Raw genomic sequence first — 72,089 nt, forward strand, 5'->3', positions numbered from 1 at the left:
AACAAAATGCTTACTGTGAACTTTTAAAAAGCATGAAGGGAAAAAGCTAGAGAAGGTAAGGACTTGGATAATGAGGGCACATTTCATCTTACTTCTGTTGCTTCACACTATGATGTTGCAAAACAGTCCCTAGACACAAAAGCATTTCATTCCATATGAAACTCAGCCTTAGAAATAGTTCTAGAGTGTCCCCCCCCCCCCCCCCGGAAGCCCCTCTTACTCTCTGGAATTCTTTCTTGCTTTAAAAACCTAAATTCAATCTGCCTAAAAAATAGTTTTTTAACTCTGTTCTATAATCAGGCTCTTTAATATATAAATATGTGTACCCATAATTTTGCTTACAGTTGTTTATTTTGTGGTAAATAAATGTTATTAAGATAGTTTAAATAATGTTAAAAAAACCAAGGATGAGTAAATGGAATCAGAAGTTCTAGCAATTGCATTTATTTCCTTCCTTGTTGTTGTTGCTGCTGCTGTTGTTGACTACTCAGAAGAGAACATTGTATCTACAGAGGTAAGAAATACAAGCAAGTGGAAAGCTGAGTGGAAGGAAAGCCAGCAAAGCTTCAAGTTAAAGGCAGTCAGAGCAATTCCTTTCTCTGCTATTGATGTCCTTTCAGATTGTCTTGGGCAAACTATAATCCATGCTAGTTCTGAATATTTGTGTCTCTCCCAAACAGGTTGAAACATGTTCCCCTTGTCCTGACATTAAAGCTGGGGACCCTAGGCAGTGATTAGGTCATGAGAGCTCCACCCACACAAATAGGATTAGTACTTTGACAAAAGGAAATTAGTGGAGCCTTCTGCTACATTCTTTAAGGGAGGATAAGTATGGTAATGGTAGCATTGTGTCACTTGCAAAGCAGAGGGCAAATTCTCACTGGACACTGAATCTGCTAGCATATCTGCCTATAGCACTGAGGGCAATAACTTTATGTTCTTCATAAGTTATACAGTATATGATGTTCTATCACAGCAACCTGAACTAATACACCATAGAAAGTTGGGGATCTGGGTAGGGTACCAATCCCAAACAGGAACAGAGTAATCAAAGATGCATAAGCTTTGGTGTTTGGTCTTGATATGCTTGTAGTCAAGCTGGAGAGTATGGAAATATACAGCAGCATAATATACTTGCCATGAAACAGTGATAAAGGGAGTGTGTGTGTTTCTTATTAATATAATATATTTTTATTTATATTATAACAGTTTGTACATGTAAAAGATATATTTTTTTCACATTCACCACTCACTACTCTCTTTTTTCTCCTATATGAACCCTTATTTTTACTAACGAGTTCCCCTCCTACTTACATGTCTGTCTTTGTGCATGGCCCACTGAATTTAACTAAGATTATTTGCATAAAGCAAGAAGGAGCTATTTACTGGAGTATGGGCAACTTGTGGGTGACTGCACCACTGAAGAACATGATTCTCCTACCCTCAGCACTAGGTGCCAATATCCCCTGGGGGAATGCAAAACCTCATCAGCCCCTCCCATATGTAACGGAATGTTGACAGGCCCAGTCTGCTGCAAATCTTGAACAGAAGACCACAGCTACCATGAGTTCTTGAGGACAACAGCCAATCTAGTCCTCCCCACACTTCCTTATGCTGGCTAGTTTTATGTCAACTTGACACAAGCTAGAGCCATTTGGGAAGTAGGAACCTTAGTCAAGAAAAATGCTCCCAGCAAACTGGCCTGTAGGGCATTTTTGAGAGGACTGAACAAACACCTTAACAGGCTTCTCAGTCTTCTCTCAGAGATCAGGCCTCAATTTCAGTTTCCTGAGACTGAGTAAGCAGTTTCTAAAGGAGCCACGAACAAAGGGCAATTAATCACTGGTGCCCCTGACAACAGGGACAAGGATAGGAAGCACCAAGCCTGGGCCACTGAGCCAGGCCCATAGTCAGTATGTTCTAGGCCAGCCAGCCTCCACAGCAGCTCAGGGTCAAAGCCAGGAACTTGCCCAGGCCTGCCCCAAAATGAAAAACTGTACCCTGACCAGCCTCTAACTAGCCCTGGCCAATTAGAACATACTGGCATGTTCAGTACTTGCTTGAACCAATCTTAGCTAAAGTGACCTAGCTGCCTTAGTACCTTCCCTTGGCTATGCTTAAAAGGAGCTAACACATCTGTCTCAGGGTCTTCACCATCTTGCCTTTGTATGGGACTGCAGGCCCCAGCATGCTGGAAATGAGCACTCTTGCTGACTGCATACGTAGATGGTGGTTGTGGGACTTCTCCAAGACTCTAATGATTTTCTTGATGGATGCTTGATGTGACAGGGCCCAGGCCATAGTGGATGGTGCCACCCCTGGGCTGGTGATCCTGGGTGCTATAAGAAAACAGGCTGCGGGGCTGGAGAGGAAGCTCAGTAGTTAAGAGCATGTGTTGCTCTTCCAGAGGATCAGTGTTTGATTGCCAGAACTCCCATAGTAGCTCACAACTGTCTGCAGCTCCGGTTATGGAGTATTTGACACCTTCCTCTATCCTCTGGGGGCATGAGACAAGCACATCTTGCATAAGCGTGCATGCAGGCAAAACACTTATATGAAGTAAAAGAAGAAGGAAAAACAAGGAGGAATGAGGAGGAAAAGAAGAAGAAAGGGAAGGGGACAGGAGTGGAGTGGGAAGAAGAAAAGAAAAGAGAAGAAAAGAAAAGAAAAGAAAAGAAAAGAAAAGAAAAGAAAAGAAAAGAAAAGAAAAAGGGAAACAGACTGAGCAAGCTATGTGGAGCAAGCCAGTAAGCAGCATTCACCCATGGCTGTTTCAGTTCCTGTCTCCAGGTTTCTGCCTTGAGTTCCTTCCCTGACTTCTCTTAACTGTGGATTGTGATCTGAGCGCTATAAAATGAAATAAATTCTTTCATCCTCAAGTTGCTTTCAGTCATGCTGTTTATCTCAGCAATAGAAACACTAAGGTACTCCTAATCCTCTGGCTTTTTTTTTCTGCCCTTTCTTCCAAGATGTTCCCTGGACCTTGGAGGGAGTAATATCGATGTTCCGTTGGGTCTGAGCACTCAATGCCACTTACTCTCAGCACTTGGGCCAGTTAGAAGTATCTGCCTTGACAGCCTCCTCATTGATTCCACAATCAATCCCACATTGTCTCAAGGTTCCGTAAGTTTTACCTCTATGGTACGTGGTTAATATAAAGTTCTTATAGTTTCAAAGAAAATAAATCCTCCCTGACTAGCCCAAATGAAAGTTAAATCTGTGATACAGTCATACAGTGAGCTTGAAGGAAGTAAAATTCAGTTGTACTTTGTAGGATCCAGGAAAGTACCACATTCCCAGGAACCGACCTTCTAGTTCTGAAAGCCTTTCTCTCATGGTCTGTGTGCGCTCCTTTATACCTCCCTTAATTGAAGAAAGTTGGCTTTCCCTGTTTACTCCTGGTATGGCCATTGGTGGAGATACTCTATGTTTCTGTTGTTACATTGTTGCTTGAGAGTGCAACAGCCGCCACTCCATCGTCAGGCACCTTCCTTCACATGGCCATGGAAGAGCAGATGCTTCACCACAGCAACAGGCAGACCACCTGGCGTAGGTGTGTGGCCCTTATCCAATCAATGGTAGTCGGATGAAGGAATTTTAAGACCTGCTTTCCACTTCCCATGGCATTAAACTTAGGCAAACAAAGGAGGCAGGGCACTATGGCAAATGTAAACGCTTGAGTGTCTATAGACCTTTTCTGCAAGCTTCAGCTCCAGGCACTTCTGCAAAGCCTTCATTCACCACATAATCAGTCCATCGGACTGGGTCTTTCTCTGCATTAGACTATCGGGTTCACAGCTGAGAAGTGAAGGAATTAAAGGTAAAGTTTCATCTTGATTGCTTGGATAGTTTCCTACTTATAATACATGTTCAATAAATACAAATTAAATTTTTATTTTGTATATTAATGATCAATAAGAACTCATGGGATCAAATCATGCAAGGCTGATTTGGCAGACAAGAGCTAGGGGTAGATGTTTCAAGGATATTCAAATTAATTTTAATTTAATAAACTGAGTGTTCTGTGTATTTCATAAATGTACCTTGTACATGCATACATCCTAATTTTAGAAAAATAAAGCTAGTGATGATATAAATAACTTTCATGTACTAAACTATTATATTAGGAACATGGATGACTCAATATTCAAAACTAAACTAAATTTACCATAATTTATTTTAGACTTTTTAAGAAAAAGAATAACCATCTCAATAGGTGTCAGAAAGACAGAGTTGTGATTTTTTTTAAATAGACAAAACAAAACAACAGCAGCAACAACAACAATAAAAACCACTTAGTAAACTAGGAAGGTAAGATGATCCCCTGGTAAAGAGCACCTACTTATAATAGCAGTATAGCTAACTTGTACTTAATGGAGGGAAGCTGGGAAGTTTCCCTCAGACCAAGATCCAGTCAAAAACATTCTTTCTGTGAAATAAAGCTCATTATACATATTTAAGGCATCCTGCGTATTAGATGATACTTGTGTATATGTATAAAAATAAGCATATGTATATTAGCATAGTTATTGTAGTGGGGAGAGTGAATCTACCCATGCTCACATTACCCATCCTTACCTGTGGAAAGAGCAGCTGTGATCATATCTACCAGAATGTCTTGAATTCAATACGCTGTCATGAATGATACTTCCCATGTTGGACACTGAACCTTCTGACTTCTTCCTGCATTACCTCTACATTCTAGCCTTTGACTTTATTCTTTCCGAATCCTAGGCCTATATAAATCATAGTTTCATTCCCTGTGCTGTGGGATGGTCTGTATGTCAAATGTGTTGCTCTGATTGGTCAATAAATAAATTACTGATTGGCCAGTGGCCAGGCAGGAAGTATAGGCAGGACAAGGAGGACAATAAAGCTGGGAAGTGGAAGGCTGAGTCAGAGAGACACTGCCAGCTGCCACGATGAGAAACAGCATGTGAAGATGCCAGTAAGCTACGAGCCACGTGGCAAGGTATAGATTTATGGAAATGGATTAATTTAAGCCGTAAGAACAGTTAGCAAGAAGCCTGCCACGGCCATACAGTTTGTAACCAATATAAGTCTCTGTGTTTACCTGGTCGGGTTTGAGTGGCTGTGGGACTGGCAGGTGAGAGAGATTTGCCCTGACCATGGGCCAGGCAGGAAAACTCTAGCTACATCCCTGTCTCCATATATTTGCCCCTTTTTAGCTATTGTTTTAAATCTTGCATATCAGTAAGCTCTGTCAGTATGTTTCTTTCTTCACTTGGCTCATTTCACTCAGCAGAATGTATTCCATGTCTACCATGCTTCAGCAAGTGGCAAATCTTTTCCCTCCTAAGGCTGAATAACATTGCATTGTGTATATGTGTGTATATGCAATACACATACATGATAGCTTCCTCATGCATTCATGCTTTAATAGAGTCCAGGGTTTCTTTTTCATATTTTGATATTGTGAATAAAGGCACATTGTACATGAATGTGCATATGTCTGTAGGCTACAAGGAGTTCATTCTTAGGATATGACCCCCTTCCTCCCGCAAAAAAATTGCTGGGTCATTTAGTAGTTCTATTTTTAATTTCTATAAAAATCTTCCTATCGTACCAACCTACATTTCCACCAACAATGTACATGTGTTCTCTTTTCTCCTTGTTCTCATCAGTATTTACCTCTGTTCTTTAAGTAGACAGCTATTCAAACAGGAGTGACATGGTATCTCACAAGGACTTTGATGTTTTCTTTGATTATTGGTATTGTTGAGCCCTTTTACAAGTACCTATTGGCCATTTTTATGTATTATTTTGAGAAAATGTCTATTTAAATTGTTCAATCATTTCTAATGAGGCTTTAGGGTTTTTTTTTTTTACCTTGAATTGTATGACTCGTTTATTATTTATTTATTTAGTTTATGTACTTGTTGGGGGAGAGTGGATGAACAAACATACAGCATGATACACATGTGGAGCACAGGGCACAACTTACAGGAGTTGGTTCTCTCCTTCCACCATGTGGCTACTGAGGATTGAACTCAGGTCATCAGGCTGGGGCTTGGTGACATGCTCATTTATCTAGTGATCCATCTCACTAATCTGAGCTGAGTTGCGTGAATCCCCTGTGAAGCTACAGACTAAGAGAAAATTTCAAATTTTATGTTATCTGTATCACATAAAGGTTTATATTCAAACCTATGCACTAGTACTACTGAGCATCATACTAACAGTCTTAGAGGGCAATAAAGTATATGGCCAAACTCCCTCCCTAGGTGATTTTAGAAAATCCATGGCATACCAGCACTTTACCCACAAATCAGTATTTCTGTATATTAATAGTGAAAATTTGGAAATCTCATGTCTCCGCTTAATATTTACAGTAACATCAGAATATAGCATTTGTTGGGTATGCATCTCTAAAACATATGTGCATGATTTTTATGTTGGATATTAAATGTCAATTAAATAATATCTCTGTAATCAGAGAGTGATAGCATGTTTAGGGAATAAAAAACTGATATTTTTAATATGTCACTTTTTTCCAAATTAAAAACTAGGCTTAATACAATTTAGGCAAAGTCTAAGCATGTAGTTTTTGTAACTATCACTAGAAAAGTCTAAAGTTTATATACAAAGGCAAATGAAAACATTGCAACAAAGAAGTTCTATCTGGAGTACATAAAGAACTCTCAAAACTTAGGAAAGTGTCAAACAAAACAAACAATTTAATGGGGAAAATGTGTGTGTGTGTGTGTGTGTGTGTGTGTGTGTGTGTGTGTGTGTGTTTACAGACACTTCACCAGAGAAAGATGCACAGATGGCAAACGAGCAAAGAAATTGGTGCTAAAAATCATTAGTCATCAGGGAAATGCAAATTAAAGCCAAATGAGATATCATTATATACGTATTAAAATAGCTATTATCAAGGATAACATCATCCAAAAAACCCACTGAAATACAGTGCTTATGAAGATGTGAAGCAGATAGACTTCATATGCACTGCTGACAGGGATGTAAAATGATACCAAACTGCAGAAAACAACACTGCAGGTCCTTAGAAAGCCCAGTCATAAAACTCACGTGTACCACACTCAATATTTACAGAAGTGAAAAGGTCACACGAGCACCTGGCTACAAATGACTGTAGAAGTTTTATTTGTGATTTCTGAGCGCCTAAAACAACCCAGATGTCCTTCATACAACCAAAAGATTATGAGCATGACATCACTGGTCTATTGCCATTCAAATGGATATAGAGATAAAAATGAATGATCTGTTGATTCATTCAACAACTTAAATGAATCTTACATGCAATTTACTAAGTGAAAGAGGCATGACTGAAATACAGCCTGTGATCCCAACTGCGTAATATTGAGGGAAAGCAGAGCTACGGAGGTTGCCAGGTTTTGGTGAAAATTGTCTGTGTTGTGGAGGCAGATGAAGAGTGAGCACAGCCACCAATATTACAAATAACAACTAAAACTAATGTGGATGTGAAAGGAGAGGTGGCGTACATTAACAGTGGGGCTACAAACTAATGCAGCCACTTGGGAAATTGTTCTGAAGGGTTTTCAAAACACTGGAAAGAGAACTGCCAAATGACCCTCCTATACCACTCCTGGGCATATACCAAATCAAATTTTATACTCTTCAACAGAGATGCTTGCACATCCATGTTCACTGCTGCTCTATTCACAGTAGTTATGTGAAATCATCTAGACATGCATCAGCAGGTGAATGGATAAGAAAAATGTGTTACAAATACACAATGTAATATTACTCAGCTATGAATAAAAAATTATAATGAGTAAGTTAACTTGGGCCCAGAAAGATAAACACCATATATTTTTTTTCTCATATATGAAAGCTAGCTTCAAATTTTTTGCTTTGTGTATTCAAGTTGGAGCACAGATGGAAGCCACAAAAGTGGAAAGGGGCTTTTGTGAGGGCACAGGAGGAAGAGAGGCTAATATAATGAATGTAAAATAGAAGTAGTATAGTGGAATAATGGAAGAAGGGAAATCCTTAAGCAGAGAGGGATGTGGGAATATGGGGAACCCAGAGGAAGAATAAGACTGACCAAAAGGAAGGGGATATGAAAACCCACATGGAATCCTACTATCTTATAACCCAACTTAAAAAAAAAAAATGAATGGAAAGATAGTAGGCACATGTGAAAAGAAAGAAATGGTGGGGAGGATACCGGATGTTAAAGGACTAAGCAGGGCGTGGGTAGTGAAATGATGGAGAGGAAAGAGCATGAATGGATTAACTAAAATTAAGTTGTATTTAAAAAAGGCTATGGAAAACTCCTAGTTTGTCAGCTGATTTCAAATACAACTTTAAAAAAGAAATCTTGGTAAGAACTATGCTGCATTGCTGGGCAATATTACTTCCAGAAGGTATGAGTTATTAAATGAAAATTACAACACAAGGCATCGGATACCTCCCTATGAGTTATTGATCATAGAGACCCCAGAAGTCTCCAAAATAGCAGAGGCTGTGGTCATTGCGATTGGTTCCCCTTGATTACTACATGGTAAGACCCTATTGCTGAAGACACCATTCGTTTCTCACTGTGGGGCATGGAGAAATCAATCTCAAATCAATCAGGACGTCTTCCCCTGCTGGCTAGATTTCACAGTGCCTTAAGGTACTGTGTAGGATTCTGGGGGAGAAAATAATCAATAGTCTTACCCAGGGTTAGAGCCTGAATATTGTACTATCTCTCTGCCAGACAAGAAGTACCTACTGGCCCAGTGGTGGTACAACTGTTATGGGGTAACACACCACTTTGGGACTGGATTTGAGTAAGGCTCCACAGGAGGCATGTCTGATCACGTAATCCTGGTCCAAACCTATATCTTGGGAGGTCAAATGCCCTAGGATAGAAACTGCTTTTGTTATTTTGCTAAATGGCCATGCTGTCAAATTGTCTTTAAAGTATTTGTGCTAATACCCAATGATTTCTGCTGCTCTCGACCTTGGTCAGAGAAGTTCCTTTTTGCAGTAGAAAGTAGTCAATAGAGAAATGCATATCCGGTTAAAGTATGGATGACAAGAGACTTAGTGCTCATCCCTAAGCAGGACATCTACATTAATTTTACCACCACCAAGGCTTAGGGAACATCACTGAAGAGGACACAGAAAGGATGTAGGATCTGGAAGCTGGGGAGGCGTGTTGTGAAATACTATTTTCTGGACATGGCAGAGCCATAGCAATCAAGTAACAGCCCCCATTTACCTGCATAAGACCTACATAAGAATATTAGCCAGCCAGACTAGTGAAATGGATGAGCTCCAGTTTTGTTGAAGAACCCTGTCTCAAAAAAATAAGGTAAAGAGTAATTGAGGAACACATCTGACACTAACTGCTGGCTTCCACGTACATACATACATGAATAGAAATCTACACATAAGAAAATGTGCACTGATTGAGATATGTTTGACCCTGTGAATCTTACCATGCATCATTCTAGAGTTATGACTGCTTTGAACAGTACCCAGCAGGTTCCTAGGAGCTGACTATGATCCCCTACCAGCTGTGTCAGGAGATTACTGTGGCGTTTGCTTTATAGATTATCAGTCTATTGCAGTCTACCAGGCCAATATTCTACTATTGGTCCTTCCTCTGACCTCCAGAGATTACAAAATGATCTTCAACAGACTTCAGATGTTTAAATGTGCTAGTATTGTTAGACTTATTTTTTCCCAGCTGCAAAACTGACTAGGTAGAAATTCTGAAGGCCATCCCCAGGATCCTGGAAATTTTTTTCTATCTAATGTTCTTTTTTTAATGTTAAAACTATCCTCTGTACTATTTCTCTATTTATAGTCCATACAATTCAACTCAAGGCAGGTGGTTCTATTGAAAAATAAACAAACTTGTAAGAGACCCCCATGGGTTCGGAAATGGCCCACTGTGCTGACAGGGCAGGCTGCAGGTGACTGAGCCTATCCAGAGATGTTGGTCATTTACTACAAAGCTGGGGACCCCACAGTGTCTTTGGCCGAGAAACAGCTGGTGTTTGCAGCATTTTTATCTCTTAACAAAAAAATCAAAACCCATGGCTATATAAACTGGTTGAAACTGTCAGTTGGGTTTTTCATCTAATTTAACAAACTCTGAAATATCATCCTTAACTTCTTTTGCCTAATGTGTTTATTGATCTCTCTGCATCCTTGAGGGTTTTTTTGAAAAGTCTTGCTTTTGAAAATGTGATTTGGTCCAGATGGAGCATTCTCCAGCATCTCAGAAACATGTTTCCTCTTCTCATTGCTCCTTTCTCTGTCTCCTTAGCACCAGGGTAAGGTCTTGTGTATTCTTACATGAAAAAAAAGGGGGGGCTGGGGTAAAGAACAATAAGAATTTCTTCCTCAAGAAAAGATTTCTCACATCCTTTTCTAGTTTTTCAGTTTATCCCATGGTCTTTTTAGATGTTCATACTACCCAGTTAATGAACTCATAATGAATCTACTTGCCTCCTGATTAATTAAACCTACTATGATAGACTGAGACTGCACTTGTGTCCCTGAGTCCGTTCTTCATAATTTTATTTTGACTGCTTGACATACAAAGCTTCTATAAGTACCCATGGCTTCTATAAGTACAAAAAATATCTACTGGAAAGTTAACATGAATCCAAGTCAGAGCCTGGTCCAGACACAAGTAATTACTGTACATCAAGAAAATGGAGAAATTGCCCTTAAAAGGCATCCAGGTCTGATAGGTAGGCAATTAATCAAAAACGACTGAATTTAAGAATATGGTACATGTTGAAGTTTGCATAGGTGGTCCCCAACCATCAGCATGTTAAAGGCTGGTTCCCTAGTGGTCATAGTAGGTTGCAGTGGAACCTATTAAAGGCTATATATACCTAATGGAAAGCCTTTAGGTCACTAGGGAAATACCTTCAAAAGCAATTTTGGAATATCCACCCCTACCTCTTTTCCCAGCCATGGGATAAGTTGTTTTGCTGTGCTTTTCACTGCTTGCATGTTGTATTGTCTCTCCCAAGTCCAGACAGCAAAAAGAACAAACCATTTACAGACTGAAACCTTCAAAACCGTGAGCCAAAATGCTCTTTTCTTCTTTGGATAAGTTGATTCACATAGGGAAGGTGTTGTCATAGTCATGGAAAGCTAATGCTGCACTGAAACAAAATGTGATCGTGAAAGCATTCTTAGGTCAGAATGGAAAAGCACCGGATGATGAGCTGGCAAGATATTTTAGGGGTGAGGATACAGAGGATGGTGGGGTGTCACTGAAATCTCTAGGAAGTACTATGAGATGTCCCTTCCAAAGTGTACTATGGCTGCAGTATAGAAACTGTGACTGAGACAGGGAGAACTCAGGACAGCAAATGCAGATAGCAAGCTGCTGTCAAATCTTGTGACACAAAATATGCTGAGTCACAGATATAGAAAAATGTCTAAAAGTTTTAAAAAATACATATTTTTAATGTCAGGTTTTGAACTTCAACTGAAAATGAGATAAATATCAGAGACAAGAACTTTGGAAAATATTTTTCTAACTAGCATCCCAGAATAAATTGCACTGTCTTTTCATTTTTGTTTTATAATTAAGATTATTTATTGGCAATGACAGAAAATAGTTTAATCACAGTGCACAAACAAATTGAGAGCAAAAAAATAAAATTAATGTTAATCAATTGTTGAGCAACGGTAGCTCATAACAGGAGAAATTGTGGCTTTGAAATCTGAGACTGAATGGAACGTTCTTAACTTTTAATCATACATATTATTGATCAGTAAGATATTGACATATGAAGTGGCCATTTATTATGCTAAACAGAGAACAAAGCAACCTCTCAAGACAATTGCATTAGCTGGACTTCATTACTGTGATAAATATGTAAGAGAAATAGCTTCAAGGAAAAAAATTTATATTGACTAGGACTCTCTGAAGGTTTTTTTTTTTTTTTTCCATTTCATGGCAAAACAAAAACATCACAGAAGACTGAATGGCATGGAAAAGCTTCTCCCTTCACAGCATCCAGGAAGCAAAGAGGAATAAGTAGAACAGGCCATGGCAAGATATATTCTTCAACAAGGATGACAAGTGATCCCCACTTATTCCCAGTAGTCTACTCAAATTTTGAATCCATCAAAGCATTAAACTATTCATTAGCCGGGCGGTGGTGGCACACGCCTTTAATCCCAGCACTCGGGAGGCAGAGCCAGGCGGATCTCTGTGAGTTCGAGGCCAGCCTGGTCTCCAAAGCGAGTTCCAGGAAAGGCGCAAAGCTACACAGAGAAACCCTGTCTCGAAAAACCAAAAAAAAAAAAAAAAAAAAAACTTTAAATTATTCATTAAATAATAGCTCTCCTGACCCAATCATCTCTGAAAATGTCCTCGCAGACATGCCTGGGCATGTGCTATACTAATATCCTAGGTATATCTCAGCCCAATCAACCTGACAGTGAAGAATAACTATCATACAGCTTCATTATATTTTGAAAGGAATGCAAATCAGCTGCACACAGTCTGGTCAAAAGACAAGTTTTGTTATATGAACTTCTCTCACTTCCTAGATTGTAAATTTGTTTGTTGTTTTGCATTCCTATGTACCATCTGAAATTCATATGACTCTTACATCTTGTCTCTGTCCTCTTAAGGTGGTAGGTCACGATGGTTCTAAAAAGATGAGCAAAGTAATAGTCCATGATTTTACAGTCGAGGTCCCATAAGACTAGCTGTGGTATTAGAGGCCACAATAGATGCTCATCATCATCATCCTCTACTGACACTCCAATTTATACTCACCTTCAGCTAAACTTCTGATGGTTCACGTTACTTATCTGTTGGGGTAATCCAGACTTTCATTTTTCAGGAGTATGTACCCCTGATTACTGTGCATGTCTTGCACTGTGGTTGTTTTAGTTGACTATTTCCATCAATCACCAGGCACAGAAGTTCCCGGAGGTACCCGATGACTGCCATGTGTCCTGAGTATTTTCCCTTCCTCTGACATAGAGCTATGATCATCTATCTTCATGAAACTCAGTGTTAAGTAGCCTGTACTATTGACATAGTAGTTCTTGTTTTTCTGCCCCAGGGCAGTTGACTACAGATCCCAGAAAAATTGTGTAGACATCTTTAGCTTAGGTGTAGTGGTATCATTTCTGTATCTTCTGAAAGTATCAATTTCTTACCAATTACTAGGTTTTTTAGAAAAACTGTACAATTAATTTTGTAAGAGCTATGGTGATGGAGTCTACTCCTCTTTCCACCTCTGACAGTTATGTCCACGTTTGTAACTTTAGTGGCATAGCATCATGTAATGGTTCCTTGAGGTACAGAATCAAAGCAGACTATCATTTCCCTATTATGGCTTAATTCTCTCCCTTTGATAGGTTTCTTTGCTGTCCTATCAGGCTGTCTGATGCATTGTAAATAGGGATCAGTGAATCTCGTGGTCATATGTCCAATATCCTATCTCCTTCCTGTACAGTGGATGCTTGAAAGTATCTGACAATGATGCAGAGGCATTGCCATCAAATAGACAAATCCAAGTTTAGGATGTGTTTTATTCTCTGGAAAGATGAGTGACAGAAGGACTAAGGCTATCAGGTTGTCACAATGTGGCAAGATGTCCATTCTTGAAGGATTGTAGATGGGTCTTTGAGTCAAAAGTAGGATGATAAGGTTGAAACAATGCCAACCCAGGCGAACAGTTTCTGTTCCTCTGAACTTGACTGTGTAAGCTAGCTTACACAGGCAAGTGTGTAAGCAGGAAAGTCAAATATGTAGAACAGTCTACTGAAAACTTATGGAGAATTTCTCTGTTGTAATGTTAAGGCAAAGTTTCTTCAGGAAACCTCATGCTTTACTCCTAATGCCTTCAGGATTGAAAGAGACCCACTAATATCATGGGTAATCTATTGGTAGTCTGTTCATTTTAAGTAGTTCATCCTAATCAAGAAGAAGAAGAAGAAGAAGAAGAAGAAGAGGAGGAGGAGGAGGAGGAGGAGGAGGAGGAGGAGGAGGAGGAGGAGGAGGAGGAGGAGGAAGAGGAAAAGAAAACTGTCACAGCAATGCCCAGACTAGTAATTGACCAAAAACATGAGGACTGTAGCCTAGCATAAATGATGTAAAATTGGTCATTGTATTTATGATGTCTATATATAACATGCTTTCCTGTACCAGGTGACATAGTCTCAGGAGGAGAAATGTTCTGATCTTCTATTTTAGTTATCCCCAGAACAGTTTGTTAAATGGCTTCAGGGAAAGATAAAGATCTGAGATTAGACTGTATATAATTTCTATGACAATTCAGGATCTCTTTTGGGGGGCCTCAGATTCTCTTTCAATAGGTGGGCTCTGGTTCTTATCATTTGCTCAGATAAGGAATTGAAATAAGACATCATGATGTTGATATTCCCACAGTTAACACATACTTTCTGATTTTTTTTTTCTCTTAATTTCTTGTTTTTATAAAAATGAATGGTACCCTGCTGCTGGCTTATCTCTCTCACCTTGGAACATCATGGTAAGTTAACCAATCACTGCTGACCCTCAGAAATCAAGACATGTGTCCTTCTGATTTTGCTGCAGGTTACGGTAATTTCTCCTTCTTAACTTTGGTAGTTAAATACTGTCATTTGGTTTTGAAATGTCAGGAATCTTCACAATTCAAAGATACTAGGAAGCCCAGTTTCAAAGCAGCCTTCTCCACTATCAAGGTAACATCTCCTATCCATAACAAGGTGATATCAAATTCACTTTACCTCACTTTAAATTCTTGTAATAACTTCTGACCTACAAAGGATATTCACCATTGATCTTTTTTAACAGAAAAGGAGAAAGATTGGAGACAAAAGAGTTATGTCATTGGCTAGTATTTATTTGACAAGACAAGATTAAAACACTTGACTGAATGTGGAGAAAGTGATTCATTATTATGAGATGGGAGTCCATCTTATCCGTGTTGGGTGTAACAAGAAAGGTTCTTAACATAGTTCTCCTCACTGAAACCGTGAAGAAAGCTTCTTCTTACTATCTCTCTTCACTCACTCACTACAGGGTCACGGTTCTCCTTCCAGAGTTCCGTCTAAGTAGTACTATACATGGTGATAAAATTGGTTAGGTATGGAGTGTGGAGGCAATTTTAATACTGAATTTATTTAGTCCAGAACATTTCTTTTTCTACATGTGAGTGTAACTTAAACAAATCAATTCCATCTGATTAAGCTCACTTTACATGGTTAATGTACCATGGACCCTTTTTCTCCTCCAACACTTTCCCCAAAGATCACAGGAACAGCATTTAGGTGTTTCATTTTGAATGTCACCCTTATTCACACAGAAGCCACGAGACTCAAAAGGAGGGCACTGTGTTAAATTAAGTCAGTTTCAAGTTCAATGGCTTATTGTGTATGATAAACAAGCCAAAGGAAATGATAAGATACAATGTCACTTTTCATTTGATATCGAAATCCACTCGAAGCAAAGTATTTCTAATTCCAGGTACCCTGCCTATAGTCTCATGTCATATCTCTTTAGGGGAAGAAAAAAAAGAACCTGAAGGTAGAACAATTAATGTGTAGTTATAAAGGACTGAATGCAGTTGTTCTCAACCTAGGCTGGATTTTCTAACCACCAGGGTGGAACTAGTAGAATTTCCACCTCTCTGGTCTCACCTGAGGTCCAGTGTGAGAACAAACTATGATAGGAAAGCCCAGATAAGAACACATAGGTGTTCATTGATATGTATGGATTAAAAGAAATGTGTAGAACATATACACCATGGAGATGTATTCACCTGTAAAGAAGAGAATTATGTAACTTGCAAGAAAAAACAGATAGAAGTAAATACCACCACAGTAAATGAAATAAGCCTGACTCAGAAAGGCACGTATTACATTGTCTCATGTATATGTATGTGTATTTATGGTGACATAAAGGTTGATGAAGGCAGTACTGTAAGAGAAAGAGGGCTAGCAAGAGGAAATTGTGGCAACAAAAAGAATGATGGAGGTGATAATAGTTAAAGTAGATGGCATATTTGAATTCAAATGTCTTTATGAAACCTATTATGAATAAAAATTATTTTAAAAATGTAAATCCTGTTCAGTTGCCACTGATACAATATAGAAAAATGAAATAATTGTGGGGAAAATCAGTATTTCTATGGGTAAAAATGCTCTATTACCTAGTAAGTTTTATGGAAGAATAAGATGGTCTAAATAAATGCATGCCCAAGTTATAGAATGCTGAGATCCTGGAAAGAAATACCATACTCAGATTGAGAACCTAGATGGAGGAGATAAAAATATATTTGTTATCTGAAATATTTTGGGGCAAACGAGGAAGTAAGAAAATTATAAGTCGTCATTAGTTTAGCAATGTTGGGATTCAAATCAAAGCAGAAAATAATTTCTAATAATGATGGTGATGATGATAATGACACAGTTGGATGGGCACTTACATAAATTTCATCGGCTGCTTTTGATGGCTCATGTGTTCATGTTCTGAAAATTAAAGTATTTCACAAAGTATAAGCCTCAAACAGATGAAGGTCTGTTTTGATACCCTCTCCTGCTCCAAGGTGATACCAAGACTGGACAGCATCATCAATCAGGAGACAATGGAAGGGGATCAGTAAAGCATGTGCTGATGAGTGGGTAGGCATTACTAGATAAGAACAGTTGTATCATCATGAATATCTGCTTGATAGGCTCCTTAGTTGCTGATTGGCTGGCTGCTGTTCGCATGTCTTACTGGTAGGTTGGTAATTGGTTGTTTAGTTGATTAGTTCTTTATTTGGTTAGTTGACTGATTGTTTATAGTTGTTTGGTTAGCTAGTTGGGTTAGTGGGTGGGTACATGACTGGTTAGTTTGTTATTTAGTTACTTGATTAGTTGTTTAGCTGTTTGCATGGGGGGTAGGTAGATGAGTGGTAATTGTTCAGTTAGTTGGTTGTTTATTTGGTTGGGTGGGTAGATGGTTGTGTAACTGGTCAGTTAATTGTTAGTTGGTTTCTTTATTGGTTGTTGTCTTATTGGTTGTATTTTGATAATACTTAATCCATTAAAACCTAAACTGATTTTTCAGTATTCTATCAATCTCTGTCACCTGATCCATGATATTGTCTATGTCAATTAAGAAATCAGTAATCTCAAGTTCATCAAGGAAGATCTTAGAGCAGAGACTGACTACAGATAACAAGCTATAACATGAGCACTGTCCTCACTGCCTGAGAATACAAACTATTAGAAGACAGCAATCCATATATCCATGCTTGTGCATACACTGTAAACACAGCAGTGGTAACTTCTTTTCCAATCTATCTTTTGAAGGATGTTTGTATAGTAAAGATATGTAATACATCCTAGGACAGAAGGCACATCACTTTGCTGACAAATATAAGAATGATTCTATGATGAATTCTTATGAGTCAAAGATTGGACAGGCTAGTTTATACTACACTTACAGGATTCTCTAAACTTGAGGTTCCCTAACTTAGACACATATGCAACATACGAGCAGAGTCTACTAACTCCTTCCTCTCTATCCTTACCATTAAATATCAAGGGGATGGGAAACCTTGCATGGCTTCAGGGATTTACTTAGCTAGAGCAGTGAAGAAATGAAGTAAAGGATAGACTGAGAGACAGACAGAAAGACACACATGCATTATACATGCATATGCTCTCTCTCTCTTTCTCTCTTACACACACACACACACAGAGAGAGAGGAGAGAGAGAGAGAGAGAGAGAGAGAGAGAGAGAGAGAGAGAGAGAGAGAGAGAGAGAGAATGGTAGAGGGAAAGGGAAGATGAGGAAGAGGCTGAGAGAGAGAGAGAGAGAGAGAGAGAGAGAGAGAGAGAGAGAGAGAGAGAGAAGCTAGGATTGAATGGACTGTGCTCTCTGATAGAAAAGACTCAGCATCCCAAAAGCTCACTGTGTTTATCATGTAAAGTTGAATAAGGAGGCATTTTTATTGTATATAGATGAACAAGGAGGCAGGGTTAGTATATACAAACAAACAAGGAGGCAGGATTAGTGTATACAAACAAACAAGGAGGCAGGGTTAGTGTATACAGACGATCAAGGAGGCAGGGTTTTTACAGACAGACATACAAGGAGGCATGGCTGTTCCCATGTCAAACAATATACATTCACTCAGGACTTCACTTCCTTTTATAGGGATTATTAAATATGAATCTCTGGCTGTCTGCTTTACAGTAGGTATAAAATCCTTTGTGTCACCATGTGGCCATAAAATAGGTCAGAGAAAGCCCTTCATGAGAGTATAAACCTGTAATCTCAGCACTTGGAGGGCCAAGTCAATAGAAAGCACACTCAAAGCCAGCCTAACACTCACGGACAGACTGTCAAAAATGAGGGATCATAGATATACAGATACCAACATGGAAAGATACCCATGACATTTTTAAGTAAATAAGTTCAGTTCAGTTTGATATATTACAGAGATACAAAATTGAAGGTATATGCCATAGATTTCACTCTGCTAAAGAATTTTGGGGGAAGTTCAGTTTGTTTTTCATATTTTTAAAAGTGTCTGTTATTTATGGTATAATTTCTTCCACAATGCAAAAGAAGATAAAATGTTAAGTATCCAGTAGTAAAGTTTTCTTTCTAAAGGTTACTAATGAACTGAGAATGCAACAGCCATATATAAAAATTCCCTTTTTCAGCCTCTTCCCAAAGAATGAATATCAGGAGGCCAAGTACTGAAGAGAAGTTGTTTGCACCTCCTATGAAGATTTTTTGGAAAGGTACAGTGTGTTTCCTTGTTTCCTATTTTTCTATCAGGAATGCAGATTTGATGGCTGGAGTGTAGATAGCTAAGAGGATTAATGAAGTGCAAGCCACACACTTCTAATACTGGAGTTACAAAAAAACGAAAGGAGCTTGTCTTCCTCACTCTCCTGGCAGCCTAGTACTTCCTGAAACAAAGGGTGAAGTCAGGGGGACCTTCAGTTGTTCATAGAACCTGTTCTTTTTAATTTGGAGTGGTTAATATAGGGAACACTTCTTGAGCCTTGATTTCTAAGAGATTGTGGACCCTGAGAACATCAGTATGGGCGTCATAGCTGAAATGTACCTTGAAAGGGAGAGGATGAAGGCTTTGGAACTTGCTGAGGTCCCATCAGCCATCAGAGGATGTGCCCCATTCACACAAAATTGATACCCTGCTGATCAGGTGGAAAGTTAAACTGAGTTTTCTGAAGCTATCATTCAAAAATGCTGCAAGTAGCCTACACCTCTCTCTGTTCAGTAAACAAGCTGTGCTAGCTTCCTTGGAGCTCAGAAAATTAACCGAGAATAGAGGAAACGCCCTTTCAGCCAGGGGACACTTAATGAAGAGAACTTTAAATGTTTCTTTCCAAGCTTTAGATTTTCAGATGCAGAACTTGTTTGAGCAGCCATTATACCATTCTAGCAAGAATGCACAGAAAATCAATATCTGAAAAGTTCAAAGTGGTAAAATACAACCAAACTTGAAAATATTGTGCTAGCAATTCACTGAGCCAAGCCTACCAGACTTTTTTTTCTTGTTACTACAATCCTTTTTAATGTATTCCAGTCTTTGGATAATGTGCTTACTTTCTATTTGAAAGTAGTCATTTCAGTGTAGTGGGAAGCAATCCCTTGAGAAATTTGATCTCAAGTCTTTTTTTTTTTTCTTTTCAGAAAATGAATGTCAGATAAAGTATCTAGACAACCTCTCTAAAGGACATAATTCCTCTATAGTGAGTTCCTGGCATAGAAAATCAAGAATCAGTGACTATGTAAAACAGTAACTATGGCAAGTTATTTTCTGATTTCTGAATATTATATAGGTTATACATTGTTGGGACCAGAAACCAGAGTGAAGGAAGCACAATAATGTGTATCCCTGGTCTTTGAAAATAAGAAATAAGAGGACTGCTCTTAAATTTGGGTGGGAAGAGTGTTTTTGATCTTTGATTCTGTGAGTTGTTGGATTTATCTTACCTTTAAATCTGCATTCCTGCCGTTTAATTATCAGTTAACTCTCTGCCTGGACATTTACGTGGTCTCGGACATGAACCATTTTGTTCTTGTTTTTCATATAGCAGTAACAGCCCCCAAATGCTTAAGAAGTATTCATTCAAGATGAACACCTGTTTGCAAATTAGCCTAGCTAGACAGTTTGGTGTATCTCAAGATTGACCAGGGTCACTCAGCATTTTATCCATAAATAAAGAAGAGATAAGGAAGCAGGTTTCCTGTGTATATTGCTCTTTATAAATAAAATGCTGATTGGCCAGTAGCCAGGCAGGAAGTACAGGTGGGACAAGCAGAGAAGAGAATTCTGGGAACAGGAAGGCTGAGTCAGGAGACACCAGCCTGCCGTCCAGGGAGCAGCATGTAAAGGCAATAGGTAAAGCCACAGAACACGTGGCAACATATAGATGAACAGAAATGGGCTGAGTTTAAGTGTAAGACGTAGTCAATGGTAGGCCTGAGCTAATGGCCGAGCAGTTTAATTAATTTAAGCTTCTGAGTGATTATTTTATAAGTGGTTGTAGGGTCCGTGGTGCTGGGCAGGACTGGAGAAAACTTCAGCTACACAGGTTCTCTCAGGCCCATCCACTAGGACACATCATAGAAAGTGACCATGGAGAAGTCAGAGAGGAAACCATGTCCATCGCTGCACACGGGTATCTAAGATTGCGACTATCCCTGGAGTCTGACAGAGTGGGTAAGTAGGAAGCTGGAACCTGGGCCCTGGCAAAGAGAAAAGGCAATAGGCAGAATACAAAGTGTGCAGTTATTTAAACCATGACCAGATCTAGAAGCAACTGGAAGTTCAGTCCATGTAGCTAAGCATCAGGAGTAGAGTGTAGGACCTGAACAATAGATGGGAAGGAAAGAGGGGTGGGATGTGAGAAACTGTGATTCTCATAAAGCTGTCAAAGACAGTCTGAAGAATGAGCATAAGTATCCATGTGAGCCCAGGGGAAGAATTCTGTGTCTGAGACTTCAGCATCAGAATTGATTGGGAGACAATGAAAGATCCCAGTGGAAACTAAACTGAAAGTTGAGAACAGATATGGAAATGATTATTATAAAGTCTCAAACAGGGAAAAATGAGGAAAAGAAAGGTAGAAAAGAGAGAAGAAAGAACAATAGATATGAAGTAGGAGGGAAAATGGGAATTTAATAATCCTCTATTCTACAGAAGGCCCTGATGTAGCCATTTCATCTGTGCTCATTCATTGAACCCTATTGATATAGGTTGGCTGTTGATCCCAAAAGAAATATATCATACCTGCCCTAAACCCAGAACACAACATTGTTACCTTATTTTGAAAAAAAAGAGAAATTTCTCAAGTATCTCAATTAAGGATCTTGAGGTGTGATTATCTTGGATGCTTCCTGAACCAATTGCGGTTTCCTTTTAAAAGGTCACACAGACGTAGCCAACAGAAACCATGGAAGCAATGGTAGAGACTAGAGTGGGACAGCTACAAGCTAATGCGTATCAACAAGCACCAGAAGCTGGAAGAAGGCATGGACCAGAATCTGACCCAGTGTCTGGTGGAAGTATCCCCTGTCATCACTTGGATATAGATTTTGTGCAGCAAGAAGGGTGAGACAACTTTGTTTTGTTGAGAGCTACAATATCAGTCAGGGGTCATTTGTTTCAACAACTGTAGACATTAATATATCCACAAAGTAGGTAACATCATCCATATTTTAGAAATAAGGAAATGAAACCTTGGGAAATTTGGGAGAGGTACTGAATTTACCTAACTAACAGGTGTCAGGAAGAGGATTCCAATTCAAACAATGTGGCTCCAAAGATCACAGTCTCTACTCCTTACCTGGCACAATCAATTCTCAGAGCCACAAGAATTACTCAGTAGATCGTCTCCTATTAGAATGAAGTTGAGGCCAACTAAGAAACAATGAGCTGGGGCCAGAACCAGAAGTCAATATAATCTTCAAGGCCTACAATGGTGATCCATTTCTGCCGGTAAGGCTGCATTTCCCTGAGATTCAACAGTGTCCCTGAACAGAGCCACCTACTGGGGCTCAAGTGCTCAAATACAGGAACCAGTGAGGACACAGCACATTTAACCTGCAACGGTTACCCAACCTACTTCCCCATCTCGGAGACTTGTACTGGAGAACAATGCCTACTGGTAAATACGCATCAGCCTGTCTCCCTACAATAACAGCAGCAGCAACAAACATCATGATTTGTAGTGTATGTCAACGTTCATGACGTAAATACATCCATCACGAATTTCAAGCTAATAAAAATGCCATTGCTCGATCAGAGTCAGGAACAAGATGTGCAAATAACACCAGGACATTGTGTTTCCAATACTCAAATGCACTAGGTAAAAAACGACCTCGAGCATATGTGACAGGAAAGCACAATACCAGGAAACACTTTCAGGATCCTTTTCTTTGTATTTAATGTAGTTTAATTAGATGTGCTTATAGAATTTAATTTTGTAAATAATGGCTATGTTTGGCGACAGGTTAACAAAACTTCCTAAAACTTAATAATGGACTTTTGAGAACTGGCTGTGTGTGGTGACATTGTGTCCCGCAATATATTGTGCACCCTAATAAACTTATCTGGGGTCAGAGATAAAAACAGCCACTAGATAGACATAAAGGCTAGAAAATGGTGGCACACACACCTTTAATCCTAGCATTCCAGAAGCAGAGATCCATCCGGATCTCTGTGAGTTCAAAGCCATACTGGAAACACGCATGGTTACACACGTCTTTAATCCCAGGAATTTATGCCAGAAAGCAGAAAGGTATATTAAGGTGTAAGGACCAGGAACTAGAATCTTTTAAGATTTTAGGCTTTTGAGCAGCAGTTCAGCTGAGATCCATTCGGGTGAGGACTCAGAAGCTTTCAGTTTGAGGAAATAAGATCAGCTGAGAAGTTGGCAAAGTGAGGTTGGATGTGGCTAGTTCTGTTTCTCTGATCTTTCAGTGTTCACCCTCATATCTGGCTCCTGGGTTTGTTTTTATTAATAAGACCTCTTAAGATTCGTGTTACAGCTATGCTTATCCATCACAGGACTGGGAAGTAGACATGTGGTCTTTATCAGCTCTCTGAATTCCTATTTCCACTCAATGATTGTGGGATTTGGATGAGCTCATCATTCCAAGGCTGCCATACCTTGGTAGCCTCAGGCAATGCTTATTATGACCACCACTCTGAAATTTTATTCTCTAAAATGTGACTGGCTCAGTGAGTAATAGATATTTATAGGTACTTGTGGATGGTGGGGCTCTTTGTATTCAAATACCTTACACAGCTGAAACCTAAAAATTAAACTACTTGCATTTTTTGAAAGTGAGATGGCCATCCTGTTCCTGTCTGACCGTTGACAACATCCACAGTTCTCCTTTTTGACTCAAGGACCTATTCCTTCTTTCTAATTCTCATTTATTTTGAAATAAAAATATATGAATTTATACCAAAGATATGTTTGTTAATATTTTCCCCAGTCACATCTAAATCACGACCCACATACCTCCAACTTTTATAAATAAGCCCATCAAGGTTCTGCTTTGTTTTGTTTGTATTTTTAAGCACTAATAGTTCTTGGTCTAAGACCTTCTAACCTACTTATGTTTCAATAACATTGGTGATCAGCTCATCCCCAAACAAGGATAGTATCCTGGACCAGAGTGCTCTAGTTGCCGCCATAGGATCTATTGTAGGTCTGGTGTAAACTGTATGAAACCCAGTCCTATCTGGTCATCTTGGACCTGATGAATGCTAACTCCCCATGTAGTTGTTTCTCGGTGAGTCCGCTTGTTCCTCATTTCACTGAACCAAAATACAGCAATGTTCCACAGCTGCTGACAATGATAAAACTTAATAAAACACCAGCATAGTATGAACAAGGCCCCCTTCACAAGCACTTCCTTTAAACTGGCCAATCCTCAGTCTTGTGGGAAAGCTAAGCAGGAAAACCAGATCTTAATAATAATGATGCCAGCCTTCCTGTCTTTTTGGTATCCCAGTGATTCTCTGAGCTCCAGCTGCTTCCAAACAAAATCCTGGTAACACCTCCACCCTCTTAAACATCTGTAAGTAATGCTTCTGTCTTGTGTAGTTTGGTTCTCCCAACTCCTTGCATCTAGCCTGACTAGCAAAGAAAACTTAACCAGGATGCTCGTAGAACATGGCCATTGTTGGCTTATGGCTGCTCTTAGTAGAGTCCTCTAGGCCAAATTTAAAAGAAACCCTGATGAGAATAATCACAAGATATAAAAGTCTCATTATTATCTGAAATGATGACCAAATAATCCTTTAGAGCAGTGTTTCTCAACCTGTGTTGCAACCCCTTTGGAGGTCAAATGACCCTTTCACACGGGTCACATGTCAGATATCCTGCACATCAGAAGCAAAATTACAGTTATGAAGTTGCAATGAAAATAATTTTATGTTTGGGGGTCACCACAACATGAGGAACTGTATTAAAGGGTCACAGTATTAGGAAGGTTAAGAACCACTGCTGTAGAGACTTTGATAATCTCAAAAGAGTTAATACTTTGTTAAAGAACCTGGGTACCATCTTGAGGCCATGGTGGGGTTTGCAGGAGGCCAAGGGGAGTTCATGTAAACATCAGAACCCACCAGTTTATAAGATGATCACAAAAAGAGAGATTAGACTTTCAAGAAATCTTCTGCTTTGCTCTGTGTTGCAAAAGAAACCATCACTGAACTAAGGAAGCCCACGCCCACTGGTAATTAAACAAGGAACTAAATGGGTAATCTTTGAGAGCTCAAAGGGCTAACTTACCTTACTTATTTGTTGTGTGAGTCTAGAACACTGATCTATGCTATTGTCTTCAGATAGCTAGTCCTGCTCATGGCAGAATATTTTTTTTAAGTACTCCAAACTTTCATTTATAGAAAGAGTGATTAAATACCTCATTTCAAATAGCTGTACACACTTCCACAGTGCCAAAATGCTCAATTGCCAGTCAGTGATGATACAGCAGGCTGCCACCATTCATCACTGGCTACCATGTACTATTTCAGCTCCTGCCCCATCCCCCAAATCAATAACTGTATCTCTTTAACGAGTGGCAGTCCTGGTTCTGATCTCACAGGATGAGACCTAGAGCAATCCTGTCCTGTACGAAAACAGCTCACCACTTCCATGTGAACTCAGGTTCTTGTTCACCGTATTGTAATTTCAACCATGCTCAGCTCCTGTCATTGAGATAGCACCAAATTTATATCAAAAATAAATTAGTTCTTAAGACACGTGCATGTACATTCATGTAATCTCAGAGAGTATTACAGAACATAAGCATATTACCTCACTCTCGTGAAAATAATCCTGTCTTATTGTATTACATGTAAGAGAAGAACAGGCTAGATGAGACGTGGCATAATAGGCATATTAGCTTGAAATCCATTCCAGGTAAAAATCCCATTGTACCAAGGTTGGTTGGAAACCAAAATTACTATAGCGTAATCAAACAACAATATGAAAGCTAATTTCTACATTATACATAGGGGGGACTATTGTTTACCAGGCCTTTTCTTAATTGTTTATATAAAGCAGATGTTTAATGCATTCTCTTTGTGCAAATATCATCTCTGTCTCTTTGGGACTGTTATGGCAACAGGGGCATATTATGGACTTTGAAACTGTATCTAACAGTTAAACTTTATCCACACCTGTATGAATCTGATTTTCTCTACAAGTGCTTAAATGTGTGATGAGCATTCTCTCTGAAATTTAATGTGCTCTGAAATACACGCTTGGTAATACATGCTCTTTTAAGCTCTATCTGTTACCTTAGTATATGCTTCAAAAGCATGTTCTTCCACACTTGTCTCTAGTTGGGAACTTTGTGAGGGCAGGAATACATTGATCTTCATGCCCTAGCAGATCCAGATGCTTAATGGACATTCATAAATATTTATTGATGAGCAACAAGTTCATATTGAGACTAAATGCCAGAGCTATTTAGGAGCAAACTGAAAAGAATCTGGTAGGCTGCAAAGTCAATATACATGGCAGAGTTTAAGGATTTGGATAGAAGGGAAAAGAATGTGTGAGGGTACCAGTGGGCTTTGCTTACAAAACTTCGGGAAAGGTGGCCTCCAAAAGGGAGATATATTTGAAATATGCTGATGTACTGGATAGAGATTTGAAAGTAGACAGAAGGGTGAGGAGTAAACAATTATGTATCTTCTCTTATATTTTCTCTAACACTTGGCCCAACTAAATAATTTGTGGTGTGCATGTTTGTGTATGTGTGTGTGTCTGTCTGTCTGTGTGTGTGTGCAATGTATATGCACATGTGTGAGTGGGTGAATGGACTTGGGTCTAATTGCAGATGCCAAAAGTGAATGTCTAGAGGCAGGTAGCTGGTAAGCCCCAGACAGCCTCCTGTCTCTGCCCACTACCCCAAGTACTGGGGTTCTAAGTGTGCATTTGGAGGTGGCCAGTTTCTTATGTTTGCTCTGAGCATTTAAACTGAAATCTTCCTGCTTGAGCACCAAGTGCTCTTAACCCATAGAGCTATCGCCCTTCCAACCCCCAACTACCTTTCATAGTTTTAATTCTCCTACCCAGCCAATAACATTCTTTTGTCCTCCCTTTAATAATTTTGTTCTTAATAAAAAAAATTTATTCTGAATCTTACAGGCATCTAAGTCTCAGCTTCCCTCTTTCACTTCCTCTTATACTTCCTCTTACAATTCCTCTTAAATTTCCTCATTCACTTCCTCTTACACTTCCTCTTACACTTCCTCTTACACTTTTCTACCCCATGTTCTCCTAAGACTCCAGCGATGTTGTATACATCATTATTTAAGTGGAAGTAGAAGTGTCTATGCAGGTATCTGACTGTGAAACTGATCTTTTTCCACGGCAAGAACACTTAAGATTAGCAACAACAGATAAAAGGGACAATATTTTAACTTTCTTTTTACTGAAAGATAAAAATCTCAGGAAAAGCCTAAATTTAAGAATTGTTGTATCTTATAGAAGACAACACATATAAATGTAGATTTATATAAGGAAATGGCACAAGAAGAAAGCACTATAAAGTTGTTCTGTACATAATGACCATGAGCCTGTAAACATGTTTCTTAAATAGAATTTTCATTCCATTTTATGATGATTGTCATCACTTAGGAATGTCGAGTGTTGTTGATTTTTCTCTTGGGCATGATGCCCACAGTTTAGGTCACCAAAATGAAATGGAACGGAGGTTATATAATCAAGTCTAAACGAATTATCAAGTGTTCTCAGAAGCCTAGATGACTAAGTGTAGGACTTAAAAATGCCTGAATGTATTGCTAGCCTTAACAGTAAGCAAACGTGTTTTGTATCTTTGCTTATTTAATGCTGCATTTTAAACTTTATAGTTGTTGGCTATGGAGATTATGGTGTAATCTCCCTTTTAAATCCTGAATTTTAGGCTCTAGAATAGGCAGATTCCCTTGATGGTTAGTTTTCAGAGAGATTTCCCATTTGTACATATTATCTAGTTCATTCAATGAACATACATGGAAGTATTCTGTTGAGTGACGCACTCAGTATAGTTTTAGAGATGAAAGGTACACTTTCTGCTTATCTGTAGCATGAAGGTAGGCAGTGGGCAACAAGCAGACGAAACACAGAGTCCCCCCAAATCAATAAAGGACACATCGTGGCCAGGTGGGTTTGGCAAACATGGGAAAAACAAGCATGTAAGCAATTCAGAAGGGCCTGCCTTGCTCTGCTGTGATGACACCATCATGTGACCTATTTTAAGAGAGGAGTTCCTTGTTCTTTTCTACTTGGCCCTTCAGAATGATGGCTATGATGTCTTTCTGAAGGATGTTCATTTGTCTCTATAGTTCAGGCTAGCCTTGAAGTCATTGTTGAGATGGAGATGATCTTGAACTTCCGATTTCCAGTCTCTACCTTCTGACTGCTGGGATTATAGGCCTCTGCCACCATTACTGGCTTTGGAGTATGGATCTGATAGAAAAACTTAGTACAATTAGAAGGATCAGTTAGGATAACAGTGCAGTTATCTGTATTCATGGAGAAAATTTAAGATATGGTGAATTTGAGCAAAAAAACCTTGAGAATGACTCAGATAATTAGCAACAAGGACAGAATGAAAGAATGAAAATATTGGCAGCTAAGAGGTTCTTAGTCCTGAGCTTGATTCAAAAAATAGCTTGACATTCAACTCAGATATGAGATCACACTCATTTCATCCAAGTAGCCCCAAGCCAGTGACTAAACACAGCAGTAACATGAAGATTTGGCTACTCTTCCAACTCAGGACTCCCATGTGCCTGATCCTGAATCTCGAGTTCCTCCTGGGTTTTCTTAGACTTTCCAAGGTCTACTTGGTTGTCTGAAACTCCCTGCTCAATCCTGTTTCCTCCAACAAACGTCAGATCTATAACATGATTTGAAAGGTCTTCCCATCTAATTCTGTTCCTGGACTGCTTTAGCTGTCCCCTGTGTCACCTCTGGATAAATTGCTCACATTCATGTCTCTATCTCAGCTTTTACCTCCTTAGAAAAGGTTTTGCCTTAGGGTATTTGGGAAGCCATTAGAAAACAGAATTGTCTGGCATGTTTATTGAAGGGGCATTTAATATTCACAAGGATGGCTCAAAGACAACTCTAGATTCTTGAACACACTGCACTACATTGAAACGGGGTACTGAGAAGGATAGATCTGCATGTGGTGGTTTTTTAATAGTGAGGCATGTGGCAGATCAGTCACATACATAATTATGTACATAGGGTCAAAGGTCAAAAGAGAGCTTACAAATCTACCTCTATATGATCATGATCCATATTTTACATGCATAAACATTTTCATCTCTGCCCTTGATTAAGGATAATACAACTGTCAGAGGCAATGGTTGTACAATTCTACCACTAACATAAGTAGCTGTGGTAAATATGTTCACACACACACACACACACACACACACACACACACACACACAGAAGCCTCCTCCACTTGAAAAGTAAAGAGTGATTAACAAACAGACTTGAAGCCCCAGTGGAAGATTTTTAACTCATTGGTTGTGTAACCTGGGGCAACACTTTTCAACAACCATGCAACAAGGTCGCAGTATTTTAATAACTGAATTTTTTTATTGTAAAATAAGTTTAAAATAGTACTAACATCAAGGATTTCTTATAAGTTTTTAAGTAAGTAAACTGATGGACTGGTGGATTTCTACAAACTATTCATATAGTACTGGTGGATTTCTACAAACTATTACATGTCTTTGTGTTTTCTATAGCAGCATTCAAGGTGATCTTTATATAGTTCAAGTTTGGAATTTTTTGTTTGTTTGTTTTGTTTTACTTTGCTTTTTGCTCAGGCAGTTAAGGAGATATAACATGAGTGAAAACAAAATTCAGAGTTTGCTATAGCCATAGAGCATTATACCCTAAGGAGCAAACCTTATTTGAGAAGGTCAGCATCTTACAAGCTTTAATTCCAGCACTCTCTCCAGTCCCCACCTCTAATTCCTGGAATTCATAGCAAGGACGGAGGTACCATATTAAATCCTCCCAGTGTCTGCCTAAGAATGTTATTGTCACCATCAATCTGTTCACTTTTTCACCCTTTAGAAATTTTACAGGCATCTACTTCAACATCCTCTGTAATCTCAGGCTTCAGGGAAAATAAAAAGTTGTTCTTTGTCTCTTAATAGACCATCAGTGACATCTGAACATGAACAATGAGTGAGTCTCTATCAGGTCAGCAAAACACCATTTTATCTGTTTTTATTTCTATCACAATTAGTCAGCTAAGATGTAGCTGAGCATCTTTGAAAATTGAGCCAACTCTGAAGCTTTAATTTTCACTCAAGGGTCCTTCCTAGGGGACATAATTTAAATGCTGAGAAAGTTTATGCATGTGTCTCTTCCTTTCTTGCCAAACCAACAGTGACTAGCATCAGGAATCTATTTCTAATTTGATGCTGCAGCAGGCTTGTATCCCCAGCACTTAGGAGGCAGGGGCTAAGGGTACCATTTTCTACATTGGCCTCAGCTATGTTATGAGTTCCTATCAATAACAACAACAGATTCTACTGTGCAAATCTTTTGTTAGAGTATGCAATCTGATAATACTTTGTTTCATTTTAATGTACCTAGAAACAATCCAGAAAAGACACTATGTATATGGTATGGACCAATTTTTCTAACAGAAATAATGGCAGATAATTCAGAAACCCTAGACTAAGCAGTCATCTCAAGTATAGGATTTATCCCCTAACAACAATCCTGCAACATCTGACCCATATTATGTGAATTAACTAAGAGCTAGAGTAATGACTTAGAGATAAAAAAAAAATTGATGTTCTCAAAACCTGTGAACAATATAGCAAAGCACTGGCAGAAAATAAATGGCTTAATATTATCCATATTACATCGTTGCTCCAAGGAAGCCCCACATTCATACACCAACCTTGTGCTCCCTACTTTTAGCATATGTATAATTTGCACACAACTTAATATTAACCTCTATGTTGCTTTATTTCAGACATCAGGCACATTAACCAGTTCAAATGCAAAATTATTAGATGCTCTGAGTGAAATATTGTATCTGTTTAGAAATTCAATTTACTCGATATTAACTATTGTTATATTTTATGTTAGAGTCTGCTTCCCTCTGGCATCCAAAGGTGTCCAGTTCATTCCATATGTAATTTGAGGTCAACACTGGCTGTTTAATTAGCAGCTAGTTGAACTGCAGAACAATTTCACTGATAGTTTTCGCAATTGTACATGCTTCCTAAAAAGTTGTTTTAGAGAAATAGCTGGTAGGATCAGATTCAGCTTTGCATCCCAATGTCTGTTAAGCTTTCCTTTTTTTTCTGTGATGGGGACCTCCCTCCTGGATGAGGGTTTACATTTTATAACTTGACAGGTCCAGAGTCTTGGACACCCTTGGCTTTCAATCACACTTCAGTACATTTTTGGGAACTATCTATCATGGCAGAAGTAAAATTATTGACAGAGATTTAAGTATTATTTAAGTTATATTAATATAATTCCTTCTACATATGAAGATTTTATATCAGGGAGAGGATAGGCCATGTCAACAGAGGTTAGTTGCAACCCCTGTCACCTTCCCAGGATAAGGCCACAGTAACTTCCTCCAGTATTAAAACAAATAAACAAACCCTCACCACCCTATCCAAGCACCAAGGCTTCAACCTAAACACTCTTGGCTTCTAATTTCCTCTATTTCCCCCTAAATACTCCCCTGTTGATTACTACTAGTAGAAAAAAAAACAAACGAATGAACAAAAACCTAGATGACTTCATCCCAAATCCTTGTCTAGAATTTGATGACATAATCTACCAATTTTACAATTAAAATTGACAGTTCTTCACACGGCTAGCTCTCTAAATTTGATCAGTCCAACTTTTGGTTCTTGTGAGAGACTCGGAGCCTTTCCCAGCAGCTCATACAAATGAGGTGCTATCCATAGAAACAGACATACGATGGCTTTACAAAAAAAGCAGATTTGAGAGCAACAAAAGAAGACAGAAAAGAGAAACCAGTTAACAATCTTCCTGAGCCCTGGCTAAAGATAAATGATGGAAGGAAGCTGGATCTTGTCATTCATTTTCATTGAAATTTGCTCCCCTTTCTCTTAAATGAGCTAGCACACTTTGGAATTGAATTATGTAGAAGAAAAAAGTGGTGTCTCTGGAAGGTGAGCCCATGCCAATTGCTAATTAAATCTTAGCCTGAAATTTGGTTTCAGAAATAAAGATCAAGAACCTGCTGCAATCCAACATGTCCCACTGAGGAATGGGTGGCCCTGGAGCAGGTGGGAGTCTCCAGAGATCATTATCTAGCTGGAAGTACTTTGGGAAGAATGTCTGTGGCAAGATCTAAGGAACTCATGAAATTCAAAGCAAAGTGTTTGGAGCTCTATTCAGAAAATTTTGACAAATGCTGCAAGGTGCAAAGGCAGAATCACAAAGGTCCTGTATCTCTGCTCCAGCGCTTGCCTGTGGAGCTCCTGTGGGGTTCAAAGACTGCCGGACTCTGTTCATCTTCTGGGGCATGGAGCAGGGCAAGGAAAGGACCAAAGACAGGAAGAGATAAGAGCTGAACAAGGAGAGAGAAAAGTTCTGTGAAGGAATTTTCTTACAAAAGAGTGCCCCTTTCTTCTAATCCACACCAGTGCTAAAGGAGCTGATAGAAGCATCCATTATACACCTACAAAAATAGTTCTGTTTCATGTACCACATAGATACATACGGTTGTCTCACATACATATATATAAAAAGAAGATATGTTCTTTTTCTAAAGAAAAATAAATAAATGAAGGTAAACAAAGGAGCAGGAAGGCTGTGAGAGAATAACATCATAGATAAATTCAAAAGACTTCCTTTTTCTTATGCGTTCATCATTCATGATCCCTTTTCAACAGAAAGGCCATAATGAGGGATAGCAAACTGACCATATCTAATTATTAGGGCATGCGCCAAACCTGAATAGCCAGAGCACTGGAGCTGAGAGACTTCTGGCTTAAAAGAAACTACTCAAGAAAAGACTTGGAAGAAAATAAGGAAATTTTAATTTCTTGGGAATGGCTAAAGTTTTTTTTTTTAAATATTTAGGTCTTTGATACATGTACCATTTATTCTTGTATATCATTTAAAATAAGATACCATTAGCTGTCTCAATTTATTAAATGATCTTTTTTCCCAGAAATTCACAACAGTAATTCTCTCCTACTAGGTCCCTGTGCTCACTTTAGTCTGTTTCAGGATTTTTCATTTCTCCATCTTTCTAATTCTATGCTAATATTAAATTAACATGACTAGTATAGGTATAAAATAAATATTGGTATATGGTAGACCCTACACACACACACACACACACACACACACACACACACACACACACAAACACACACACACACATTTTTCTCTGGTGTTGTCTTGTATTTGTTTTGCTTGGCAGATTCACTATCCAGATGGTTGAAATTAACCAAAACCATGTTGGGAGTTCACTTTCAATTTTATTAAAATTATAGAATAATTTAGGAGATTTTATCTTGATATTATTTAGTTTTCTCATTCATTAACACACAATCAGAAGAGAATTCCCAACAATTTCAATCCACAAATCTCTCTGCTAACCGCTGCCTGTCCTGATGACCTCGAGGCTGCTGTGTTTGACTATCGTGTATCCACCTAAGGCCACTCTGACATTTATTCACACTCTCTTTCCATCCCTTTTGCCTTGCTGAGCACATCTCCTTAGCAATCCTCAGTTGTCCTTCAATCACCAATTTCCCGTCTCTGTAAGCGGTACCCAATAGTCCACAAATAAGATCCGTCAGCTTTGGTGTCCTTTGCCCCTTTGCTTCCCTATGCTGTAGAATTTTTCTCAGCATTGTCTTCTCCCCAGTTTCTTCCTGATCGCGTCTTTGAGTCAGAACATCTTACCATGCCCTTCCAGCTCTCTGGTCCAGTGCAGTCAATGCTTTCCACACTGAAAAACACAGTTGTTTCTAGGGGAAACAACTCCAGATCCCTCTGACTTTCAAACGCACTGGTACATATCTATGCAGTTTATGCGCCTGTGATCTTTTCCATGCTCATGTCTGTAGGAAATGCCCTTTATGCCCATCTTGTCCTTGTAGTTTGGAGAATTATTGATCTGGGTGTTTCTCATTTGTTGTTTTGTTTTGTTTTCCCTCTTTTCTTTCTGTTTTCCAAAGGTTATCATTTTTCCGTGATCTTCTTTAATTAGTTTCTAATTTCCCCTATGATAGTTTTCATTTTGTTCTCCCTTGGGCTTATTTTGCTGTCTCTAGTCTATATTCATGAGTTTGAGACTTACACCAATCTTTATTAACCTACACTTCTCAAATTTAAAATATTGTTTTTAAAGTTTTCATATATTGTTATTAAAGTTACTATTACTTTCAAAATATTTTCTGACTTCCAGTAGGATGTGTTTCTCTGGCTCATGACTCACTCCAATGTGTATTTCTCGATTTCCAGCATGAGGTTTTTCTATTATCCGTTAGATCTCTACTTAATTGCATAGAGGTCAGAAAACTTGCTTGTCCTTATTTAATTCCTTTGTAATTTGTTCAGCTTGCTTTATAACCCAAGACACGATCAAATTTAGTGTGTCTTTTATGTGTACTTGAGAGGAATGTGTATTCGGCAGCTCTGGCAGGCACAGAACCCTGTATAATACACCAGATCAAGATTACTAGTTTCTGTGTCCAAATCTTCCTTTTGTCAGTTTATTCTACCAATTGTTAGGAGTCATATTGAAATTTCCAATTTTTACCACGATTTTCTGTTTTTCTTCTTGCTGTAGTCTCTTCCAGTTTTGTCTTATATATTTTGAGCCTTGAATAGATTAAATAACTACACTTTAAAATTTCAGTTGTCAGGTAAATTGGACATTTTGTAGTCCCAAACCAGTCATTTCTAATCTAATGAGACTTTTGTCTATAGAGATTTTTTATGGTAATAATTAATCTGTTGTGTCTTTCTTCACCTTCCAATTCCTCTTTCCACATTTCTTGGACGTCTCTGCTAAGAAGCATGCAGTCTGATTTTAAATTTTGTTCTTTTGTTTTCTAGCCTGACACAAGTTTTCTTTCTTATAGCATTCAGCCCACACACATCTAATGATGCCTTTGTCCTTAGTATGTTTTGCACCTGTTTAATTTTTCTCTCCTGTATTGCTTTTATTGATATAGATCCTCCTTTCATTTTTCTTCATTTTTTAGCCTCTTCTATGAGAACTTTTATGCTTCATTTTGAAAATTTCTACTTGTTTCAATTTATTTACTGTTGTAGGCAGGATTACAAGAATACCACCCCCATGGCCTCTGCCCTGTGCTTGAGGGTTGGTAGAAATATCAAAGGATGTCAGTCCTGTAATTATTTATTTTATAGCAAAAGGGAACTAATCATTGAGCCCTCATTGGAGATAAGAATTGGCAGCAACAACAATAACAACAACAAAAAATCATGAATTGAAAGTAAAAGGATTAAAAGACAAATATTAGCTGATTTCACAAAAGCATGAGAAATCAGGTATTATAGGGTACATATCTTCAGTGTGCCGAAAAAGTCCACATAAAACTGTGATAGATGAAAGTTCCTTTCAATCATGAGAAAATAATAAAGGAAAAAATTCTTTCAGGCAAGTAAAAGCTGAGTTTTTACCCACATGAAATCATTAAAAGAAATTGCTAAAGTGTGGTTACCGATCAGGAAAGATCAGTTCTGAGATGAAAGAGGCAGGGGAGAGCAAAGTAAACGGGAAATGTGTGCCTCAGTCTAAGTGAACACTGGCAATAGAAACTACCATATCCATGTCAGATGGCAGTAAAAACAATAGGAACTTGGAACAATGTGGCATGTAGGGAAGTGTTCATGTCGCCTTATCTGGACAAATGTAAATGTGATTAGTTTTAGAGTATGATAAAACGTGCTGTAGGCTTTTCAGTGCAATTGCTAAATGTGTTGCTATTCTATCCCTGCGTTGGAAAATCTCACAAGCGCAATGGCTCTAAACAAAACACATGGGTAGATGTAGTGCCGCAAGAATGTATCCTCACCACTTTGAGTCTGAGGAAGGCCAGCCTGGAAGGATATACAGAAAGACCCCATCTCAATTGCATAGATATAGAGAGCTATAAATATATGCATGTGTATCTTACATACTTATATGTATGTCTCACATGCATACACATATATGAATATACTTTTCATATTCATATACATATATACATATACCTGCACATATTTCTATGTACATATATGCACACGTGTACTATACATATATATGTGTGTGTGTGTGTGTGTGTGTGTGTGTGCGCGCGGCATGTTTTAGGTTCTCTGCTAATTTCATATATGTATATAATTCATTCTGATTACTGATTCTCCCACCCTAGAAACCCCCTCTTTTCCCTACCTGTCTCTTTCCTAGATTCATGGCTTTTGGTTTTGTTACATGAACCATTTTGTTTAACCTGGGACATTGGTGTGACCATTGGTTTGAAACCATCTATTGGAGCCTGGTGGGATCAACAGTAGGTATACTACTGAAAGCAATAATTGTCCTGCTCCTTGAATCTACCAGTAGCAAATAGTTCAGCATTGAGAGGCTAGGTTCCTTGAGCCCTTCCTCCATCTTTATCTGGTTGCTGATAGGCCCATCATAATACCCATGGGGCAGAATTTAGAGTAACTTTATGTACCTTAACTACCATTTTTAATTAGATCCAACTGTATTTATAATATATATTGTATATAATATATATTTATTTTTATATGTATATAAATATATATATATACACACTTTATCAAGGACTTAATTTTTCAAAATACATAAAAATATCTTACAAAAGTGGTAAGCAAAACTTAGCAACTCCAATATAAGCAAAGGCAAAAGGCTGACTAGGTGCCTCATGAAAACGGATATCCAACTGGTTGATGAACTTACAGAATAGTAGACTCTTGCATACATGTCTTAGCTCTACCTTTTCTATCAAGTTCACTCACAGAACTGATACTCTGCAATTTGGGTCAGAGAAAGTTATCTTTAGGTAATTTTTTAATTTTCATGTACATTTTGCTGTACTTTCTTCTATAAACCATGGAAATACTCTCTAGTGAGTTCTTAGCTAATATGATAGAATAAACATATGACTACAATAATCCAGAGCCAATCAAATATCATTTAATTCTACTTTTTATTTACAAAGTTTAAAAGTAATGTTTGCTGAGGTTCATACACTAACTATATGGAATTTTAATAGAGTTGCTATTTTCTGGGAAAATAATGGGAATGGTAAAACTAAATTCTTGTGAAGAGGAAAAAAGAAAAGAAAAGCAAGGTGTAAGGCTATCCAGTTGTACTCAGATGCTTTTGGTCATGATCTCTTTGGATCTGAGGTTTGATTTTTCCTGCTGAGTCCTGGCTGAACCATTTCTCTGTGATTGTCTACTGCCGTGCTGGCCATCGCTCAGCCCAGCTGAAAATATCACCTCTCCTTTGAAATACACTCTGGCTGCTCCTGTAGGCATGATCCCTTCTGCTTCGGAGTTCACACTGTGCTTTACAGACTCTTAGACATTTCCATTCCCCTTTGAAACATAGTTGTTTATGTATGTGCACACTCTACGTTACCAATTCTACGAGGGATGGAGACGACAGGCATTGCCTCTGACTGCCTCTCTCACCTGAGATGCAGGCAATAAACGCGTAAAGAACACATGTGCTATAAAGTAAAACTGAATGACTATTTTGAGGGAATGAAAAAAAAAAAGAACCAAAAGAAGATAAAGGACAAGAACTCCGGAGGCAAACACAACAACAAAAGAAGAGTGAGAAGGTGGAACTTACAAAGGTGTGGTAGAGAAGCCTCTTTTCTGGAGCACTTCAACCTCCCTATTCTGCTCTCGTCCATCTCCCCTGGAATTATGGTATACTTTATTGGGCTTCCACCTGTCATTCTGCCTTTGAATGCTGCCTTAGTCCATTTTATATTTCTGTGTCAGAATGTTGTAGACAGTACTTTATGAAGAAAACACAATCGTCTACCTTATGATTCAGGAGACAGGAAACTTGAAGATCCCAGGCTTTTCTGCTACACACTGACATAGCAGGAGGAGTTACATGGTAATAGACACAGGAGGCAAGCTTAGACTTTTAGCTGAGATTTAGATTTTTTTGTCCTTTTTTTTTTTAATAAGACTACTAATCCTGACCTAGGAGCTTCAAGTATATTAACTTATGTAACCCTTAAATGCCTCCAAAATCCCTTTCTCCAAATTCTATCAACATGCAAATTTGGAGTTCAATTTCCAATTTAAGAACATTTAGGGATCTATCTCAGTTTTTTGGTTGTTGTCAATAAAACACCATGACTAAGGCAACTTACATAAGAAAACATTTAATTGGGGGCTCAAAAGTTTCAGAGAGTTAGGGTCCATGGCCATCACGGAAGAGAGCTTGGCTATATGTAAGCAGGCATGGCACTTGTATAATAGCTGAGAGTTCATATCCTGAGTCACAACTATGACTCAGAGAGACACGCTGGGAATAGTGCAAGTATTTTGAAACCTCAAAGTCTGCCCCCAATGATACACCTCCTCCAACAAAACCACACATCTTCACCCTTCTCTCAAAGGTCCACCAACTAGAGACCAAATATTCAAATAGATGAGCTTATGGGAGACATTATCACTCAAACCCCCACAGGGCCATATTCAAAATGTATCAACCTCTAAGGTCTGCTGTCTGTATTTCTTGCCACCCGGTTGAGGATAATGCCAGATTAGAGTTCAATCTCCCCCTGACCATCGTGGGACCTGCAGTTCTGCCAGCTTTCCTCCCTTGCTATCCGATCATGAAGCGCAGAGCAGCACCAGCTCCCAATGCCCCACACCAGTATGTTTACACAATGGACCTTTCCCAATTCCCTTTAAATGGGAAATTCTTTTCATTCTGATAGGCAAGTAAACAAAAAACCATTCTAGACATCATGTTGTGTGGCAGACCAGCGGCCACTTTTACGACCCAGGGTACCTTCGAGTAGGGAGAGGTGAGAAATGTTAGATAGAAGGTAATATCTAGATGATGAGAGGAAAGACAGAAACACAGGATAGCCTCAGGAGGGCCTGGAGCCTAGTCCATCAGCCCAGAACTTTATTTCAAAGGGCTTTTTATGACAATGCCAAGGGGAGGAGCAAAGGACCTCCCCTTGCCAGGTACAACTAAGTGTAGACCCTTCCAAGCACCTGGTACTCAGGCCAGTGGTCCAATCATCCTCTTTATGCAGACTTGCTAGATAAAGCCACTAAGGAAACCTAAATGGGCTCCGACAATGTTACTACTGAATACACTATCTCTGTGAAGTCAAATTGGCTGCCATCACGCGCAACCTCTCAGAAGCAAGTGAACATTCAGAACAAATGGAGCAAGCTTTCTTCTAGTATTACAGTCAATTAATACTTCTGTTTTCTGCTGGAAGTTTGAAATTTAAACTGGGTAGGTCACTGGTTTCCTGGAAGAAAGAAACAATTTTTTAAAAGCACCTTGGAATGTACCTTGTTGTTGTTAATAATGATGTTCAAAGCAGTGTTTGTTTCTCCTCAACCAGGAGACAGCTGTTCTCATCATGGCAACAGCTGGACTATGGCATACCACCCTGCGGGCAGTCTCAGATCACTTCCTGGACTTCGTGGATACCAGGCAAGACTAGGCAGTATCACCTGCTGTTACAGACAAAGGACTCATCAAAGGAAATACCACATCAGAGACGGTGAATCGGTCCATGGGGCCATCTAAACTATTTTAGACCCAAGGACTCCACGATGTCATATGGCTAATAAAAGACACATCTGATGAAAAAACCATCACGGTGAGCAGTGTGATTATTGCTACCATCAAAGCCCTGCAATAGCTGCAGTGGCAGGGGCTGGTGCCAGATTCAGGACAGAGAAAGGAACACACCCTAGTCCTCTTCCTTGTGTTCCCAATCTGCACTTCTGAATGCCTACTGTGCACTAGCCCTAGATTATCTCATGAGAACAAAGGAAGAACTTTTTAAAAAATGTCCACAATGAACATGTTTTCCTACCCATAGAGAGTCTCCTCACCTCATTCCCTGCCTGATAGTAGCATCATTGTTCATCAAGGTGGAACTTAGGGATGATCTAGAAGCATTCCCATCCCACCCTGAGACTTTAATGACATGTTATTATTTTACACAACTCTACACTCCATCACTGAAGTGGTAGTTGTTCAATTACAACTAACTGAGCTTTGATCATTTTTTTTTTTGCTGAATTTATTGCAGTTATATACCTTAATCCTCTTGCTCTAATCTGTTCCAAATATTAATAATGCCTACTAGTAGCTGCAATGGTTGGGGTTAATTGTCAACTTGACAGAATCTAAAATCACTTGGGCCACTGGGCGTGTACATAGGAGATTATCTGAATTGTGTTAATTGAGGTAGGAAGACCAGCAGACTGTAGACGGGACTGTAGACAAGCATCCCTTGGGCAGGGATGCTCAATGTTATAACATAGAATGAGGGGGCTGAGCACAAGCTTCATTTCATTGCCTTCTGATTATGAATGTGACTTGAACTACAGCTTCAAGCTTCTGGTGGCTTGACATCTCCACCATAATGGACTGTACTTTGAACTGTGAGCTAAGATAAGCATTTTCTCCCATGAGTTGCTTTCATCAGGACGTTTTATCATAGCATCAGTAAAAGAAACAAAGGCACCAACCTGATCCAAGCCACTGGACAATTTCCCATTGACCTTATGATTAATTCCAAGCCTTTTAATAAAATATACAGACCCCTTCGTCACCTGAGTCTAAGCATCACTTCCTATTAATCTCCATTCTTTTAACCCTTGTGCTCCATTAGTGGTGTTACAGTGCAGATCTGAGCCCAAGAATACCCACTAAGATTTCTAGGTTCTTATATTCCAGTACACAAACTTATAGCAGCGATACACAAAGTACTAGAAACAGGGACAGCTGATTAAGGAAGACGAGGGTGCTCATAGGAGTAATGGAATGATGAACTAGAAAAAAAGCATAGGTTCAAAGACTGTGTTTCGTGAGTCTCATGATCCTTTCTATGTCACTCACACAGCCCCTGCTTGTGTTCAAGTATCACTCCTTTTCTGTCTATGCTGTTGGTTGCATGTATCCTGGTAATGAAGTCCTTCCAGACCTGTGCACAGATTTTTTTTTTAATACACTCATCTTAATGCCACCCTCTCCACTCTAATCTCCTACCACAGTGCTGAACTACTAACCCCTGTGCCAGCCCTTTAAGAAGCATCCTTTCTGTCTGAGATACAATTTCCCTTGCCTTTGATCCCCAAACCTCTGCCTAAGGAGCTTCACATGCTTCCTCAACTTGCTACAGCTGTTAGCTCTGTAAGGAACATAACCTGTCACTCGCCTTCAGCCCTCTGCTCTCCTGCCTTGCCATCTGTTACTCCGGAACTCCTTCTCTGGCTGCACCAGCTATCAGACTTGTGTGATGTGCCAGGCTTCTCATCTGGTTCTAAAGCTGTTTAGTAGAAACCAGGGGCCTTGTCTTCTCTTCAGTTTATCACCAGCACCTCATACAGTCCCTGCCATGCAATAGCTACTGAATAAATATTTTAAGCTGAATGGGATGGAATTGAGCTGAATTACAATCGGGTTGCTGAGGGAGTGCATGCAAATAAAAAGATTCAAATGCAAAGTGCCAAATGAGAGCTGATCGTTGCTCAAAAAAGAGAGCAATTACTCTAGGCTAGGGAGCGTTGGATGAGGCAGAACATTTTATAGAATCAGTGTTATATTTCATGGGCTTTTATGTTCATTTCAATCTTCCCAGAGTTACACTAATTGTAGAAGTGGCTGATTCAAAGTATGAAGATAGTATCAACAGGCCCCTCTTCTGATGCATAATGTGTACCATAAAGCCCTTGGAAAGACTAGTAACAAATGTGTCCATGTATGCTTCCATGCATGGGAAGCAAAGCAAATAATTCCCTTTTCACAGCGGTGTAAAATGAGAAATTCTTGACATTATTTTTACTCTATTGTGATAACCATTCTCTAATTCCCACCATGGAACAAACCTTCACATGAACCAATACAATAATAATCCAGCCCAAAGTGTTTTCTTTCAGCTTACTCTGCCAATATCCAAAGGACTTCTGAGGAGGGAAACATGGGGGCAACTTGCTTTGTTTGACCTGTTGGAGCACAGCAAGGTGATCTCACATATAAGAATCAGCTCATGAATCAGATGGTGTCTTCTAGCCACAAAGAACAAAAACACTCTGGCACATTAGAGAAAATGTTCTTTTCTTCATTCAAGATTTCAAGCTTTCAATAATGACAAGTCTAACTCTAGACCATCTTACTGAAACTGTTTATAATAGAAAAAATTCATATATTTAACATGTATAGTGTGTCTTGACAGATATATACTTTACAGAGTAGCAGAACTAGGCTAATTATTGTTATAAATAGGAGAAGGCAAGTCCACAGGATGCTGCCATGAATTGCCCCTCAGGAGAGCTTTATTTACCAAAAGCATACCAAGGTCCCTGAAGGGAGACAGATCCTTACTGAATGAGAATTATGCACAGAAGCTGTGTCTACAAAGACTGATTAATTTATTAGAACTGCAGTGATATGGAGAGGTTGGAATGTTGCAGGTCCAGAGGCTAATCACCTTATCTTGGGCTAGCTTTAGCCCCCTGAATTGTTGGAACTAACATCCCATGACTGGTAAATAAAGAAAATATTTTAGAATTTTTTGAGTTAACAGATCTTCGACACCACCAACCAAAAAGCTAAGAATTTTGTTAAATAGCTTCTGAGGCCTATAAAAAACCATCCCCCTCTTCCTGTAGACACCTCTCTGACGTAACCACCAGTATATTTTAAACTTGTCCTGATGTATGAATTTCTTTGTTCTGTAAAACTATGAAGTTGCTTCTACATTGGAACATAAAATTTGGGGTAACCCACATCTGTGTTCCCAGGCCATGGCTCACTCAAAGAAACAATCTTTTGTTCCCTTTAAGGTGACAGCTGTGTTTTATGCATTGACACACTTATGCTCTGAAGAAGAGTGTCATTGGGAAAGAGAGCCATCATGGACAGCATGTGTTCCTGAAGGGATAGAATAAAGTATGTTATTAATTATGGTCACCTGTTGCATATTAGATCACTTAAGATTATTTCTTTTAACTCACTAGTGTGTGTGTGTGTGTGTGTGTGTGTGTGTGTGTCTGTGTGTGTGTGAGAGAGAGAGACAGAGAGACAGAGAGAGACAGAGAGACAGAGACAGAGAGAGACAGAGAGACAGAGAGGCAGTGGGGGAAGAGGGGGAGAGAGAAAGAGAGACGGGGGGAGTGCCTATGTTGTAAAACAGGATTCCTATGAGATTACAAATGATCTTGCTCAGTTGTTATTGGTCAATACAGAACAGAATGTCTGTGAAACTGCCTGTCTCCCAAAACAGTCTCTCTTGCTTTGGACAAACAATTTCTCCAAGTGGGGACTGCAGAAGCATAGGTAGTCTCCTATGGCTGCAACAATTTCCTCGTGCCCAAGCCCCTCACCCTGCCCCTGGAAAGGGTCACAGACAGCCTTTTCTCCTGGCAGACATCTCTATTTCCCATGAGAGAGAGGCTGCCCCTCAGTGTGTGCACTAATAAACATAGTCCTGATAGTTGAAGGTCAGACTCTGGTCTCTTTCTGCCATCTGTCTCTGAATGTTGCCTCAGAAATATAACATGAATGAGAATTCCTGGAAAGAAACTATGTCTATAAAAGCTGACTGATAGATTATGACTTCCATGATCTGTATGGAGAGGTTGGAATGTTGCAGATCCACAGACTCATTGTAATTTATCTCGAGTTGTCTTTAGTTCCCTCAATCGTCATTCCTTGCCCACCTCTGTGTCAAACTTAACAACCTAAGTGACTAAGAAACAAACATTTTTGGAAATATTTTGGCATGTGTTCACTTAACAAAACCTTAGCTTTTCACCTATCAAAAGGCTAAGAATGGCATTAGCATTAAAGACGCATAGAAGCATCTCCCCATTTTGCTATAATCTGCCTACTTAATGTACCCACCTATGTGTTTGAGAAGTGTCTTGATTTACGGCTCTGTTACTACAAACAGTTCACAAAATAGGTATCTCATTGGAACTTAGAATTTAAGGAACCCGAAATCCATGTTCTTAGGCCATTGTCATTCATATGCGGCTTCAGAATTAACTGTCTCTTAACCCTTTTCAAGGGAGATATGTATTTTGCATCTGCAATAGCCTTTGACTAACTTCTTACAAATTTTTGCTCGCCCGCCCACACACTTGGCAAGCCTTTTTTTTTTTTTTTTTTTTTTTTACCACTGTACTGCTTCTGCAAGCCACCATCTTCAGAGTTCACAAATGAGATCAGGAAGGTCTTCTAAAAATCGCATTTATTTTTTGGGTATGAACACCGTATGGTCAGAGAGCAATTACAGGAGTCAGTTTGCTTCTCTCCCTCCAACACGTGTATCATTGGAATAGAACTAGGGTTGTCAGGCTTGGTGGCAAACACCGCTACCCACTGAGCCATCTCCTCAGCCCAGGAAGTCTTAAGTTTTATTGAGACAAGGTCTAGCTATGTAGTACAGCATGGCCTTAACTTCCAAATCCTCCTGCCTCAGCCTCTCCAGTGTAGGATTATAGGTTTGTGCCACTGCACAGGGTGAGTGCTTCTCTGAAGCATTTGTCTGTTCCATTCCTGATTCACTTCTCTTAAGTCCTTATTCCAGGTTTACCCATGTTGTCATAAACAGAAGGGTTTTTTTAAAGGTTGGATATCACCACATTGTATGAATATTCCACCTATCCCTTATATACTGATCTGCTGATGGGAAGTCCTGATTTTTAACTACTGTGTATGATGTGGCAGTGAGCACTGGGAGGACAAAAGTATTTTAATGCCGGGCGGTGGTGGCTCACACCTTTAATCCCAGCACTTGGGAGGCAGAGCCAGGCGGATCTCTGTGAGTTCGAGGCCAGCCTGGACTACCAAGTGAGTCCCAGGAAAGGCGCAAAGCTACACAGAGAAACTCTGTCTCGAAAAACCAAAAAAAAAAAAAAAAAAGTATTTTAATATGCACAATGCATTCCCTTTGTGTATATGCACAGTAGTAGAATTGCTGATAGCTCTATTATTGATGTTCTGAAATTTCCTCATACTGTTTCCCTTGATGGCTGCATTAATTTACATTGCCACCAGTGTTATGTTAGAGTTCTCTTTGCTCTATATGCTTGGTGGCATGAGTTAGCATATCAGACATCCTGAAAGGTATGGACCACATGGTATCCTAACTTTAATTGCATTTCCCCAGTGATTAGTAATGATGAGCATTTTTTATACCTACTTGCAATTTATTTATGTGTCATACTTTGAGAGTATCTATTGAAATTTTTGCTTACTTTTACATCAAGTTATTTTGCTTCTTGTTACTGAGTACTTTATTTATATTTTCCCTGTTAGCCTATTAGCAAATATGTGGTATATAAATACTTTCCCCTGGTCTTCAGGTCACTTCCCTAGTCTGTTGCTTATTTCCTTTGATGTGCAGCAGCTCTGAGTTTAATGCAGTCCCATTTGTCTATTATTGCTTTTATTGCCTGTACGTTTGGAGTCATAAACAAAAACATCATTGTCCAGACAGATTTCATGAAGTGTTTCTCTTCTGTTTTTTTCTGCTCATGCATCTTTTACTGCCTACCAACATGCAATGATGATCCATTCAGGGACTAACTCTCTTTAACCCAGGGAACCACTCGCCTAAGTGAGAATATGGTAGATGCCATCCATTCAAGAAGGCTGCTTGTGTCCATCTAAGACACTGGGGCTCTAAATACCATCCAGTACTCTTCCCACATCTGGCAGCTTTTCAGCTGTATAATGGTCCCAGGATCCTGTAATAATTGCAACGACTCTGCTTAGAAATTCTGCACTCCCTGAGAGCATGGGCAGTGGCTTTTCCTGCCTTTCAGAGCTAGTACAAATGACTGAGAGAGGAAGTAACTGCCATTGTTTACCTCAATGCATCCTGATGTTGAGTCTTACTCATTAAACACAAAACAAATCCAGTGGGAGGGCATGAAGTTTTCTCCTAAGTAGTCACCAGGCTCTCTTAAATCAAAACAAGGTAAGACATCATTACATAATCTTTAATAAGCATCACAGACATTATTGATTTCCAAGCCTCTAAAAAAGTGCCAAATGAGTTAAATAGTCTAAGAAAAGACTCCACTCTTGGGAACAAAGACTACTCTGACATTTCCTTCCATCTCTTCCAGACTTTGCTCCTATGGCTCAAGTCTCTATTCTCTCTTTCCCACCTAGTTCAGTTCCACCCCAGTGAGTATGACGTTGATTGCTAGCAAACCCAAGGATCCAGTACACCTCAACCAAGCCAATGGACTCACTAGAGGCCAGGATGTCTCTCCCAGTAGCCTGACTCTAGCTTCAAAACAAGTACAGCAGTATTGTCTTAAGGGATGTTAATTCTTTTCTGGGTTTGTCTTACTTCGATAGAACCATCACATACCTGTGACTGGCTTTTTTCTTACATCAAGTTGGAAGTAATGAGATCTATTAGGATAATATTCATTCCAAATATGACTGATTCTGTTTATATGTCACTCTCAATTAAAGATGAAAACAAATCATAATTAGTCTATCGTATCAATTCAACATATTTAAAAAATTGTATTGGCCAGGTGTTGGTAGTGCACACCTTCAATCCTAACACTCAGGAGGTAGAAGCAGGTGAATCTCTGTGAGTTTGAGTCCAGCCTAATCTACAGAGGGAGTTCCAGGACAGCCAGGGCTATACAGAGAAACCCTGTCTCTAAAAACCACACACAAAAATTGAATTGGTTTATATGAGAAACATTCTTGGGAATGAATATATTTGGGATCACACACATGAGTCATAAAGTGCGTACTGCTTTCTTTCATTAAAAGCCATGTGAGACTGGTAGCTTCAGCTAAGACTCCCACTTAGTGTGGACTAGATGTTCCATGTGGCCATAAGCATATGGGCACACCAATTTAGAATAGCTCAGAATAGTCTCTGCAAGGCCAGAAACATCCAAAGCATAAGTGACAGAGTCATTTTGATCTTAGGAGACCAGGATCATTACCACCTCCTAATCAGTGAACTCAAAACATAAGTGACCATACTGAGGATCTGAGTGTTGTCTAATAGGATAGAATGTGCTGTGACAATTTCCCTTGATGTACTAAATACATAGCAAGAAAGAAAAGGCAATCAGCGACTTTGAGAAGTATTCTGCAAATACTTTCCAGTCTTTAAAGTATCACTTTGAGGAGCAGCAAGCATGTTGTTTATATTTTCTCTAAGCTTAAAAAGCAAAACAAAACAAACAAACAAACAAACAAAAACACAGTTTTCTAAAATTTATAGGTGTTAAATTACATTAAAATACAGAGTACAGGGTTGTAGAAGTTGACTTTGGTATCACAAGCAGTAACATGACTTTAACCACTGGATCTGGGTACAAGCTAGCTTCTCAACTAGTCACAATTCCAGCATGGATGCAGTAGTGCCTCCCCACACTCCAACCCTACTTGAAGGGTAATTGGGAGTTGATGGCTCTTGACAGAAAGAGACCATGTATCTTTCAGGTACATGGTCAGTGTGTGATCAAACTTGTAGGTCACAGTCTACGGCCCAAATCATGCCCAACCACCCATCCTCAATAAGCCAATCAGAGAGCCAAATCAAAAGAGGAAAGTAGAAAAGAGGGGATATTTATTCAATGTGGCCAGTTGGAAAGAAGGAATAAGATATCAGGCCCTCTGAATGGGTGAGACAATTGATTGGCTTGATCTGTTTGGGAGGCATCCAGGCAGTGAGACCGGGTCCTATGCTCATTGCATGAGTGGGCTGTTTGAAACCTGGGGCCTATGCAGGATCGCTTGGCTCGGCCTGGGAGGAGGGGTCTGGACCTACCTGGACTGAGTCTACCAGGTTGATCTCAGTCTGCAGGGAAGGCTTTGCCCTGGAGGAGGTGGGAATGGGGGGTGGGCTGGGGGTAAGGTGAGGGGGGCGGGAGGGGGGAGAACAAGGGAATCCGTGGCTGATATGTAGAACTGAATTGTATTGCAAAATTAAAAAAAAAAAAGATATCCAGCCAAACCCCAAGTCCTCCTTCAGAGTCCTGGAGAGAAATTACTGTTTAAATGGAGGGACAAGGATATGTACTTCTAAGTAGTCCATGTTATGGTATGTTCCTGACCACCATTGACCCATCAATACCTGGGCTTCCTCCTCATCCTGTAAGATGGTCTGACAGGGTGTTAGAACTGTGTGAAATCATTTTCCTGGAGTCAAATTTCCCTTCAGCTGAAGCCTTTTCCTTCTCCTAGCATGAGATTTCTGAGGAAATTCTCATTTCTTTGAAGTCCATTGCTTCTAGTCTGATAGTCAGATTGAGAGACACAGTGTCTTTTTAGAAGAGTTTCATCTTTGTCAGGCCTGTTATAGCTGGTAGATAGCTTATGTCCCAGTGGCTACCCCACACCCATGTACATACTAGCAGCACTGAATGGACTAAAAGGAGTATTAATAATATGTTTTTTTAAGAGGACATGAAGTTGGTAGCAAGATTGAATGTCACTAAGGGGAGTCTGAGAGAGATAGCATTGGATGGATGTGATCAATGTACATTTTATAAATACATTAAACTGTCAAAGAATGAAAAATAGTTTTTTAAAAAAAATTTAGCCACTCTCAGGGATAGTCCATGAAATTCTATAGCTTATTTACTAATAGATGGGTCAATGTTACATTGTATTTCCAGTTATTGATTGTCAGGGCATTTTATAGTTACAGGTAACAATTATGAAATTATGTTATCTTTACTAATGTACAGTCAAATATTAAATAACGAGTTAAATATGAGATTTTAAAATGGCTTCCTTAGCTCTTAATTTGTTCCCTGATTTAGTAGACATTCATAGAATATTTCATAGAATATTCAAGATCTAAATCGGCGAGGTGGAGGTGGGAAGCAGGGCCTGAGTGATGTGAGGCGCTTGGCCTTCTTTGGAAGATTTTGCAACGTGAAAGAGGGAATTAGCCTGGAACACTCAACATATTAACAAATGAGGCAGAAGGTCATATGCACAGAGAAAGTTATGAGTAAAACGACATGAGGTTTTAAAAAATGAGTCACTCATGTCAGATTAGTGAAAATTAGAAGACAGTAAAAGATGTCATATTTGAACTAGATAGCAAATGCCACTTGTCACATCTGAATTAGATGTCAAGATGTCAACACCTGGGTTGATGTGAAAAGGAGTCCAATGCCAGAAAAGGAAGGGTGACCCTGTTGCCTGACAGTGGACCCACACCACCTGAGTCATGAGGTTCTCATCCAATTATTCTGTAGAAAGCCTCCCTAGATGTCATTAGGGTCTCAAAAAAGGTCCAAATTCTAACAATGTCCAGGGATCCTGTGTTGTGGATCATCTGGGAATAACAAGGAATCTGTTGTTTATTATGAAACAATTTCAATCCTTCCACTTTTAAGTGAAGAAATTTATGGCTGAGAAGAGATAGGTCTTGAACTTGTCGCTAGAGGGCCAGGGTGAAGTTTTAGAAAGCCTGCCTTGCAAATATGGGAAGAGAAAGTTATTGAATTGTTTAGAACAAGGCACTTAAGCAGGGTGTGTCTAACAGAACTGACCTAGAAAGGCAGAATGTAGATTAAAGATCACTTAGAATTTATTGCAACAGCTCAAAGCACAAATAGATATGGTCAAAATTAAAATGGTAGTAGAGAATGTAGAAAGGAGATGGGGTCAAAAAGGTAATGAAAGTATATGCCATGGAATTCAGAATAGAATAGATAAGAAAATTGAAGAGAAAGAAATGTCAGTATTGACTTTGACTCTTAGAAATAGGAAGGAGCATCTAGAGGTACAAGGACCATGCTTAGGATTAAAGATGATGCTTGGAAATCCACAAAGATACCTCCACAATAGACTACTGGCAATGGTCGAGAGACAACCCGAACTGACCTACTCTGGTGATAGGATGGCCAAACACCCTAATTGTCATGCTAGAAACCCCATCCAATGACTGAGGGATCTGGATGCAGAGATCCACCGCCAGGCCCCAGGTGGAGCTCCAATTGGTGAGAAAGAGGGGGATTTGTATGAGCAAGAATTGTTGAGACCAAGATTGGAAAAAGCACAGGGACAAATAGCCAAACGAACGGAAACACATGAACTATGAACCAATGGCTGAGGGGCCCCCAACGGGATCAGGCCCTCTGAGTGGGTGAGACAGTTGATTAGCTTGATCTGTTTGGGAGACATCCAGGCAGTGGGACTGGGACCTGTCCTCAGTGCATGAGCTGGCTGTTTGGAACCTGGGGCTTATACAGGGACACTTGGTTCAGCCTGGGAGGAGGGGACTGGACCTGCCTGGACTGAATCTACCAGGTTGAACTCAATCCTCAGGGGAGTCTTTGCCCTGGAGGAGATGGGAATGGGGGGTGGGCTGGAGGGAAGCGGGGGGGGGGGGGGAGGGGGGACAAGGGAATCTGTGGCTGATACGTAAAATTAAATTAAATTATAAAAAAAATAGCAAAAAAAAAAGAGATGATGCTTGGTTTGGAAATGGATAGGTTCATTAACAACATGAATGTGCCCAAAGATGGTGTCATGCTTAGAGCTGTCTTTTAGCCTAGAATTATTCTTCTCATGGCAGACACACTGTGAGCAAGAAAAGTACCCACATGAGTCAATCTGATGACCTTCAAAAAGAATGGGGCGGGGGTTAATGTAGAAATTAGAAAAGGTTTAAGATATCCATTAGTTTACAAATCTTTATTACTACAATAAATGAATCCATGGTACTAACTCACAAAGGATTTCATGGACTCCTCTGGTATATCAGTAAATGACACAGGTGTATGGCTGTGTACTTTAAGTAACTGGCACTCTAGTAGAGTTGTCAGACATGAACACAATCACTTCTTTCCTGTGACACTGAATTGTTTATTGAAGCCTACAACACTAGAAGCCTTGTAAACACACACACCTCATTTTCTATTCTCTTAAAAACAGTTTTACTTTTTTAGAATGTGGAGGCAGGCAAGAGTCAGGTAAAAATTCCTTATAAAGCAGCAGAGGGACTGGAGAGTGGGCTCAGTTGTAAAGTGACTGCCTTATAAACACAACAACCTAAGTGTGATCCCACAGTAATGTCAAAAAAGTAATAAAAGATCCATGCATGACTTTGTGATCTTGTTGTGGAAGTGGAGACAAGCTGATCCTGGGGCTTCCTGGCCAGGCAGCCTAGCCTAATTGTGCAGTTACACATCAGTGAGAAACCTTGCCTTAAATAAGGGGATGGAGGTGGACTGTACCTAAGAAACAGCACTAGCAGCCTGTCCTTTAAGCCCCAAATGCAGGTATTCTCCCCCATCAACACACAAACAGGCACACAATAAACATACAAGCAAAACTTAAAAAGGAATGCATGCAAAATCATTCCTTTCATTTTTGAAACTGTTTTGCACGAAATTGATGGAAACCTTTGGCTACTAGAATACAAAGAAAATCTGGGCCTAATAAGGGTAAGATTTTAAGTTGTATCGCCATCTAAAGTGGCGTCTCTTCAAGAACCTCATTTTCCTTAGGCCAATATCTAGACAAACATGTAAGAGTTAAGGAGCCATTCCCCATTAGACTCTGTCATTTCTGACCTCTGTGAAAGGCATGCCTCGCCAGCGTTCTCGAATTTCTACCTCATCTTGCATTACTGTTCATGTGAACTTTTCACCTCTGATCCTCTTAGCTGTAAAAGTCCTACTTTTCTTTTAGTGTTTTTTAAGGTCAGAGTGAAGGTAAGTGACTCAGAGTGAAATGATAAAAACACAGTGTGTACCAGGCACTACAACACTCCTCTTCCGGGGTCTTTTGTGCTCCTTGGAGCTGCTGGTTTCTCTGAACAGGTCTGAGACCCTAGAGTGCTGGACCAGCCACTGGCATATATTATAGTTACTTCCGAGTGGGACTGTTCTGAAAGCATGGAGAAATAATGAGATTTGCCTGAAAAAATTATTATTAGCACATCTTAAAGATTTAGATCAGGCTTTGCATCTCCTTATTCTAAAGTGTTAAATATGTTAATGAGATGGTGGCCCAGGAAAAGAATAGAATACTCATACTGAAAGTGTGAACAGCACAGTCAGAGATGGCTGGAAAGGAAGAAAATCAGAGTTATGAATATCTGGAGTGACATTAGCATAACACAGGTGCTACAGAGCATGGGAGACCGACCACTCCCTGATCACAGAAGAGGGAACGCGAGATGTCTCAGGAGACTAACTTGGTTTCCAATGGATAAGTGTGTAGGTTTACTATTACGTGGGAACACCCCACCTTAATGAGTCTTCTGTTCTACAGCTCTATATGGTTAAGACAGCATGGAAAAGCAGAGAAATGGAAAAGAAAATAATGCTTGGGATAAGATCATTTGAACTTGAATCAGCAACCATCAGTTACTGTCACAGTATTGTTATGAACTTCAGCATTACCTAACTGTTAAAGCCAAGTTGTGCTCCTTTATAAAATGGGAACAGCCAACTCTGTTTTTCAGGTTTTTCTGGTAATTCAATGTGAAAATGCATTTCTTTTTTGAGGCAGAGTCTCTTGTGCCTCACACCACTCTCAAGCTAACTAGGTACCCCAAATTCACCTTAAAACTCTCATCCCCTGCCTTTACCACTCCAGTTACAGTCATGTACTAAAACATCAGGTTTATGATGTGTTGGGGATCAAACCCAAAACTTTGTGCATGCTAGGCCAGCACTCTACCAACAGAGCCAAATCTGAGGCCTGTGTGACGATGCATTTTAAGTCACTTAGCAGAATACTTGGATCTTATAAGGCCCTCAGTAATGTGGTTAGCTGTGTTAGTGCCCAAATACCCGAGAAAAGCAGTTGAGGGAAAGAAACGTTTCCTTTGGCTCACCCCTTCGGCTTTCTTCCATCATGCCAGAGAAAGCATGGTGGAGTTATTGACAGTGGAAGCACGCTCCTGGGCTTCTCACATTTTAGGATCCAGGAAGCAGACAAGCTAGACCATAATTGAATGTGGGTTTCAATTCTCCAAGACCTGCCCCCAAAGCCTACATCAGTCAACTAGAGGCCCAAAGGTTCCACAACCTCCAAATCAGCACCAGCAGCTGGGAACCAAGTCCTCAAACGCATGACTCTAGCATTACTAAATTCCTTAAAGTTTTGTCAGCCATCTTTTCTTGAAATCTGATCGACTAATTCTGCTCAGAAAACCTTCTACATGATGAATCTTCTTCGAGTTCGTATAGCCCACTGCACTCTGCGCTTGCCTACCCAAATTCTGCTACCATGACTATAGCAATTACTTTGTGGCTTATTGATTAGTTCACCCTCTACTTCTGAGAATTAGTTATATCTACATTTTCTGCAACTTCACCATCACAACCTTCACCAAGATGTGTACATGCTTTCTCCTGTCTTTAAGAATGATTCTATTCTGTCTTCTTCCTCCTTTAGGAAGTTGAAACAAATTAGAGGAATGCAATTAGACTTTCAGAAATATAGTTTGAAAATGAAATAGCGTACAAAGACAATGCATATTGCTCTTTTAAGGGTAGGGGCATCATTTGCTTGGTAGACTTACAGAAAGGGAAAAAAAGATTCTTACTTTTATAAAAATATTTCTAGATTCCATAAATGAGATTCATTATCCTCAAAGTTGGATCATGGAAATTACCATTTGTTAAACTGCTTAGAGGTATGGATCCTATCCTAAGACATTTATAATTATAGAAATCAGCCATATATAAATACTGTAATATAAGGTAGGAAGGATGAGAGTGTGTGAGGAGTCTTGAAAGATTTGCATATTCCACTGTGGCTTTGGAAGCATTTGACAACTACAGGGTTCCACCTGTCTCCACCTCCCCATGATGGGATTACAAGCAGATGCCACTATGTCCAGCATTTTTACATAGTTTCTGAGGATTGAACTCTCAGGTCCTTAGGATTATATGGCAGGCAATTTATAGACTGTGCTAGATCTCTCATTCCTAATCTCCCTTTTATCATGTAATATAATGAATTTTATTTTCTAGTTCTACCCCAAATATGACTAAACTAACTGATTTCATGATGGATTGAATTTTTGGCTGCTTCCTTTGGTCTATAAAAAAGTATAAGCAAGCATTTACTCTTTGCTGTTTAGCATCAAAGTAGCCAGAGATGATATGTATATAATACATATTCCTCTGTTCAAAAGATCTTTATTCATAAAATTGGGCTACGTTTGGTTGATGAATGTCACTTTGCCAGTTCCTGGTATATTCATTTCTCTTCTATTGCTGTGATAAGATACCATAACCAAGGCAATTTAAAAGGGAATACATCAAATTGTGCTTACAGTTCCAAAGGTTTAAAGTCTATGATGGCATAGTGAAAGCATAGCACCAGGAACAGCTAACAGCTCACATCTTGAGCCATAAGCAGGAGGCAGGGAGCACATTGGGAATGCAATGAGCGTTTTGAAACCTTAAAACCCACTCCAGTTATACACCTTCCTCAACAAGGCTACACTTTTAAATCTTTCCCAGAGTTTTACCAACTGGGGACCAAGTATTCCAACATATGAGCCTGTGGGGGGCCATTCTCACTCAAACTATCAGACCTGGTATTGTAGTGTGACCTTTTTCCTCCCTGTATAACACTGTCTTTCCCTTGATACCATCTTGGACTAGACACTGCCTCTGCCAGGTAACCATAGCAACTAATAGAGCAGAACAATAAAGTGACAGCCAGGTTTATGGTAATCATATGGACTTATTGATACTCCCTAGAAAATAGAAGAAGGAAACCTCTCAGGGTTCTCACCTGAGATTCCATCCTTTATTCTTTGCTACCTCCATTTCCTGGTGTAAGTAGTCTTGGGAGATTTCTGGAGTACATAGGAAGCATCAGGTTAACTGAGAGTATTCCATGATGCAGCTTCTGTGAGGTGGTCAACCACGATGGGATAGAACTTTGTGGTAATGCAGCTATTTGAGGATCAACTTCACTACAGTAAGTAACCCTTCGCTCATGTTCTGTCAGTAAACCCAATAAACCCATGAGTTTGCCAAGTTAACTTTTGGTAGAATCCTTCCTTTGGTCTATTGTTGGTGTCCTAATTGACATGAGTAGACACTTGCTTACATCTCTCCAGGAGAAGTTAATACAACAGCTCATTTATAGTTTAAGATGTATTAATACAAAGAAAATATTTCTACTATCTGATATTCATACAAATGGTACTCCACCGCAGAGAATAAGTCACCACACCAGCGTAAATGCACAGCATCAAAACAAGTAAAGAACTTTAGATTTTATCCCACTTGCAAGAAAACAAGTTAAGCTGACATAGGGCATGTGGCTTCTCAGTCAGAGACAAAGGGCAGTCTATTACTTAGTAAAGGCAGAGTGAGATGATAAGTATTTCTTGTGCTAACTGCCTGTACCCAGACTTCCAAAGAGCCAGGCAAAGACTCAGTTAATAACTTCACACAGACCATTGAGTTATAGGAGGGAAACCCAGAGTCTGAACAGGACTCCTCTATAATGAGCCAAAAGCCTTCGTGATCTTTGCACCAGAGAGAAACATTACATTGGCCTTCATATTGCTGGTCCTTTATTTTGAAAGGAAAATATCTCTGGCTTCCAAAGCTGTTCTCCATGCAAACACCCTTGAATAGGAAATATAGTGAGTGTCTTCATTCAGAAGATGTGTCAAAAATACCAGAAACCCAAAGACTCACATACCTGTCCCAGCACCTAAAACTAAAGGCTTGTACCTATAGGTCTTGAAAGTGTTGGTAGAAGTATGGGGTAATATTAACCACAATTTACCAAAACAAATGTAATAATATGTCAGAAATAATGGAAGTACCCTTCCCATTTTTGGCTTATGATGCTAAGTAATTAACAATGATGGACCATGCTTTCTTTCACCTCAATTCATGCTTTCCTGATTCACTGGGATCGTATCATTTTACTCTTAGTTATATTAGAATCAAACTATTTCAATTCTGCTTACAATTTTGCTTATTGAAAGTACAATTAGTTAAGTGGTACACATGTATGTGAACATATTTCACATATGTGTCTATATATGGAAAAGTCCTCCTTGGAAACCTACCAGAGGTTACAAGGGGAAAAAAGGAGGGCTAAAAATGTTCCTGATCTGAAAATCAGCGGAGATGTCATTTCACATTGTAAGTCAAGTCAACTTGAGAAAATTTCGCTTTTAAGAGGTTCACTTTTGTGATCTTTGCTTTTAAATTTAGGGTTTCCAAGAATTCAATTATCTGTAATCACAGTTACAGGGTTTCCTGTTGCAACCTTCGGAAATAGAGGCAGGTGTACATAAATCAATTAGCATAAGGCCCATGGCCAGAGTGAAGACAAAGTCCTAATTTTAAGTAGTGTTTTCTAATCAAAAGATCTCAGATGCATATTACTGAACTAACCTGTTGAAGGAAAAGCCTAAAAACAAAGAAAAAGGAAAAGGTCAACATTTCCCAATAAAAGCTGCTCAGCTGGCCAGGTAAAGATGACCTTTTCAATTTAATATGGTAAGGTACTCATAACCTCAATGTAGCATCGGTGTGTAAGCCATATTCCATGTTATCCCTTACAGAGCCTACCCCTTGGTCCTTCTCCTGTTGTTCTTCTGCAGCTGTACATGAGTCTCTTTGCAGCTTTCATTTGAGCCCACCGGCAAAAGTGATAAAGTGATTTTTTTTTCTTGTCCAAGAATCACTTGATCCTAAAATCTTGTGAGAAGACTTGGTAAAGACAAGAGCCAACTTCACAAGTCACAAGGCTGGCTGGGTAGATGAAAGTCATAGCACTTTAATTGACAACTATGGCTTTTGGAAGTAGAATGGCCAAACATCGGAATGAAATGTGTCAGTCTGCTTTTATAGCCACTTGTCTGACTTCCCTGAATCACTAGGACTATGTTCTATTTCTGTAGAAGACACAAAATGTAGGATCAATATCGACCTTGTGAAGAATCTGTCTCAACATTATTATCACACACATACAAACACACGACTATCATGTATAACATGGGAGAGAAATCATGTCTAGAAGCAGAATGCAATGGCTGAGAGCAGATAGGAAGGCAGTCTGTCCTACTTGGCTTCTAAGAACATATTTACACCCGATGTCATTAAGTTCCTGAAAATAAGAAATGGTACACACATGGCAGATGCAAACCACAGTGTGTGTGTGTGTGTGTGTGTGTGTGTGTGTGTGTGTGTTTACTTCCTTTTTGACCACACAAATCTTTGTTGATCACAATCCCATAAGAGCTACATCACTACTATTAGCATTTAGGCATCTGTACTGGTCTGCCCTTAGGGTCCTGACAGGATATATCCTCAGCTGCAGCCACTAAGAGCATCCCCCATGTGCATTTGCCTCTAATCTCTCTATCTCTCTCTATCTCTGTCTATCTCTATCTCATCCTTAGGGACCGGTCTCTGCCCTCTTCTCTGCCCCTTCTCCCCCCTCTCCTCAATAGCTCTCCCACGTGGGCCCTGTTGTATGGCAGCACTCCTTCCTGTTGTTTTTAAAATACAACAACTACCACTCTGGTTATTTCTACCTGGGGCATTTGTGATTAAAGGTTTTGCAGATTCATTTGGCAGAGAGCTAACTTTTTCCATTCCACTGTGTAGACATATTTCAAGTGTGACCCAGCTTATGCATACTGACGTGAAAATGTATGGAAGATGTGACGAATGTGTCTCTCCTGTGCCTCGTGGAGATGCTGGCGAAGTTGGCAGCGGGGAGATAAAACGGTGGCAGGCACCGGGTTGTGAGTTTTCTTTTTCACCCCCACGCTTGTGCTTTGTTCCTCTTTTAGAAGCAGCGTGATGTCAGTCACATTTAAATCAGATGAAAACCTGAATTTTTCATATTAATTAAAGTTCAGTGGATTCCTTATAAAGAATACATGAAAAGATCAGCAGTAAGGGGGGGGGGGGGACAGTCACATGGGCTAGATAGTCTGCAGATTAACTGTGGTGGGGTTTAACTGCCTCCTGGGTTTTCTGGACTCATTCCAAATTTAGAAAGCAATTGACAAACAATGTTATTTTATCCTGCTAATTTTTTTTCTCCTTAAGAGGAATGTAAATGGAGAGGAAGAATAAATATTTCTAGTGAGATGGGATGTAGACAGATTCCTATGTATGTTTACTGTGATGCCAATGAAATACACTAATTTGCCTTGTGTGGGCACACACACACACACACACACAAATGGGGACTGGAGAGATGGCTCAATGTTTAAAAGCACTTGCTGCTTTAGACGAGGACCTGGGCTCTGTACCATGCACACACATTCTGTAACACACATCCACCTATAACTCCAGCTCTAGAGGTTTCTGGCCTCTGTGGTAACCTAAACACATGTGGTACATATACATACATGAATGTATTTACACATACATGTGAAGTAATATAAAACATACCTTTAAAAATGATCTAACAAGCCGGGCGGTGGTGGCGCACGCCTTTAATCCCAGCACTCGGGAGGCAGAGCCAGACGGATCTCTGTGAGTTCGAGGCCAGCCTGGGCTACCAAGTGAGTTCCAGGAAAGGCGCAAAGCTACACAGAGAAACCCTGTCTTGAAAAACCAAAAAAAAAAAAAAAAAAATGGTCTAACAAAGCTGTTCTACCTCTAGCAACATAAGACAGGAAACATCTTAAGAGAACTGAAGAAGCACCTATTCCAGATGTGACAGGTGCCTGTGACTGGCACCTTGAGGCTTGGATCCAATCCTTCCTGCCTGAGTTTTTACACATCACCATGTGACCCATTGTTGCCAGACTTCACACTGGATGTGGGAGATGAGGCTTAAGCAAGGCTTTCATTTTTCTGATAAGGTCAGAATGACAAACCAATGTTTGTCCCGCCACAGCTCACCCTGGAGAAGCAACGAATTTATTAGGCATTTTACAGAGGATGAGTGAGGGGTTTTAGACAAGGGTGAGGTTGACTCTAGAGCAGCCACAGTGAAAACCCTTCACCGAGCATGAGTGATGGCTTCCTGGGAGCTGTATAGTAGACTCCCTCTCAATTAACCTCCCCAGGCCCATATACTTTAACCTACTAAGACTTACTTCACCACATGTAATTAGGGTAAAATTGAACACACACACACACACACACACACACACACACACACCACACACACACACACACACACACACACACACACACACACACACACACATGAAACGGATGGGAGGAGTGGCTGGGCACTCAGGTCAGGGTGCAGAGACCCTCCCAAACCTTCCTTCTAGGAGGCAATGTCAACAGTCCAAAGGCCACATCGTGATACTCTGGCCAGTACACACAGACGATCTCATGAAGGTGGTGGCAGTTTGTTTCAGAGAGTAGTGTTGTATAACACCATTCAATACTTCCGAGTTCCATTATTGAACTGAATTCAATTTAAACTTACCAATAGAGGTGATAGAGGTAAAGTATGAGTTGGCAAACAAAGAAATGAAATCGACTGGGGCCAGGGAGATGGCTCAGAGGATCCAGGCACGTGCCATGAGGCCTAAGAACCTGAGTTAGATTTGCCAGGACTCATAGTAGAAGGAAAGAAATGGTGCCTGTGAGTTGTCCTCTGACCCTCCGCTCCTGTGCTATGGCACGTGTGTTCCTACATATATACATGCATATAAATATACATTTGCACAGTAAATAAGTAAATAAAGGAATATATGTAATGTTCTAGTTTCATTCTGTTGTGATAAAATCATATGACCAAAATCAGTTTAGGAGCTGAAAGGGATTATTGTATATTACAGGTTACAGTCAATCATCAAGCAAAGCAAAGCTAAGCTAAGCCATGGAGGAAGGTTGTTCATCGGCTTGCTATCAAGTTCATGCTCCCTTAGCTTTTAAAAAAAATTAGATTGACTTATTTGTATGAAGGTTTTGCCTGCATGTGTGTATGTGCACCACATGAAGGTCTGGTACTTCTGGAAGTCCAAAGAAAGCATTGGATTTGGGGGAACTAGAGTTACATATGGTTGTGAACCACCATGTGGATGCTGGGAACTAGATCCAGGACCTCTGAAAGAAAAAGTACTTTTAACTGCTGAGCCATATCTCCAGCTCTGTTAGCTTTCTTATCAGCCCTGGACCACCTGCCCAAGGAAGGGACTATTCACAATGGACTGGGCCCTCCCATACTACTTACATACCAAAATTATGCTCCACAGATGTACCCAGAGGTCAATCCTTAGTCAAGGTCCATGCTTCCTGGGTGAATCTAGGCTGTGTTGAGTTGAGAAAGACAAACTGGCAAATGGAAGAAAAACATTTTTAAAATCAGCATCAAGGAGACATGTATGTTACTAAAAGTCAAAGGTGGATGTAAATGAAAGTCACAGATACAAATCTCAAAAGACATTCTCAAGATCTGATGTGTCTATCTCTTGGGAGTTACTGTATTCTTGATCTTGTCTCTGTGAATTCCACTTGTCCCATTCAACCAAGTCTTTACTTTCTAGAGGATTCCCAGAGATACAGACTATAGAACATTAACAGAGTCTTTCTGTCTTTGAATATGTCACCTTCTGAATGCCCAGTTTCCTGCTTTTGCAGTCTCTACTGCTATTCTTAGCCATTCTAGTAATAGGTTTACTAGATCTATCTCTGTCACTTTATATTTGTATTGCTGGTTGGAAGACAGTGAGTTACAGTCAGAAGAACCTGAATTTTTCTTGAATCTTTCTCCCTTTGCTTTTGGCCCAGAAAATTAATATGGAATGGAACCCACTGTACATTCTCTTATAGAATGAATGTTCTTATGTCTCTATGTAAATCTCTTTCTCAAGGCAATCTGGTTGGATTGTCTTACAAATGTAGAGTTTAGGATTCTCAGTTGTTAAGCTCAATGTATCAAGCAAACAGTATAAATTGTAATAGAGCAGAAATTACTAACAGTACACATACATGAACTAGCCGGGCAGTGGTGATACATGCCTTTAATACCAGCCCTCAGGAGGTAGAGGCAGGTAGATCTCTGTGAGGTCAAGGCCAATCTAGTCTACAGAGCAAGTTCCAGGACAGAGAAACTCTGTCTCAAAAAACTGGAAGAAAAAAAAAAAAAGACACAGAAGTGAAATAGATATGACAGAGAGTTGATCTTACCACTCTTGAGGCATGCACAGAGAGAAAGTAAGTGCTAGAGTGGTGTGAAACAGTGCCTCTAGAAGAAGACTCAACAATCATATCCATGAACTTACTGCAGCCATGGATACCTGAGAAAGACTTGCCCAACACCGGGTCTGGTACCATTGCAGCATGTATACGAGAGAGGGGCTCAAGAGGGCTAACTGAAACACTGTGAGTAGTTAAAGATGTTGGAGTCATCTTCTTCAGTGATGTAGCTGCTAATAAATTACCCATGTCACAGTAAGCACTACTGTGCAAGCAACCACAGTTAAACTCAGTTGATTAAAAATAAAGTAAAAAGCAAGAAGATCAAGCAGAGAGGTTCTTGTTGAAAGGAAGGGTTTAGAGGTAAAGGGGATACATTAAAGAGGATAATGAAGTCTGTAAAAAATTCCCCAAACTCAGTATATCAATGAAGGAAATTGTCAAAAAATAAAATAATTTAAAAGTGCAAATATATGCTTGTACTGATCTTAAAGAAAAAGTAGCAAGAAGACGGGCTTTTAAGAATATTTTATTTGAATATGTGAATGCTGTTCCTTGGGGGAGGGGGGACATGAATGTAGGTCCTCATAATTGAGCACCAAATACCCTTAATTGCCCAAGCATCTCTCCAGCCCAAGAAGATGGGCTTCTTATGGAGGTTCTGGAATTCTTTGAGTGATCAGTTAACTTAAGACCTATAGAAGCTAAGAACCATGGCCAATAAACAATGCGCTCTACCTATACCCCATCAGCCTTCTTTGTGATGGCTACACACATTTCAGTTATAGATTTGTAGTATAGTAAAGAAAGAATTTATTCTATTCTAGTGCTTTTCATTGAAATTAATAACTTCTGAGAAAAATGCCTGTATGGTATCTCCCCAAAAGCCAACATATATTTATCTCTAGTATTGTTGATGTTTTTCAAATGCCCCAAACTGCCATGAAATGGGGAGTAGGGAAACCAGCTATGAGAACATGTTTGAAAAACTCCAATGATAACAATGCTGCCTTTTCTGTATTTTCTTATTTTTATGTCTCCACATTGAATTATAAATAAAATTATTAATAGTCTATGGTAAATAAGTCAATTGCCGATCATATGCCATAGGGTAAGTTTTTCATAGCTTTGAAAACAAACGTGTTTTTGGAGGGAGAGTTGAAAGACAGTAGGTTATAGCGATCTAGGAAGAAGAAATATGGGATATTTAAATTGTGTGATTATACACATTTGTTGCAGTTAGAGAATCCAGTTAATTCTCAAGATAGAAGATCTGAGACATTATGGGTACCGGTCAAAGGGATGCATCTTGGCAGTAGAGTGCTTGCCTGGCATGCATGTGGCCCTGGGTTCAGCCCACAACACTGGAAAAAAACAGATTCTGACAATGACTTTTTAAAATATAAATATTAGTGAAGTTCTATCTGTGGCACACATTAATCCATAAATTCTGTGCAAACTCATTCCTAATTTGCTCTCATGATTACATTGAACTTATATACCAATGTCCTAGTTAGAAATTATCGAAATAGGTAAGTGAATAATTATATTTGTACTGGTGATCAGAGATACCATATGTGCTTTCAGATACAAAAGGCAAAAATAGGTATATATTACATACAAATAAACATAACTCAAGCACTGTGGACTGTACCATGTACTTATCACCATATCACTTGCTGCATATATGCTCAGTAAGCAAAATGAAGGTTGACTGCCAAGAAACCAGTGAAGTTAACACACGTACAGACTCTCAGAATCACAGTGGAATGCTTGCACTGATTTATGTAATAAGGAATAGGAAATTTGTATTCAGAATGGTTTTTGAATGTTCAGTTATAAATTTGAATAAACCCAGCCATCATGAATCTGCTAAATTCACTGTGAATCACAACAAATGGGACACCGGTGCCCTCCTTTACTTTAATAGTGAACGACATGACTCAAATGGTTTATTTGATAATAATTGAAAACCTTGATATCAGGCAAATTTATTTTCTGTCTGGAGACTTTTTCACAGAACAAATGCAATATATTTTCAAAACCATCATTCAGAGGTGATTTTCGTTCATCAATGTGGAATGTATTTTTCTCCTTAACATTGCTTTTCTTTTGGTAAGAAAAAATGAGGCTAAGAAAACCTTCCTTTAGGACTGAAAGGCACAGTTCTGTACTTTCCGGATTTTGTGATAAAGTGAAAATGTGGTGTTTTGCATGGCTTATTCTTGAAGAAGAAAAGCTATTTCTATCTTGCTTCCTTACTGAGATCTATGCAGCGGCAGAAGGTCACTAGAAATTGGAGATTCCACCAGCTGGCAAAGAAAGTGGTTCATTAAAAGTCAACCAGGTCGGCCAGGAGGTGGTGGCGCACGCCTTTAAACCCAGCACTCGGGAGGCAGAGGCAGGCGGATCTCTGTGAGTTCGAGGCCAGCCTGGTCTACAAAGTGAGTTCCAGGAAAGGCGCAAAACTACAGAGAAACCCTGTCTCGAAAAACAAAAACAACAAAAAAAAAAAACAACAACAACAACAACAACAAAAACAAAAGTCAACCAGGTATTTGGTGAATTTTTCAGCCAGTAGAAATGAGAGTCTTTTTAGGTGAGTCATCTAGACAGTGAGAGCTATAAACAATGTTCCTTTTCATTACGCCGCTTACACCTCTTCCCTTTGCACCAAAGGAGCAATGCTCTGAGACACCGAGAATGTACACACACACACACACACACACACAAAAAAAAAAAAAAAAAAAAAAAAAAAAAAAAAAAACTGATTTATGCAAACTTTTGTGGGAGTCAAACAAAACCCTAGAAACAGAAGAATGCAGAAATACAGTTATAACTGTTCATGATATGATTCAGGCCTTTGTCTTTTATTCTGAAACCACCTCACAAGTAAAGTTTTATTTATTGTACTACTAGAGATGAGTGGAATAAGATTCATACATGTTAAATAATAACCTCCCAGGATAAACAATTCAGGAGTTCTAAAGCCAGATTTCCAAAGCAGAGCTCTGGATCAAAGGATGGTGTTATTTCATTGTATTGCAACCTCAGTCAATAAGAACTTGGGTTGACTAACAGGAAAAGACCATGTTCCTAACAGGGCTTGATACTGTAAAACAAGGCACAATTAGTTCAATAAAAACTAAATGGAGTATGTAATATTAAGGGGTTTCCTAAAGGTGCTATATATGAATTGCTGATGGTTTAATAATCAGTACCAAGTTTTTGATCAGGTAATATTGCACAAGCCATACTTACTATTATCTATTTACTGTCCCTCCATCCCAACATCAAGACACATGTAATATGTCGAGAGAAGCTTAAGGCACACATACATATGTATGTCTCTCTCTATAGACATATATATTCATGCAGAGAGTGTGAGAGTACAAGCAAGAGAATGAGAGAGATGAGAAGGTTTCAGAGACTGTCACTGATACAGTGGGTTTTTCCATGGCAGAAATCAGCAGTTTCCCCGCCTCTTCGGCTGTCATGCTTTTACCACAGTCTGGACAAACTGAATAAAGACACTCCAACTTACAAAGTTTTAGTTTCAGCTTGCTTCGGAATACATCCTTTGTGCTTAGTGCTGTGGTGTGGTGGATTTTCTGTTATATAAATGAGAAGCACACTGAGCCTGAAAAGAGTTTTGAAGCAAGTTCGGTACTGAGGTACAACCATTTGTTTTCTGCGTCGATGTTTCCTATGAGATGACAAAAGTCCGGTTTAGAGATGTAAATATAGTCTGTGATGAATTGTAGAGATGATAGAAATCCTGGCATGATCCCACCAACTGTGAAAACAGTCATCGTTTGAACAATTAATCCTACATTGAGAACAATCCTGTAAGCAATTCGAATTTGATTCTTCATCTAACTTCTTTTGGCAATAGGAATCAAGTCTCATGTTGATTGGAAAGATACTATATTTGTTTCTCCCCTGTGTGTATAAATTAATATAAATTTGCAATTGTATAACTTACACAAAAAAGGAGGGAATTGCTTTTTAAATTATTTGGGATCATTTAGAATTTAAGAAATATGGTTGGGTGGAGAGAAAAAAAAACAAGTGCACAAGTGACATCAGAATTCTATCTTCATTTCAATATTCTGAGTGCCCTCAGTCTCTCCTTCTCTCCCCGCCCCCCAACTCTCTCACTCTCTCGCTTTCTCGCTCTCGCTCTCTCAACACTGCTTGCTACTTTCCCCATATCCTACTCTATATGGCTCGACTCAAGGTAACCCGCAACCCTCACTGCTTCTCTTCCAGCTTCAGTGACTTCAGAACCACCACACCGAGAAAGTCTTAAATTCAGTCTCATCCTACAAGATCTGAGCTTCAACCATTTTAAGTCAGATATCTTCTGAAACAGTCATCTGTTTCTAGATATGCACCAAGTCTAATATAGACAACGGATACCTCTTATTTAGGTAGAAACTAGGACTTCCTGAATTGGGACATACTTCTTTAGAAAGGGATCTCGTAAATTCCACTGTTATGTGAGTGGAGGTAAAGTTTTGCTGGATAGTCTGTTGGGATTAGATGTCACCTTGATTTGCACTCCCTGACTCTTCCCCTTAAGATGAACAGGAAGTGTTTCCTGGCTTACCACAAATCAAAAATCCACGAGCGGTTTACCATGAGCAGTGCTTGGCTCAGTTGTTTTTCAGAGTGCGGATTTCTGGAGCATTCCAACTGTACTTGGCACACGCTCTTGAGTATACTTAGGGAGGCTGCCAAAATGCACAGAGTGTCTTTGGCAAAAGAAAAAACCAAAAACCAAAAGGAAAAAAAAAACAGATGGTCCCATAGAATAGATCACATTCATGGATGTTAAATTAGATTTGAAAAGAAGAGTGATGCCTACCTGGGTGGTATGCTGTAACAGTTAAATAATCCTTTTACCACAAGCTAGTACTTAAAAACCTTAAACTGGTTGTTTGAGATATATTAGACACATTCAATGTATGAAAAGATTGGCAGGAGAAGGTACTACAACAAGACACACATGACCAGAAAATCTATAGCAGAGCTCCTAGGAGCAAGAAAGTAATAACAAATAGACAGATCACATTGCTGAGAGAGTCTACCTGAGCAGAATTGATGTGGATATAAACATCAATGTGTGTATTAGTTACTTTCCTGTTGCTGTGATTTAAAAAAAAAAAAAACCCTATCAAAAACAACTTAAAAAGAAAAGGTTTATTTTAGCCCACGGTTTGAGACTATAGTCTATCACTGTGGAGAAATCACAGTGGCAGGAGCTTGAAAAAACTAGTCACAGTGCATCAGCAGTTAAGAACCAGAGCGTTATAAAAGCTTGTATTCAGGCCACTTTATCCTTTTTATACAACTGAGCATCCCAGCCTTGGGAATGTTGCTACTCATAGTAGACAAGTCTTTCAAATTCAAGTAATCTAGCCAAGCTGATCCCCACAGACATGCTGAGGGGCTCCCCTTCTCTGAGGTCAAGAAATTAGAGCCTTCAAGGATCCCAAGTAAGGATGCAACAGTCTAGGTTTCTATACTACTTGGGTAATTTTACAGGATGGAGATCATTCAGTCTAAACTCATCATCTTGCAGAGACAGAAACTGAAGTTCAAAATGTTTAGTATTTCATAGCAGAGCTCTGGTGCTCATCTTTGCATCATTAAACAGGGACTCTGAGTTAATAATCAAAACTAGAGGCAGTCTGCTGGGAAAAGAGGTCTTCATATCAATCCATCCAAGACTGCGTAGTTTAATAATCCTTTTTCTTAGTATTTATTTCTATTTTAGTAATAAAGACAATAAATGTCATTCACAAGCCAAAAATGGAGAAAATTTTATTGTCAATCTTCACACAGGACTCAGCAAAAAATTTAATTTCTCCTTTAATAAAGTTGGTAAAAACCCATGTGCCCACATGTGAGAATCTAATTTACATCAGTGACCTTAGCATTAGATAGCATTTATAGCATGTATCTCCTAATGCCTAAAGCAATACATAAACAGATGTGTAGACAGAAAGGTAGAAGATAGATAGATAGATAGATAGATAGATAGATAGATAGATAGATAGATAGACAGACAGATAGATAGATAGATAGATAAAATGTGATAGGTGATAAAATGTTATGTAATTTGCTCACCAAAGTAATTGGATTAAGAGATGTCTAGGATATTAAACCTCAATGTGTTTCTTGGATGGTGCTTCCAGAGAAAATTTGGTCATGATTCTCTGGCCTAACGAATGAATGTGTCCCTTCATAGTTATTGGGAATGGATTATATGATAGCACTATTGGGAGTTGAAAATAGGAAATGGAGCCCTTAGAGGAAGTACATCAGAGGAGAGAGGGAAAGTCACGTCCTGAGGGCTGCCTCTTGCCTTTGCCCTTCCCTGTGTTCTCTTCTCTCTACTTCCTGGATACCCATGAGGTGCATAACTCTCCCACATCACACAGTCTTGCCACCACTGTATTCTGTCCAAGTGCATGAAACCATGCACTCTCTGGAATGATGAGCCAAAACAAATCTTCCCATCTCTCAAGTTGCTTATCCAGGCATCCTGCTAGACTGTCAAAAGTGGCTGACACAGAAAGACTGCATGTGTAGCAGGAATCTTAACAATTCTTATTAATAAAATCAAACCTTAAGCCAGTTATTGGGGTGAATGCTGGTAGATCAGATGCAGAACAAGCCACAGCCATCTCACCTTGCCAATTCCTCAGCTGGTCTTGTTTCCTCAGACTGGATGCTTCTCGAAAGCCAGAAGCTTAACCAGCTAAATGCTTCTAGTTTCTGGTTCTCACGCCTTATATATCTTTCTGCTTTCTACCACCACTCCCTGGGATTAAAGGTATGTGTCACCATGCTTGGCTGTATTCTTGAACACATGGATTTCTGCCTCTGGAATGCTAGGATTAAAGGCGTGTGCTATCACTGCCTATCTTAAGTATCTAGTGGCTTTTCTGTTCTCTGACCCCAGATAAGTTTATTAAGGTACACAATATTTTGGGGAAAGCAATACCACCATATGTGTGTATCCAGGATGGAGCAGAAATGGCTTTTGGAACCCATGCCTTCCTCTTCGGTGATAAAATTCATCCTGGGAAGAGATTTGCTCATACCCAGCTAACCCTGCATGGTGACCAGAGTGACAGCCACCTGATGACCATTCTGCTTGCAGCTCCAGGGGATTAACAGTGTGCTGTCTCCTACTTCCCTGCCTATGTCTATTGACTTGTAGAACATTCTAGGACCTGAGGCATATTCAGAAGCTTCCCCTAGGAGAGAGTAAAGGCTCCTGCATCACAGTTTGGAGCTAAATTTTTTAATTTTATTTTATGTTTTTTTTTTGAGAATTTCCTACATGGGGACCATATTTATATCATTTCCACCCCACTCTCTCCCCCTCCAATTCCTCCTGTGTCCCCCCATTCACACACAAGTTCATGACCTCTTAAATATTGTTGTATATATATGCATATATCAGTACAACCTACTGAGTCTAATTTAGGAACATTTTAATAGTTCAGAAATGCCCACATTGCCATTATTTGAGCAAGAAATAAACCTTAGTATGATTAAAGTATTGAACATTTAGGGTTGTTTATTGAAACAGCTAAAATTACCCCAATTTAATTCAGTAGAACATTCTCTTGTATGGGTGCCATGTTAGATATGTCTAAAATATATGATAATAGGCCATGTTCCTAAAGGGATGTGTTTGAATAAAGTAGGTCTATTAGAAATTCATAATGCACAAAAATTAAAGGCCTGTGCATCATCCTCATTACACCAGCATTTCTTCAGAGTTGATGATCTGTCTCTTTGCATATCAGAAGACACAGTTTTACACTAAAATAATGACTTATTCTTTGATTCAAGCCATGGGATCAAATTATATTATTAGAGTGAGATCTCCAAAGAACTACTGGGAATTACATGAGCTGCTATTTCTAACAGGCTTCTCTAAGGCAGTTCCTTGTGGGCCAATGGAGTCTAATTTGTTTGTGCCAACAAGAAATATCAAAGATGACCAAACTTCTGAAATTCCTCAGCAAGTGGAACACGGCCTCAAGGGGGTAGTAAGAAAACTAAAGGGGCCGAGAACACGAGTTAGAAGAAAGCCCCTAATAGTAATAGAATCATGGGGACCAGGTCTTTTATTTCACATGAAGAAGGCTTTCTTTCTTTCTTTCTTTCTTTCTTTCTTTCTTTCTTTCTTTCTTTCTTTCTTTCTCTCTCTCTCTCTCTCTCTCTCTCTCTCTCTCTCTCTCTCTCTCTCTCTCTCTCTCTCTCTCTCTTTGTTTCTTCCCTTCTTCCTTTTTTTTTAACATGTCACCAACTCCTTTCTTTGAATACTGGAGTATTTTTTACTAGGAAATTCTTTATCTGTTTTGATTCCCTGGTGACCACACATTCTTTTAAGTGTGTCTGTTTTGTCTCAAACTATTGTGGAAGTGTTTAGCATCCTAAAATGGCATTCAGCCTTAGAAAAGAATCCTGTCACAAAGTTAGGCATGAGCCTGGAAGACTGTCCTAGTGAAAGAAAGAGACAGAAGGATTGTGGTTGTAAGGAAGATGGAGGAGGAAGAACTGGGGAAATGCAGCTCATATTAAATCTAGAGATCTTAAGGAGTAGCAGGAGATCTTGAGTTAATGTTGGATTATATACCTTAAATTTATAGAACACATATATTTATAACCAAAAAGAGATTATTGTGAGAGAGATGCTGTTTGATTATAATAATCATTTCACTGTGGAAATAAATATCAAAATATCATGCAAACTTTAAATATATATAATAAACTTGATAATAATGCTGTTCAGGTGAGACAGAAAGATGAGAGAACAATTTAAAATAAATGTTAAACACTATATATTCAAAACCAGCTTGGGCATAGAACTCTGTATCAAAAACTTAAGTAAATAGATAAATGAATAAATAAATACAATTTTAAATCCTATTTTAACATAAATCAAAACTATCCTAAAACATCAGAGACACTGATAATTTTATATATTCTGATAATGAGGTTTTATCTGAAATTATAAGGGTTATTTAAAACAGTATTATTTTTATCTTAGAAGTGGAAAAGGATATTATAATGTGAAAAATATATCCATGGTTTTATTTATGTATTAGTACTAATAAAAATTAGAAACTACTGAATGTCCCCAACCACTGTGGAGATAGAAGGCAACATGGCTTGTGATACCTAGGCTTAGTGATGCAACCCATAGTGATTGGTATAAATTTTCATTAAATTTTTCCTACCTAAGGAAAGTTAAAGAGGTCTTATCTTAAAATAATGCCCAAAAGTAATCTTCCTGTATGCCTAAGTTGAGAAGAGATCTAGAATGTTCACAAACAATGTCAGGACAAACACTAGCTGTTGCTGTGCCCGGACGATGTGGTAAAATATTATGTTGGGGACATCACACCTGATCTCTGTGGATGTGACAAGTGGATATTACAGATTTCAGGATCTTGGCTATGGAGCCCTTGAAATAAGAAAGTCTGTTTAAATGGTGAAGTGTTTTCAGTATTCATGAATAAAGGACTTAGAACTACTTGTTTTTACATAGTGACAATAAAACTACACAATCATTAGTTTCCCTAATGTGTGTCAACTCTTCTCTCTTTCATGTGTCCCCCTCTCATAGGCCTTGATCATATTGTGCAAAGCTTCATGCTTTACTATCACATTGATTATAACATACTCAAGTGCTCTGGTACTCCAGATGTCCTGGTAATTCACCTGCCACTTTCATATCTATAAGATTCTGTTAGTCTGGGTCATAGTGAGATATCTCATCTAAGGAAAAGGGACCAGTTGCTAAACTATACACTTTTTATCACCAAGAGGGAAATACCACTCAGACTTCATGGGTTTCTGTGTATTTTTGAGGCAGCATATGCTGGACCTATGTATTGCATTCTGACCCTCTCATTGAGGGTCAACAGAGGAAGGATGCCAGTTTGTGCACATAGAGCTACAGAGAACTTTCTGACAGGCCCTGATTGCATGATTTGTCAGATCCAATGATCCTGATAGTCCCTGTAATAGGTAAAGTGTTGTGTAAAGCCTCCAGTAATCTCCAATAGACAAGGTGCTGTTTTGTGTTTTAAAGCTTCTATAAGCATTCTGAATCCTCCCAGTAGACAGTGAGTCCCTAGACATGACGCATATATAATAGGCTAGGTACAGTTACATTTACCTAGTTATAGAATTGAAGAGGTATAATCACAATCAATCATACAATGAGAATTATACTTTTAGAATTTATCCTGAGTGAGTCTAATTTACTCCTGAAACTTGAGAAGCAAATATCTAAAATACTCATACCATTAACATCCATTGCTTTGGTGGACACCCCCAATACTAAACTAAGCCCCCTGAAACAACAAGGAAAAGAAGAGAGGAAGGAAAGACTAAATCTTGGAATGCAAAATAGCTTAGCTCAATATGTTTGTAAAAAGGGAATGGTCTGACGCTTGTATGCCATCCTTGTCTCAGGAATAACCTAAAGAACTATGGAACTATGCTGGATGAACATGTTCTTTGAATGATTATAAGCAGAAGTTTTGGTTATCCCATCTAGATAGAAGACTTAAAAAAAAAAACTGAGGAAAGAAGATACAAGAATATTTGCGCAGAAGCGACAACTTGATCGGTAAGAGCCTGGAAGGCACTAGACTGAAGCACTTACAAAAAAATGAAGATCACTATATAATGGGTTTTAGAAAGTGAGTAACCAACAGCTACCAGATATAGAGACACTCAACTAGTAAGAAGGTGAGAGAAGCTGGGGGAGTGATGAATACTAAGTAGGTGCCGACCCTTGACTTCCTCTCTCTTACACAATGCAGCAGTTGTACTGATAGAGTTGAGGCCATCCATGAATTCAATAACCCTGGGTTTCTTGAACCAATGTTCTGCTTCAGAATTTTCCATGCAGTCAGCAATGGAGACCAAACCTGATCTCTTAATATGATACTATAATGCAGAGAGATGAGCCAACCACTTGGTGGAAACCCTGTTACATCAAACCTTTTAAATACCGCAGGCTCCTACAGAACGTAACTGTGAATTCAATGACCCATTTTATGGCAAACTTGATGAGACAATGGATACCAGATTTCACGTATGGATGAACCTGTCTTTAAGCTCTCTATTTTGTTTCACCAATCAATTGCTTTATCCCTGGG

This window comes from Peromyscus eremicus, chromosome 5, assembly GCF_949786415.1.
Source record: "Peromyscus eremicus chromosome 5, PerEre_H2_v1, whole genome shotgun sequence".
In the NCBI taxonomy this organism is placed as follows: Eukaryota; Metazoa; Chordata; class Mammalia; order Rodentia; family Cricetidae; genus Peromyscus; species Peromyscus eremicus.